Source organism: Agelaius phoeniceus, unplaced genomic scaffold (genome assembly GCF_051311805.1).
Source record: "Agelaius phoeniceus isolate bAgePho1 unplaced genomic scaffold, bAgePho1.hap1 Scaffold_105, whole genome shotgun sequence".
NCBI lineage: Eukaryota > Metazoa > Chordata > Aves > Passeriformes > Icteridae > Agelaius > Agelaius phoeniceus.
In genome coordinates, this window is record NW_027509873.1 from 1,388,154 (window position 1) to 1,459,652 (window position 71,499).

The 71,499-nt window shown below is 49.4% G+C and overlaps 1 pseudogene; it reads right to left on the bottom strand.

Annotated features, from left to right (window-relative positions):
- Nucleotides 1–22,016: 22,016 nt before the first annotated feature.
- LOC143692791 (uncharacterized) lies at nt 22,017–38,628 on the bottom strand (annotated as a pseudogene).
- Nucleotides 38,629–71,499: the final 32,871 nt, after the last annotated feature.

Consider the following 71,499-nt stretch of genomic DNA (forward strand, 5'->3'; position numbering starts at 1 on the left):
TTCCTGTCTTTTGGGTTGTTTCTTTTCCCTACCCTAATGATGTACAGATTTTTGCCACTGATCCCAAATGTGATCCTGGAAATACCCAGGGTGCATAAATGTTTGCCTGGATGACACCCGTGGGGCAGCAGCAGAGGGCTCCGAGAAGCAGCACCTTGTGATGGGTTGTGTGAGCAGTTGGCTGCGGGTGCTGAGACTCCCAGGCAGAAATGTGTGCTTTGCCTGTGGGTTTGCAGCACACAGCCCTGGGCAGGGCTGGGAGCGAGCTCTGCCCTTGCTGGCAGCCGTGCTGGCAGCAAGGAGAGCCCCTGGCTTTGTGCTGGCTGATTTCTCACAGCTCTGGGATAAGGCAGGCTCAGAGCGTGGGGGCACGTCCCCTCACTTGGTGTCTTCTGGTTTGCCGTGTTCATGTTTTGTCTCAAAGGTCATTTTGGAAGAGCTTCAGTTTCACCTTGGCCCCCTGAATCCTGAGTTTAAAAGGCTTGTCATGTGAACCGTGGGGGCAGTGTTCCCTCCTCTGTGCTCCATGTCCTTTGGGAGTGGAGAAGGAGAGTTATTGTATCCCTGATATGATCCCAGCAAAATAGTGAGTGATCTTTGGGTTCCTTTCTTTCTGTTTTTCTGCTCAGGACAATGTTGGTGCTGCCCCTGATTCTTCAGGAGGGGAGCCTGTGAACAGAGCTGCAGCAGAGGAGGCTTCATCTGGCACCGAGAGCTGCAGGAACAGTTCCCAGGAGCCCCAGGAGCCTGGTAAGGACAGAGCCCACACTGATTTAGAGAGCTGTGAGATGGCTGCTCTGAGCAGGGTTGGTGCTTCCTGGTGCCTTTAGTTCAAATCCTGCACGGGCACAACCTCCCTGAGCCCTGCCCTCCACGCTTCTCCAGAGGCTCTGACACTGAGTCCTCTGCTGTGGCAAGAGAGCAGGGAATAAACCCGACCTTGTGGGAGTTGTGTCACCAAGCCGGGTGTCCCAGTTTTGTGCTGAAGTGGGTGGATAAATTTGCTGCAGGGTGCCAGGGGAGGCCAGGCTGAGCGACTCTTGAAGGAACAGGGGAAAAAAAGAGCAAAAAGTCAGGGTAGAAGTCCAAATCACTGACTAAATGTAATATCAGTCTGCTGGTATTGGGCCTGACCCACAAGAAAAGAAGGAGCACAACATCAGAGGCCAACCAATTGAAAAATCACAGTAACTCCAGTATCAGAAGGAAAAGCTGGAATGACCCCTGATTAGGGAGGCCTAAGAGGAGAGAGGGAGCACTGTGGATCCATTCCTTAGCCAAGCTGGTGCAGCCTGCAGGCCTCGTAGGGAGCTCTGTCCCTCCCAGCCCTTCCTGCCAGAGCTGATGGTCGAGTTGGAGCAGCTGCTGCTGACTGCAGAGGGCAGTTTGTAGATGCCAGGTAATGGAGCTGGTTCATGACTCAGCTCCCAGCACCTTCAGCTTCAGCCATTTCAGTGAGGGCTGAGGTCTCTCTGTCAGCACAGAGAAAGAACAAGGCTGGGCTTCCTTGTGGCAGCTGGGACTGTCTGTGTTTCAAGCTCTCCTGGGTGTCCTTTGCACTGCGGGGGCTGAGACTTTATCAAGATACTTCAGTGTTTTGAAACACACTTTTGAACACTTGGAATGGTCCCTGTTCTTTTAAGGGCAGATTGCTTCAAATTGCCAAGTGAGAGTCTGCCTTTCAGGCCATCTTGGACAGCCCCTGGTCGAAGGACAATTGCTGCCCAAGGGAAAGGTGCAGAAGGGCCAATATTGACTGAGCGTTGCCTTTGCTTCCCAGATGCCATCTGACCAACATCTCCAGGAGGGCTGCCCTGCATGGCAGGAAGAGACAGGGGAGAGCCTGTGACCATCGGGCAGGTAGAACTCCTCTGTTTGTAGATATGTTTATAGATTTCTATGGTTCTATTTATTAGTGGGTATAGTTCCATTTATAGATGATAGTGTTCTATTTATATGGACATAGCTTGATAGATCTGTATAGTTAAATGTGGATATGTATATAGTTATAGATGTGATATAATTATATTTTAATATATATTTACATTTCTAGATTTTCAGAGTTAGTTTTTTATATGTGTAGAGTAAAATATTTTTATATATATATATACATATGGATGAAGTTACACTTATGAATGTGTATAGTTATATAGTAAGAGGAATAGGAATGTTTAGATGGAGAGATTGATGGATAGATTGCTGTTTGTGTAGGCCTAGGCTGCATTTTTAGCTCTTTCCCCCCTCGGCTGCCTTTTTCACCTCTTGCTTTTGCCCCGGTGCCCCCTGTGTCCCCTGTCCCTGTGCTGGGTCCGAGCTGGCGGCCGGGCCGGGCGGAGCAGCACTTCCAGCCCCGGCTGTCCCTGGAGCGGTGGGAGCTGCCGCTGGCCCCAGGCACTGTCCCCTGAGGAGCTGCTGAAGGACGGTGAGACAGAGGGGGCTCAGGGGGCGCTGAAGGGACGGTGACCCTGAGCTGCTGCTGGGGCTGAGGGCTGTGGGGCAGCCGAGGGCCATGGTGGCACTGAGGTGACAGGCAAGTGGCACAGGCTGGCAGGGTGGTGGGTCTCAGGGGACGGGATGGGTCAGAAGGGACTGAGGGGGGTGAGAGGACTGGGAGGGGCTGAAGAAACTGAAGGGGGCTGGGGCTTCACCGAGAGCATGGCGGGGCTGAGGAGATGGAGGGGGCCAGCAGGGAGCACAGAGGGCTCCGGGACTGCAGCTCTGCCAGGCCTTGGAAGCAATTCCAGAGCCCCCACTTTTGCCACAGCTGCCATGAAGACCTTGAGGACAGCCGGAGGCTGACGGGAGCCAGCAGGGAGGAGCTGAAGGCCAGCAGCAAGAGCAGTGAACGGGGACCTGCTGCTGCCCGCCTGGAGAGAGCCCGGGTGAGGCCACAGGCCCGGGGAGGCAGGTGGGGCTGAGGGTGCCGTGGGCTGTGGCCGTGGGCACTGCCCGGCGGGGCAGGAGCGGGCCCTGCCCGTGCTGGGGCTGCTCAGCGCAGCTGCCCCGGCCGGCACAGGGGCTGTCCTTGGGCAAGGCAGCTGTGCCGGCAGGGCCGGGAGCTGTGCCGGCTCTGCCGGGCTGCCGGGGCTGCGGGACAGTCCCGCCGCAGCTGCGCTCACCACAGCCTGGCCCGCTCGGCTGCTTTCTCTTTCTGACCCCCCTGGGAGGCTCTGACATTTCCTCTTCCCTGATGGAAGTGCAGCTGCTGCCAAGGGAAACGTCCCCATACTCACTCCGTGTTCCCTTTGCTTGCCAGGTGTTCCATCTGCTGTCGCTGTCCAGGAGAGCTGCTCTGCACGGGAGGAGGAGACCGAGCGAGAGGCTTTGAAGATGGGGCAGCTGGGGTCCCTCTGCTTCGAGTGCTGTTTAAAGATACACAGACTTGAACGTAGCCACAGTTTATTATATGTGTATTTCCATATGTGGGTTGCTATTTGTATGTGTTTATTTCCATGTGTATATTCTTATATTTATGTATATTTATTTTGTTATCAATGTATGCTATGTGTATATAAATATATATTTGAAATTACATATATGTGTATAAATTTATCTATGTAGACATGGATATTGTTATATCTGTGTTAATTTCTGTTTCCTGTGGGTAATGTTGTGTAGGTATCTCTTTTGATACAATTTTTGTTATATGGCTTTTAAAATAGGAATATTGGTATTTGTATAGGTATATAAGTCTATTTTTAAATGCATACTTATCTGTTTCTGGTTGTAAGTGTATTTACATATCTATGGAGATATTTTTGTATTCCTAGATGAGCTTAATCCTTGTAGTAATATGTAATAAATTAAGTTGTTAAACACCTAATTGATCTTTGTGTATAGTGCGTTGTTGTGGAGGTTGGCAATAAATTAACTGAAGTTGGTATTTGTATATTATTACTTAGAAAGGTTGTAATAATAGAATAAATTCCTGTTTTTAACCTAAATTGAGATTTGTATAGTTCTGTATTGTTGGCGTGGGTGTAGCACTTTGTAATAAATGACTTTTTTGAGCTGTAATTGATTCTCGTGTATTTGTGGATCAGCAGTGCGGCTGTAGCAATCTGCAAGAAATGCCATTTGTCAGCTGCGATGGGTGTTGTGTGATTTGTGCTACCCAAAGCCATGAGCAGATGGAAATGCTGGAGGATTTTGGCCATGCAAGTCTCCGGCCATGCCCAGCACATGCCCCACCTGCACTCAGGCTGGGCAGGGGAAGCGCAGATTTGGGCTGGCAGCAGAGCCCCACCTTGGCTCAGAACTCGCTGCAGAGGCCTGCTGAGAAAATTCCGGGGCTCCACTGAGAGTAGAACTCCAAGCAGGAGCAACCCTGGCAGGAGAAATCATTCACAATGAACAAAAGAGAGAAAATGTGGCCAAGCAGATGTGGGGATACTCTGTGAGGCTGATAAAATGCTCTGAATCACCCCTGCCTGGGCACGTCTTCTGCAAAAATGTTTTGTTAAAAACTGAACACCTCCCATGAAATACAGATTGCACTTTCCCCTTCACTTACCTTGCTGTGTGAGTGGAGACACTCTCTCCTTAGCACTGAGAATTTTTGCCCTTCAGCACCTCACATTTAATCAAAGATGGTGTACTACCACTTGGCACCATCAATGAAAACAGCCCTGCCCTCGTGGCAGCGTTTGCAAAGTCTTCCCTCCTCCTGTCCCCACATCTGACAGACGGAACCATCCCCTCCTGTCCCAACTGTGCCTGAGCTGAGTGAGGGCTCCAGGAGCTCAGGAGGCTGCAAGAGCACCGCACGTGGGAAGGTTTTGCAAAGCTTCCTAAGCACCAGTAACCTCTGGGTTTGCCAGTCTTCCCCTGCAATATTGTCCTACTCAAGAATGATCTTGGAGGACACTGTGCCTCCAGCTCACTCAAGCGAAGTTTGTTTTCTTCAAGGCTTGAATAGAGGAAAATGAAAATTGTGGGTTTTAGAGTGAAATTTGGGGGTTGGTGTGGCTGGGTTTGCTCTACTACTTGCTGTGGAAAGTAGGGTAAAAGCTTTAAATTCCCAGCAGAAGCTGACTACCAGCCCACACAGAGCTGAATGAGGCCCAGGTGGGCTTGCTGCATGCTGGGCCAAGGGAAAAGCTGGAACAAAGTCCCCTTTTATTGCAGATGGAGTCTGTACTGGTGTCTCCAGGGCTGTCTGTGGTAAGACACGGCAATCCAGCCAGAAACTGTGGATAGGAGAGTTCCAACAGCAACCTGCTTCTCCAGGGTGAGGGACGAGGCCAGCCCAAAAGCCTGGAAGGTGCTCTGGGCACTGGAGAAGGCCAGGCTGTCCTTGTGCAGGGATGGCCTTCAAAGGGCACCTCACACCTTGTGCTGCTGACCAAGGGCAGCTGGTGGCCTTCCACAAAATGCTTCTTTTGTCCAGCTCTTGGAAAAGTTCCAGCCAGCAACAATTCCTGCTGCTCACACCAGCCCTTTCCAAGCAGGAGGAATTTCAGCAGCAGCCTGACAGCTTAGTGGCAGGAGAATAAAATCCTCAGCTGAGCGTTATCAACTCTCTGTCAGAAGCCACATCCTCAGACCCTCATCTCCTCCACTTGTCTCAGACGTGGAGGAAGCAGCAGGAAATCTCTGATCCTGGAAGGGAAAGCAGAAGGAGGAGAGGCAGTGGCTGGTCCCTGGGGCCTTGGGAGCAGTGAGAGCCATCCAAAACAGGATCTCTGCTGGGCTGTGGAGATAAGAGTGACCAACCAGCAATGCTCTGTGTGAGACTGGAGCCGGATTACCAGAAGCAGTTACACTGATTATTGACCTCCACAATTAGAAATGCACAACAACCACTTAGGTGAACTTCATCTGGCCATGATCTTTAGCTGCAATGCCAAAATCTCATCAAATATGTTGCTATCTTTTAAACAAGGAAGGAGAGCACAAATACCAACAATTCTCATCAGCCTTCTGGCTTGGAAAGACCATTTAATTTATGCTCCCTTAGCTGTCAGCCTAAACTCTGCTGTGCAAACCTTAGGTCTATGTTGGACCTCATAAACTTCTTGAGCATCAACTTAGGTGCAAACCTGCTACAAAACCCTTCAGGCACCACACTGATTTAGAGTGGCAGGACTTCACTGTTCCAGCAGAGAATAAATTTTATTCACTTGCTCCTGCAAGTCATTTCCAGAGTGGAAGTGAAAACAGTGCCTTGCTATCTGGATGTGATAGGATTTTCCTCCTGTCCCAAGAGACAACAGGGGAAAAGATTTGTTTCTATTATACCATTACATCTAAATCTTTGGTTTGAGAGCAAAAGGAAAACGTTCCTTTAAGAAGTAAGTTCTGCCTGGGCTTTTTGGCATGAGGACAAACTGGGGTGTGCTGGCAGGAGCAGCACTGTCCCTGTGGGTGCACACCCCCTGAAGGATGAACAGGCTGCTGTCACAGGGGCCACACCTGCAGCATGAAAAGCCACCGTGCCATTAACTCGATGCAAACTAAACACAAGTGATACAGCTCTGCATCCTCAGCAAGGACTTGCCTCTGCAGAGATGTTGCTGACAAACTCAGCTCTTGTTTGCAAGTGCTGTTAAATTGTCACACAAATCAACCACCCTCCCTCTCTTGTCCTTCTTGGCATCTGGCTGCTGAGCTGCTGCTGAGAAAGAAGAGGCAGAGTCCTTCAGGGCAAACGGGGACTTTGCAATGGGCAGAAACTTCCTCCTTTCTTTTGTTTTCAGTGACAACAGAGGGGTTTGTCTTCAGTCCCTGTGTCAGCAGGGAAACTGTGCCTGCCCGTCACACCTAGGATCTGAACAACCTGGATTTTTATTGGTGGAAAACCCACAGTGACCTGACCTTCTGCAGGAGTATGGAGAGAAGAGTCAAAAGGGATTCCTGGAATGTTGCAAGAAGCAGATAGTGGTCTTAAACATATATAGATAAAAAGGCATAAAAGCTCATAAAAGCGTATGGAACTGATGTAAACCTAATAAAAAGAAGCATTTTATTGTAGTAAAGAGTGAGGGTTGCAGACCACAGTGTGAGAAATAGCTACTCACTTTTCATAGTTTAGGAAGGTTTATTAAACCTTATCAAAAATACAACAGAAAACTGAATAAAGAAAAAAGGTTACAGCACCAGCAGCAAAAAATTTTCCTTGCCATGTGCTCAGTCCCCTCGCGCTGGAGGCTTTCCCTTTTGAACCCTTTAAGCCCTCCCAAAGTTCTGTCCATCAACCCCTTCTTCGCTGTCCAGTGGCGGAGATCTCTTCCTCAAATTCTGATTGGGGCTCAGGTGTCGCCATAGTGACAAGCCAGCCCTCCCAGATGTCCCAACCCCAGTTTTCCCTTGATAACCAGGGCATGGGGTGCAGCATAACTATAAATCTATAAAACTTTCCTTAAGTTATATACATGATATTTGTCTATTAATTGTGAGAGTCAATCATCACATTACTCAGATATCTATCACAACAGGAAAGGAAGTTTCTGGTGGGAGGAACACTGGTTTTCAAGGTAGCACCAGCTGTTGAGGTTTGATTTGTTCCCTCTTTCAGATTACAAGGAAGTCATGGTGTTCCAGAGTAGAAGCTGGTGCCAAAAGTTTGAGAACAGGGTGTGATAAGATCACCAGAGTATTTTATCTGTATCCAGGAAGAAGCCCTGCAGAGCTTCTCTTTGGCTTTGACTGAAAGTAGAAGTCCTGTTTTTACCAAGAATTTTGATCTCTTGGTGTTTTGGAGAAAGAAAAAGAAAGCCCCAAACCACCTGAAGTCTGCATTGAGGTGAGGTGTATCACAGAGGGCTGAGGGCTCAGCAAGGCAAGAGACCCTCCTGTAATTTAAACTGTTCGTTCAATAATAACAATAATTTCTCAGGACATGTTGATTTCAGCAGGCACCAGATTCCCTCTTCTTGTTCTGGCCTTTCACATATCACTAAGGAAAGGTGAGGCTGTGTCATTCCCATTTGGATTTTTAATTCTTCAGAAGTCAAAACTGAATTCAAGTCAGGTTCATTAACACTGTAATTTAGATACTTCTAAAATCTTGTAGCCTTTTATATTTGCCTGGAGATTTCAGCTTGTTCCTTGGCAAGAAGAAAAGACTACATATGGTACTAATCCTTTTTTGTTATGAAACAGTTTTCAACAGAAAACAGGGAAAAATGGCATTGAACACATCATGACTTGGAAGAAAGGTGGCTGCTGCAGCAAATACTTACCAGGACAAAAAGGCATGAGCTGTCATTCTTTATGTTTTTGTGTGTGCATGAAATACTGTTACTAAGCCTCTGTTTTCAAGAGTATAAAACACACAGGGCAATGAGAATCTCTGTTTAATCTCCTCACCAGTACAACTTGTGCTGGATACTGAGAGCCCTGTTTAATTACTTTAATGCTTTGATCATTCCTGTCAATGTTCAAAAGCCATTAACCATAGCATTCAGTCTCTGGCAGATATTTGGTCTTGAGGGAAAACTTTTGACTAATTCTTTTCCTCTCTCTTTTAAAACTCACTGGGCTCAGTTAATATCAAGAGCTAGAAAGCCAAAGCCTGTGGGAAAGCACTATTTATTGTAGCAAACATCTGTGTTGTCAGAAAATGTCCTTTAGATCAAATCAGAATTTCCAAGGACTCTATCCTCTCCCTCTCTCCCTTTCTCTTTCCTTTTCCTCTTTTTTGACCTTTCCCTTCCCCTTTCTCATTCCCTCCTCACTCCTATTGTCTCTTCTTTTCACAGAGAGAGGTTTTTATGACCCGTCCCCTTCAAAGGGATTTACCAGCCCTTCATTAACTCTGCCAGATGCTGTTTGAAGGTGTTCTCTCTGTTCTCTGAGAGGCATCTCTGCACCATCCTGCCCCTGCAGATGCTCTTGCTTGGTGGCAGAGGATGCCACAGCAGTGCCAACAGCAACTGTGCAGCCAGAGCTGCAGAATTTGTCACTGCTGGCCTGAAAGTGCCAGCCCTGGATGGAAATATCAGTAGGAGCTCACGCTCTGCCTCCCCGTGCTGACAAATCCCTGGGATCCCTCCTGCTGGGCTCTGTGGCAGCACTGCCAGGGGAGGCAGAGGATGTGACAAATCCTCAGGGACCCCTCGGGCTGGCTCTGGGCAGCAGCACCTTCCCTTGGCCCATGGTCAGTTCTGCAGGCAGGTGCGGCCCCGCTCCTCAAAACACTCCTTGCTTTTTTGGGGGAAATCCCTTCAGCTTTAGTCATTCAAGGCTCTGAAAGGGCCCAAAGACTCAACCCTCTTTTTCTGAAAAAGCAGATGATTGGCAGTTCTTCTGCCCATGGAATTAAAAAGAAATTCTTTTGACCTAAGTAGCCTCCAAGCACATATTTTGTGAGGGAATTACTTTGCCACACATGGTGCACTTTCCCTCTTTCACTGCTAACAAGATCACAGTGTTTGATGCAAACAGCCCCAGAGTATTTTCATGAATAGCTCACAAAATTGCTCACAATCAACCTCTGGAGAAAAGCAAAGTGTGTTTTCTAATGTAACCAATTAGTTTGAGTTTTGAATGTTTTGCATTTGCAACTGAGGCCCTGTAAGCAATTCTAATTGTTGTCAGTAGGTGAGGTACTTCTCAACAAAGAAATAAGGTTTACATGGCATTTCCTAATGGATAATGGTCATAAAAAAGAATGGATGTTTGGAGAGTCTGTTAGTACAATGTGGTATGTTCAAGGTGTCACACACACACTACAACATCTCTTCTTTATACTTCTGTTTTATAAATACATAGGCCTAAGAATTTATAACTTTTTTTTGGCTTAAAAGGTCAAAGACTCAGTAGTAAACACCTGTCTAGCCTCCTGGACCTCCGTTCTGGCCATCCAGGGCCATAGGGTGCCACTTCAAAAGGTATTTTCCACTCAACAGTAGCAGACATAGGCCCCAAGGCACCAACCTGCCCTCTTTGTGTATCATCAACAATAGAAATTAGTGCCTTCCAGTTCCCAAATGTCAAAATGTATGTATTTTTGCATGGAAACTATGATGACTTTTGCTGATGTTTGTAACATTTCACAGGGCCAAAGATGATTAAGATTTCTGAAGTTTTACAAAAGAGAGATGCAAATGTCACAGCAAGCACAGCAAGGATGAAGGTTTAATCAGCCTGAAAAAACCCTCTCTTGCTGAAGTATCCATAGAATCACAGCTTGATGCAGAGTGCACGGGTACCACCTCACCCTGTCCATGGGCCATCCTGGAAATGTCCCAGGATGCAGAGATAATGCTGCCAGCAGCACTGGCTCAAGCACATTGAAGTTAAGCTGCTGCTGTACAGCAGTTTCTTCAGACTGCTCGGTTCCATGGTCCTGGCTGCATTGTTCACAACAGCCACTTCAGTACAGGACCTGGTGGAGTGAAAAGTTCTGGAGTTCTCTTTCCTGTCTCGTAAATTCCTATTTCTCTTCTTCTTTAAGACACTCACAACTTGAGACACCTCAGGAGACAACACTTAACTGCAACCAGTTCCCAAAGTGAGCTTGTAAATTATGCTCTATGTTTACATTATCTACTATTGGGATTTCAAAACTCGAAACTGTTATTTTTTCAGTTAAAAATGCCTGCCAATAAAAAGATGAAACTTGGCCAGTTTTAACTGCAGAGGAGAATACTCTCTGTCCCAGACCACCATCCAAACACACCCTTGCTTGGGTACATACAGCTCTGGTACCTTTTGGGTATCTTGAGTGCAGAATTAAAAGATCCAAGAACAGGGGTACAAATACAAGCACTTGTGTAAACAACTAGAAGCAACTAGGAAATTGTTGGGTTGTTTAAATTTTATAGGAAGAATTAACACAGCAGTAGTAGAAATCACCTTTCTACAGAAGCAGCTCTCACAACTAGCACGCTTAAGACTGCACCACAAGTAGTTACTAGGGGTGAAATCCAGTTGTTACATGCCACCAATAGCATGTGGAACTGCTGTAGGAAAATACCACAGACACATTTTCTTCTCTTTTTCTTTCAGTTCCAAAGAGAGTCCTAAAACCTGTCTGGCTCCCTGGGTAGCTGTGTTAACACTAAAAATACTGACCAGCAGAAATGATTGCAATCACACTCTATTAAATGATCAATCGAAATCCAAATTATCAAAAATGAGAAAAGATTTATTTATCTTTTTCTGTGACCAAAATACAGTCCTCAAAACCACCACAGCCAAAGAGACAGCGTTGAACCCGGGGTGGGCGCTGGGTGAACCTGGATCCCACCTCTATCACATCGGACCCTGCCCGTTCATTGCTCATGAGAGCCACTTCTTGCAGGGATGCTTTGTACAGTTTATTATGCCCGAGGCGAAGGAGTCCCAGTTTCTTTTGTAACTCTGCATATTCATAGTTGGTTCTTTCCCTGTGCAGAGCTGGACCATCGCCATTTCCTTGTTGATAGCCAGCGCTGATGGATCGGGGAAGTCGGGTATTCACATGGACCTTTCTGGTGACTTTGGCCATCTTGATCGATGTTATCAACAGGGCAATGATCGCTCTGAGGTGTCTTCCCATGACTGGGATAATGGTGATCATTGTGCTGGGTGCTCTATTCATAAGCTAAGTGCTGATTGTTCTCCTGCTGCCTTCAGGAATTTCGGAATTTGAATAGACATCTGCCTCTCAGGCTGCTTGTGGTAAGAGACTTGTTTGGATTTCACAATCTTGATGAAATACATGCTTTTAGAGCATGAATTATTTCCCAGCATATATTACAACACCACTACAATCTTTCACAGAAGAAGGCAATCATACAGATCAGTGTATGGTCAAATTGCCCCCTAATTCTCATAAAGTCCATCTACTCTGGATACCCTTACTTTGTATTTTTGTTTCTTGGTCATCACAGAACTGAGAGCTGCAAGAAAAAGAGAAAGAAATATGAACAGTCCTTGGGTAAGGGAAATACTGGACTGTCAGGAACTAAAAATAGTTGATAGCATCTGTACCAGGCAATTTCTTTTACTCTCCACCAGTTTCCATTTCAGGCATCCTGTTAGCATGACTAAGAATTTTGCAGCTAAATGCAATGGACTGCAATTTGAGAGGCCTACAAGAAAAAAACCTTATCAGACTTTTTTTCCCCTCAAGTGACAGGTGCCAATTACAAGATGAAAGGGCCTACAGAAATTTCAAATTTTCTAATTTTAGAAAAATATAGTATTAGCATCAGATTCCAAGGGGATAGAGACATAGGAGCAGCAAGGAAATGCTCCCAGAAATGGTTCCTAGCCTGAAGAGACAAGCTAGCCACAGGAACAGGAGAGAGCCACTTCTTTTAAAATGTGTGAATTACTGAATGCAAGAGCCATTGGCCCTTTCAGCTTCTCTTTTTAACAAAAAGTAAGCTATTAACTTGTGTTTATGAAGACTTTATTTGGACTTTAATGTTTTTGAGACAGCTTCTGAGCAAAATACAAAAAAAACTACATTACATATTAGTACATGCAGCATTTAGAATAGCAACTAAATAGTCCTATCTCATAGTTCAATGTTCAGTTCTTCATAAATTGTGATCAAGTCCATGAAATGCAGTACCTAATCCAGTTAAATGCCACCTACACCTCAGATTTGCTTGTGTAACTAATATTTTCCACTCCACTCCCTATCCCTTCTCTCACCACAGTCCTCAAGCCCTCAGCCAGGCACAAGCCAACTTCTCACCTCAACTGCTGTTAGCAATTACCAAGCACCTGTTGGTAATTACCTGAGCACCTGCCCCACCCACAGCAGCTGTAGGTCCCTGGCTGCTGGGAGAACAGGTCTGAAGTGCAGACCCGAACACCACCAACCCCCCACCAAAAAAAAAAAAAAAAAAATTACAACTTTTCTAAATAATTTGAGACTAGTAAAAGATCAGGACATGGAGGGACTTGTTTATCCCCTTTAGGCCAATCAAGAAAAAGTTTATATCCTTCTCTGGAAAGGGAAGACAGGGGTTTTTCTTGAAGCAGAAGCATGTTTTATCAGCCCCCGTCCTCATTTGTCCCTGCTCCCCAGGAGGCCATTCACTAGGCATATATATAAATATCTATGTCTGAAAACACATCTACATGAGTGCATGACTTGCCCTGGTGCAATTTAAAGCATAGATTTTATTGCACCAAGATGCAGAAATCTGTTCCAGAAGAGGCACATCTTGTGGAGCTGTAAGGACCCTGCCAGCACATCTGCTACCAAAGCAACAATTCCTGCTCTGCAGTGGCTTAAGCAGGTTGAGATGGAAGTGTTTCTTCATCAATGCACAAACCACAACAAAGTGGTGGTGACAAGCCTTTTTTCCAAGTCTGACTGATGGTTTGGGAAGCAGGTTTGCCTGCAGAGGGCACACAGAAGCACGACACGTTTGCCTACTGTGCACCTCCAATTTCCACACCATCATATCACTCACTGCTCGGTCACTGAGCAAGCTGACAGTGTATGACAGGTTACCCATCCTGCACAGAAAGTCACAGAAAGAAGAAGAGAGGAAGAAAACACGGAAGATGACAATGCAAAAGAAGTTGAAGAAGTGTGGCAAGGATTGAGCATTAAGGGACAGAAATAAGAAGAGACCATACCCTTGAACTGTAAAATCCTGACAGGAAACTGCAAGTGCTTGCATCTATGAGTTCACCACCCGGACTTGCATGCTTCTCCACTTTACCATTCTTTCAAAAATTTTGCTTCCTGGACAAGCTGCCAGATCTCCAGTACCAGTCCTACCTCCCTTCCAGCAGTCTGCATCTGAGCAGAGAGTTGAAAATAGATCAGGGATTACCTGTTACGCTGTAAGCATTCAAGATAGCTAAAGAACTTTGAGGAAAAAGGCCATACTGAGTGCCCAGGACAAAGAGATCTTAAGAAATTGGAAGAAGGAAGTATTGATTGAGGGTCACAGTTATGTTGAGGTTTAGCCTTTCAAAGGTTTGTTGCTTTTCTACTGAAAACTGCAGGTGAGAAAGCCTAGGCAGAGAAGGGAAGGAGAAGCTGTGTAAACAAACCCATAGCTGTGTACAAGGACAGAAGATTTCTTCTTCACCTGGCTGAAGAGAGTGGTTTTATTATTCGAAAAACAAAAGCCAAACTCCCCCAAGTCAAATATATATTCTCCCACTACATTTAGACATTACAACAATAAAAAAGCACTATAAAACTACTGCAGTAAATTAGTCAGTTAGGAACAATAAACAAGGCACAGTTTAATAGTATCCATATCTATCTTTGGAAAGATGAGCAATTACAATCTGCATCCCAGCTCGTGCTCAGGATTTACTACAATCTCAAATAACAATAAAGTCAAACACAACAGATGACTGCTGTTCCTACCTTCTGCTTTCCAAACAGAGTTTTAAAAGATAGTTTATTGCAAAATCAGTCTCAAGTATGTTCAAGGCCTTGGGAGCTCTCTAAGCTTAATTAACAACAGAAATAAAAACTATATCTTTATAACAAAGTTATAAAGATCACAACTTTAACATCACACATATAGAATCCATTTTAATATTTGTGTAGAGCCAAGATTATAATATTATAATTTGTATATAACAATCTATTTGTAATATTGCTGAAAGAAGGCACACTTTTCTAAATACCTACTGGCTTTGGTAACTGCTCAAGGTAATGTAGATTGGGCTGTACTACTGTTTACTCATCTTTCTGTTGCACAGAAATCTTGGATGCTTTAGTGTGTACATCTGTAATTCTGACATTTTCTGAAATGAAAGTGAGAGGAGAAATGGGCTAAATTCAGATACCTGAAGTTACGTATCAACATTTGCAGACGTAAATCAAATACCCAAGGAAAGCTTTTCTATGGGAAGAATGCCAGAGCAAGTTAAAATATGTATTGATAAGAATAATCAACACAGTAGAAATGAAGAGCATCTGCACCATAGGAGAGAGGGTATAAAATCACACTCTGCATCAAGAGAACATAATTCGTATTTCTTCACAGCCTTCTCCCTTTGCATGCCCCTCTGCAAAGTGCAAGGGGCCCCAAGGACTGAAGGAGACACAGGGAGTCAAATGGAGACACTTGCACCGATCTCACTGGGGCTCCTGGGGAAGCAGTTTCCTTGGGAATCAAGCCCCTCTCTTCCAAGGGCACCTCCCCAAATGTGTACATTTCCTGGGGAACACCATCACACCCTTAAGTGCATGGTGCAGAGGTTCACGGACATCACAACATAACCAATATGATCCAGTGAAGCTAAAGTTATTATTCCTAAAAAGACTTTTTATAATAAATCTCTACTGTCCACGTGTCTCTAGCTAATACATGATTGGTTTATCCTAGCTGTTCACACGTCTAAAACAGAATGCTGATTGGATCATCTAATTTTTCACGCGTCTTGCTTTGGTTGTCTGGCCCACCCATGGCTCACTTTCCCAAGCTTGCTGACAAACTTGCTGAGTCCTGATGACTCTTCTTCTTTATCTTTTTCAAGGATATACCAACCCCATTTCTGAGTATGTCCATAATTCATTCTTTGTGAACGTGTCCATTGTCCATTATTACAAGCAGGCTGGATTGTGCATCGGCTGAATATGGCCCTTGTCTTGCAAAAACTCCTCTGTTCTGTCTCTGAGCCAGCATTCGAGCCGGTTAAACAAAATCCTGCATCTCACGCTGTAAAGAATGTGGAATTAGAGTTGGAATGTGACCCTGAAATAGAAGCAGCTCAGAAACTAAGGTAGAAAAAAGTAATTCCAGAAACTATTGTAGAAGGGACTTTTCTCTCAAATGATGGAGAGGCTTTTCCTGTAGTAACTAATGCTGCAGGTAGAGTTTGAGAACCTTCCACTTGGAAGATTTTAGAAAAGTTGAGAGTTGCAATTTCACAATTTGGTTGAAAATCCCAACTTGCACAGTCACTTCTGCAGTATATTTTTACATCTAACACATTAATTCCAGCTGATGTGCATACCCTAATAAGACTTATAATGCCACCCCATCAGCAGGTGATGTGTCCTAAAAGCTGGGAGGAAAAGTGTGCTCAGGAAGCACCTAGAGTGCAGGGTGATCCTCTGTATGGTTTAACAGCACAGCAGTTACTTGGCCAAGGGGCCCTGGGCTACTAGACTGCCCAGGCTAGGAGCATTGATCAAGTCTTGCAGATGAGCCAACAACTAACATATAATGCTATCCTTGCACTTCCAGATAAGTTACACACCATGTCTTTTACACAAATTCACCAAAGAAGAATGAAGACTTTGATAAATTTTTAGACAAATTGCATGAAGCTATCTCTAATAATTCTGATTTAAATTCAGACACAAAGATACAATTGTATGGACTTTGGGTTTATTACTCCATTCCAAATAGCTTTCCCTTCAGTCACAAGAGCCTTCCATCTCTTCCAAAAGATGCCTGCTGAAATTCTTCTGCTCCCTTCCAAATCAGTTCACTACTCCAGCATAACCCTTGAAGCACGGACAGATGACTCTTAGACTAATTATAGTAGAAAAGAAGGGTATTTATTGCAGTGCTGGATACATGTGAACATGTTTCCAAAGACACGTGCAAGGAGTTGCAGACTCCTGCTCGCTATTTCTACAGAAAAGGTTTTACATTAGGTTTCGAAGGACCCATAATACATAATTATTACCCGCCTGCTTTGTATTTTTATCAGCTGAATATCTATTTCAGCTGTGCAATTGTACTCCCTTAACTGGGTTGGTGGGATTTTGAAATGAGGGAGTGGTTGTATGGGAGGAAGAAAGCTGTCTTCCTCATGGTGAACTCTTCTCCCATGGCCAGTTGGCAAGACCTTTTGACCTGCTGGTCATGGTCCAAGCCTCTCCTAACTGTTCAATTATTCTCAAGGCAAGGTATTTCTATGGTCTCTGCTCCTTCACAATTGCTTCCTCTATCCCTGTCACTCCTAGCTTTATGTTCCTAATATATTTGGTACTCTTTAACTAAGGTGCGTGATTTCTGCTAGCTGTATTACTAACTTAGCTTCTTACCTCATTTTAAAATCTTAACTAAAATATGCAATTTTCTACTATCCCAATTCTATTTCCAGCTGGCCCCTTGACTCATCTGCACTTTTCAATTACCCTAATTACATTTTCAGCTAACCCCTTGACTCACCTCAGGCACATCCCTGACTCCCTCTCTCCCAGCAGCTCAGAGCTGCATTGCACAGCGCTTGCTGTGCACCAGAGAGCACAAAGCAGGCTGGCCTGGGGGGCCTGAATATTTCTGCCAAACACTGTGCATCTCAGCCCTTTGCTCTGGCTCAGTGCAGAACTGCAGGATTGCAGGCGCTTCCTGCCAGAGCTGCGTGAGGCGCTGGCTCCTGCAGATGTGCCCTGCCAAGCTGTCCCTGCCTCACGCTGGCCTCGCTTCCCCTGGCACAAGTGCCGGGCCTGAAGGAGGCTGCCCTGGGCTCCAGCCTGCCGAGCAGCCCGGCTCCCTGCCCCGGTGCCCAGAGTGCTGCACACACTGCTGACCTTTGCCAGGAGTTGCAGGGCAGCCGGCAGAAGAGGAGGAATCCTCAGCCAGCCCAGCGGCCCTCGGCTGCCCTTGGCCTTTCCCTGCTCCTGGGCACACTCCGGACGGCCAATGCCTCCAGGCTGGGCTGTGCCCAGCACGGCTGCGCTTCCCCTCGGGAGCAGCCAGCTGCCACCTGGGCTCTGAGAGCGGAGGATTCGCCCGCTCCCAGGAACAGGCACCCAGGGCCCGGCTCTGCCTCTTGCAGCTCCAAGGGCCTCCTTCCAGCCGGCCTCTGCCGGGGCTCAGGCTGCTCCGGCCTCTGCCGGGGCTCTGCTGGGGCTCCACCCCGGGCAAGGCCGGGCCCGCTCTCACCTCACAGGCGCTGACAGCTCCGCACCACAGGAGACCTTCCCGAGCACCCTCTCTGATCTTTCTGCTTTCTCACTTGAGCAAGGCTCTCCTCCCGCCAAAGACATTGCACCTAGGGATACAAATCCAAGTGGCAGGAACCCCAATGCTCTCCAGTCACAGCTGAAGGCCTGCATCTGCACAAGATGTTTGGGCTGCCTCATTCTTCCTTTGGTTTTGTCTTCAAATGCCATTGTCCTTTCTGCCTCAACTAGAAGGGTCACACATGAACCAAAACGGGCCAGTGTGCTGGCCAAGGGCAGTGTGCTCTGGAGATGATGAATGAAGAGTCTTCCCAACTTTCAAAGCACACTGCAAAAAACACCAATCACTTGTTTTAAAATTTTAAAAGTTTAATAGCAATTAAATGGTTTTTAAGATAGTAATAAAAGTTAGAGTAATAAGAATTCAGACAATCAGAGTTAGAACAGTAAAGGACAATAAAAACAAAGACATACAGACAGTCCTGGTGCCTCCTGGGCAATTATGCCCCGAAAGCACGCAGGCTAACAAAGGATTAGCTCTTAAAAGCAATAGCCTGTTGCATATTCATATATCTCATCCATGATGCATAAATTCTTTTCAAACAAAGGGTGTTCTCTGGTTATTGTCAAGTTCTCCCCCTTAATCCAGTTGGCTCCTCAAAGTCGCGAAGGAGGTGGAAGAAAGTTGGTCTTTTCCAATAAGGACGCAAAAATTCTTCTCTTGGGGCTTTAGGTGTCCTGTTGCTGTTATCTCTGGGCAAAGAATTTCTTGATTATCCCATCCCTTTCTTGAGCTAGTTAAAAAAGTATCTTACATCGCATAGCTTCTATTTTACATAATGTTATAACCTAAAACTATATTTACCACTGAAATAATTACCAATATTTTTTTATTTGGAGGTACTTAGGAATAAAAAGAGGATGTATCAGCATTGGAAGGAGGATCAGGTCTCTAAGGAAGTATTCAAGAAGGCTGCTGGAGCATGCAGAAAAAAAAATAGGGAGGCCAAAGCTCATTTTGAACTTAGAATGGCAACTTCTGTAAAGGATAATAAAAACTGTTTTTACAAATACCTTAATGCTAGAAGGAAGGGTAAGACCAGCCTTTGTTCTTTATTGGACAAGGGAGGGAACTTAGCATCTGCAGATGAGGAGAAGGCAGAAGTGCTTAATGCCTACTTTGCCTCAGTTTTTAGTGGGAAGATGACTTGCCCTCAAGACACCGGCCCGCCTGGAATGGTTGATGGTGTCAGGGAGCAGAATGGTCCCCCCATTATCCAAGAAGAGGCAGTCAAAGAACCACTGAAATGCTTGGATGTTCATAAATCTATGGGACCAGACGGGATCCAGCCCAGGGTAATGAGAGAGTTGGCAAATGAGCTTGCCAAGCCAGTCTCCATCATTTACCAACAGTCCTGGCTCACTGGTGAGGTTCCAGATGACTGGAAGCTGCCCAATGTGACACCCATTCACAACAAGGGTGCAAAGGAGGATCCTGGTAATTATAGGCCAGGCAGCCTGACCTCAGTACCTGGCAAGATAATGGAACAGTTTCTATTAAGTGCCATCACACAGAATTTACAGCATGGCCAGGGTATCAGACCCAGTCAGCATGGCTTTAGGAGGGGTAGGTCATGTTTGACCCACCTGGTCATCTTTTATGACCAGGTAACCCACCTAGTGGATGCAGGGAAGGCAGTAGATGTTGTTTATTTGGATTTCAGCAAGGCCTTTGGCACTGTCTCCCACAGCACACTCCTAGACAAGCTGGCAGCCCGTGGCTTGGACAGGAGCACTCTTTGCTGGGTTAGGAACTGGCTGGATGGCCGGGCCCAGAGAGTGGTGGTGAATGGTGCTGCATCCAGCTGGCGGCCAGTCACCAGTGGTGTCCCTCAGGCCTCTGTGCTGGGGCCAGTTCTGTTTAATATTTTTATTGATGACATGGATGAGGGCTTAGAGTCATTCATTAGCAAATTTGCAGATGACCCTAAGCTGGGAGCATGTGTCGATCTGTCAGAGGGATGGAGGGCTTTGCAGAGGGACTTGGAATGGTTGGATGGATGGGCAGAATCCAATGGGATGAAGTTCAAAAAGTCCAAGTGCCGAGTCCTGCACTTTGGCCACAATAACCCCCTGCAACGTTATAGGCTGGGGATGGTGTGGCTGGACAGTGCTCAGGAGGAAAGGGACCTGGGCGTGCTGGTTGACAGTCAGCTGAACATTAGCCAGCAGTGTGCCCAGGTGGCCAAGAAGGCCAATGGCATCCTGGCTAGTATCAGGAATAGTGTGGCCAGCAGGATCAGGGAGGTCATTCTTCCCCTGTACTCGGCACTGGTGAGGCCACACCTTGAGTATTGCGTCCAGTTCTGGGCCCCTCAGTTTAGGAGGGACGTTGAGATGCTTGAGCGTGTCCAAAGGAGAGCAACGAGGCTGCTGAGGGGCTTGGAACACAAGCCGTGTGAAGAACGACTGAGGGAGCTGGGGTTGTTCAGCCTGGAGAAAAGGAGACTCAGAGGTGACCTCATCACTCTCTTCAGCGTCCTGAAGGGTGACTGTGGTGAGCTGGGGCTTGGTCTCTTTCTCCGGGCAACAACAGACAGAACAAGAGGACACAGTCTCAAGCTGCGCCAAGGGAGATACAGGCTAGAATTAAGGAGGAAGTTTTTCACAGAAAGAGTGATCAAATACTGGAATCATCTACCCAGGGAGGTGGTGGAGTCACCATCCCTCGATGTGTTTAAAAAAAGACTGGATGTGGACTTGGTGCCATGATCTAGTTGAGGTGTTAGAACATGGGTTGGACTCGATGATCTTGAAGGTCTCTTCCAACCTAGAAATTCTGTGATTCTGTGAATATAGCCGGATGGGACGTACATGAGCTTGTCTGGCCTTTGCTGCTTGACCAAATAGCAGCAACTGTGGAATTTTACCCCAGAGACACTTTTGGCTGGCTGGATGCTGCAGCTGGGTGCTTGGAGGCAAGTCCAGGCATGCAGGAGTTCAGGTTTACCTTTGGTGGAGAAGCTTTAAGGCAAGGTGAAGGAAAGGAGTTGGTTCTGATGGAGGGTTTCGATCCAGAGCTTTATTCCTGGCCCACAGGCCTCTGAATCCATCAACGGCTCCAGGAGAACTCCCAACCGCATGGTTTGCTCGCCCTTTTAGCCGGGGGAGAGGGCGAGGGAAGGAACACGGGGGACCACCAGCCAGGTACGGGGCGGGGAAGTCTCAAGGGACTGAGGACACCTGGATGGCCCAATGTCCTTCCAGGAGGGGAGGGCATCTTTTGAATTCTGCCAATCACTCGCCGCCCTTCTGGAATGCCAGGATTGACAGACAGCGCTCAGCAGGGGTCAGGGTGTGGAAAGGAGGGATGATTGACACACCTGGCAGGGAATTATCAGGGAGGAACCTGGGGTATCTGAGGCAAACCATGACGTCACACCGCAACATACCACACTACTTAAAAAAATACAGTACTACTGACTAAGATAACATAACACATATAGTATATTAATTTATATATATATATATATGTTCATTTTAATATCTGTGAAGAGCCTATCCTGTAATATGTACTTTTCACAACACCAAAGAAGCCATTTGCACCTTTAATAGACAGCTGACAAGTCAGAAGGAAATGCTCACTTGTTCACAGGGTGAGAAAGAAAGGATTCTTCCAGATGAGTTAAAGTTTCAGAAACTTTATTTCTTTACAATCCTACTCTATAATCCTGTAGGGTGGTATTTGCAGAAAAATGGACAGGCACTAAATGAACCAGCCTAACCTCTGGAGCTAACTAAACTAACTAACCTTCTAGAACTAGGTCAGGTTTTTAATAAAGCTGCATTCAACTTTGTGGATAAAAAGGTGAAGCAGAAGAGTTGCTGACAGACAAAGGGGTAGCAACCCAAATAAAATGACCCTTACAGCATCTACCAATTAGATTAAGGAAAAGATGCGTGCTTGCCTCAGGACAAAATAGAGCTACCAGTCAAGAGATGCTGGACAAAGTGCAGCAACCAAACAAACAATGCATGTCTATAGAAACCTTTAGGATAGGAACTAATTATAAACTATGCTTAGAAGCACAATAAATGGCTTGTCCTTGATTCACATTGAATTGTGCAGTCTTTTGTCTTTTCTCCACATACTCCTACTCTAAATCCTACTCTACAGTCCTACTCTAAATCCTACTCTAAGATGGCTATGGAGAAAATGGTCCTGATATGATTATAGCACTGTTTGCTTCTCCATCCTCCTCTTCATTGAGATGATGAGTGGTCTCAGGGTGGATGCAGCCTCAGCTGATGTTACAAATGGATGCTGTTCACAAAAAAACCCCAAAAACCAAAAACAAATACAAAAACAAAAAAAAGAAAACAAACAAATTAAAAAACAAACCAAAACAAACAAACAAACAACAAAAAGACAAAGAACAGTGAAGAGTGAACCATTACTTTCCAAGCTCAGTACTTCACAGGCTCAATTGGGATTGCTCTGGGTCCTAAAAAGACCCAGAAAGAGGAGCAATGGCACCATCTGCTACCAGCAGTCATGTGCAGGACCCTGCCATCACAGGCAAACCTGGCCCAGAATCCCACTCATCCATTTATTCAGGTTTGTTTATCTTGTTGGGATCTTTGCCCTGCCAGTGCTCTAGAAATGGTGCTTTCTGTCCCTGGGTTATCTTCCTTTCAGGAAACTCCAATAACTCACATAGGTCCCTGTCTTTGAAAGACAGGCACTGTGCTAATTCCCACAGGGACAGAAAGCAATGTCTACCTTTCCACGCCCTGCCCCTCGTGTGCTGGATGGCACCTTCCTTCCCAGCAGGGCCAGCCCAGTGGCACTGGGTCCTGCAGTTCCCTCTCTGCCACACAACCTGGCAGTAACCCTGGCGCAGTTCCCGTCTGCTTGAGCGTGCCAGGCAGCAGATGGGGCTGGGACAAGTCCCTCCCAGCTGTCCCTGTTTGCGTGCCAGAAACCTCCAAGGGTGGGCTGGGGGGCACAAACCAGGGCCCCTCAGAGGCTCACAGTGAGCCCCCACAGCCCCTCCTGCCACAGCCAAATCTCTGACTGCTCAGCTGGGACTGGCTTCCTTGGGTTCCTCGACCACCATTTCATGTCTCTGTACCCTGCATTGCTCTGCTTCAATTCTTTTGCCATTAGATAAAACTGAACACTCCACCAAATTAGAAAAGAGGGCAACAGAAACAGTCAGAGGACAGAGCACCTCTCTGCTCAGGAAATGCAGAGAAGAGGTGGAGTTATTCAGTTTTGTGAAGAATAGGCCCCAGGGAGACTTTATTGCCACTTTCCAAGACTTCAGAGTAGCTTTGAAGAAAGTGGGGGACATCTTTAACAGGGTCGGTTACAATAGGATATGGACAAATATTTTTAAACACAAAGGGCATCTAATCAGAGTAGGTCTAAGGAAGAACTTGTTTACTCGGAGCATGGTGCCACCCTGGCACAGCTTGCCCCAAGAGCTTGGAGGTGCCCCATCCCTGCAACCATTCCAGCTCCGATGGCAAAGGGCTCTGAGCAACCTGATCTCTTTAAAGATGTCCCTGCTCATTGCAGGACACTTGCACCACAGGACCTTTACAGGGCCCTGCCAGCCCAGCCCAGTCTAGGATTCCTCACTGTTTTCATTTGAAGAGCACCAAGAGTGGAGGTGAGGAGGAAGGGGGCTCATCTGATGCCTTGGACTTGAGTGGAGGAGGAGCCCATCCCTCAGACCCTGTTTCACCTGCAGCCCCTTCACATTTTACCTGCAGGAGCTCCTTGGCAGACCAGCGCCGCGCCTCGTCTCTCTGCAGGCAGCAGCTCAGGAAGTCACGCAGGCAAGATGAGAATAGGTTGGGCTGCTGCAGCTTTTGTCTTCCTCCTGTGGCTATCAGGAGTTGAGGCTGGGGAAAAAGGAGACACCAGGCTACACCTGCTTCTTTCCTATCTGTAACTGCTCTCTTGGGTCCCATTGATTAAGCTCCACTCTGCAGTGGCAGTTTCTGCCCTGGCAGAGACACAGAGATGACTTTCCTTTACCAACCAAAAACCCAAGCTCCGATGCAGCCACAGCTTTTCCAACATCCCACAGATCTTGCCTTGGCAGCTGATTTCATTGACTGACCTAGTTAGTGGGAACTACATCACCACAAGCACATTTCCTTCCCTGAAGATTCATACCAGCTTGAGAGGCTTTTAGGAAGAAGGACTTTGCTATACTAACTCTACTATATCCAAGGGTTAGTACATGGAAAAGTATCTCTGCAGTGCTTCTTGGTCCCTTAAGAGCAGCTGCCATAAAACAAAACTAATCAAGCTTTTTGCTTTGTTCTTGAAAACAATGGGAATTGGAAGGAAAGAAAGGAAATCCACCAGGTGTTCCTCAGGTAAGGAAACAAACATTTGGAATCTCATCTTCAACACAGACACATTAAGATGCATGCACAAATGTACTGGGATGAAAATGCCTGCTTGGACACACAGGAGCCACCTGCAGCTCTGTCTCTCAGCAGCCTGAAAATTTCTGCTTTCCTTACATGGAAAAGAAAAACTTTTCATGGTCAAATCAGAAGGAGAGGTTCCATCCCTACGGTCACCCTCTACTCATTTGGCTACTCAAGTCAATGCATTAATGGTAGGCCCATTCCAGAAAGTGCCAGGAAACAAATGGGAGGTTTTGGCAGGCTCTCCACATCACCAGGCTCTGGCTTGGTGACGTGCAGAATATGGCTTGGGCTAGGAGAGAAACACGATCACTGAGTGTTTCAGCAGCACTGCACAAGAAGCAGAAGAGACTCTGTGGCCTTTACACCCTCATGCCCCAGTTTGAAGCATGTTTCCCAGTGAGAAGAAACTGCACAGTGGGGTAAGTTCCTCTCTAAAAACCGGTGCCTTAGCAACTTTCTTGTGTTTGGGCTTCTTTTCTTCATTTCTGGAAATGTAACACCAGTTCTGAGAGGCTTGCCTTGTGGTTTTAGGGGCATCTTCACAGACAGACAAGTGGGAACAACTTGAAACCCAAAGCAAATGTTGCCTGAGAAGAGCTGGGGAGTGTTTGCCTGTGGTGAGGCTTGAGCTGTCTGGCAATCCCTTTCCATGATGTGCAGAAACATCCAGCTGCTCCCCAGAGCTCAGTCCCTCTGGGCACGCCGGCCTCTGGAAACACCTGACGATCCCAGCCTTTCTCCTGCTCAAGAGCATCTAACCTAAGCTGAGCTCCAGTTTCTTCAGCAAGGCCAAGGATGCTCACTTCCATGCAGCTGACAGTGTCCATGGAGCTCAGCAGGTCTTTCTGATACTCCTCAGGCCAAGGAATTACAGTGTAGATTGGCAAGACATTGGCTGATCGTTATCCAGTGTGGTTTGTGTGGAACCAAGCTCTAACATGCTGACAAGTCAGAGGGACAGAGCTCATTCTGCTTTTGCAAGATGGTATTTAGAAACATAGGACACCAACTTGGAACTATTCAAACCTCAACTTGCAGAATCCATCTCAAATAGACAAAAATATTAATGGCAAGAGGCCTTGGAGTCTCCATAAAAATGCCCACCACTGTAACGATAACTCTGTGCTTGTGGCACTGAAATAGATGGTGACCAAAGAGACTTTGCTATTATCCTCTTTAACCCAAAGGAGAATTTCAAATCCAGAAATGGCAATGCACTCCCCTTGTGTACAAATAATTTTTGCGGCTTTCTTTCCTTTTCCCACATCACCAGAGGTGACAAAGAGGGTTTTATCCTGACTCTCAGCTGAGCTCAGCCACTGGCCATGGTGGGGAGCTGGAGTCCTCCCTGTCATTAGAACTGTGCAGGCCAGGGATGGCCCTGCTCCTGTGGTAAAGAAACACAGCACCGGTGTCAACTGCCCACGTTGGATCCCAGCCCAGGCACCTGCCTGCAAGCTCATCAACTTGTTAAAGTACCGAGAAACAGCCAAGGGTTTGGCAAACAATTCTAACTGCAGTCAGAGAAAAACACATCCTAAACTTATCCAGGCCACCCACACACATGACTGAACCATATACAGATGACTTGAAAGCCTGAAAGTTTCGAAGACCCACAGCATTTGGAAAAGATGCTAGAGAATGGAAGAGAAGAGCTGTGTTTAAAAAATGAGAAAGCAAGCAGAACTGCTTGGGCATTGCTTTGGTAGTAGGTTTTTTCTCTTTTTCTTTTTTGTTTACTTTTCTTTTTCCTTTTTTCTTATGTTTTCTATAAAATTGAAACTGGGAAGGTCTAACCTCCATTTCTCAGAATATTTATCACATGTCTACCCTCTCCACTGAAAAATTCTTGTCCTTCAGAAACAGAGTTCCAACATTGTTCAAAAAACAAGTGAGAAATGTCAGGCATGGCTGGAGGCCAAAATGGCAGGTTTCTGAACTGGTTAGGTTTCTGAACTGCCACTTCCCTTTCTGATACAACCAAAGCTACAGCAGATGCTGATGTGTTGCAGGGGCATTTTTAGAAGGAGACCTTGGTGGAAGTGGTGCCAGCAGATGGCAATGGGATTTTGTCCAATGGCACACAGAACATGGGACAGGTGAGAAAGACAGTGGGATCAGTGAGTATTTGCACCTTACCAAGACAGGAGTTGCATTCCAGTGAGGAACTTCTCGTTCCACCATTTCGATGCCCACGATTCCCAAAGACCATATGTCCACTTTGGGGCCATATGGTTGACCTGTCACCACTTCAGGCGCCAGCCACCCAGGAGTGCCAGCCACGCAGCTCCGTCTGCCCTGCTCAGGGGTGAGCTGAGCAAAGAGGCCAAAGTCAGCTGCGGAGAAAACAACAAACCATGAAAGCCAGCTCCAATTAGGAAACCAAGCAAAAGAATTCCCCACTCTCAGGCTAAGAATGTGCTGTTGAATCTCCTGGAGAACTGCGCACGCTCGATTTCCTTGGGGCTTTAGCCAAGGGAGTATGGAATTGGCCACTTCCAAAAAAACCCAGGTTTCTTAATGCTGCTCACAGCAGTGGACTTTATGCCCCTGAAGCTTTAGATTGTAGCTCCCTCTGTCTGGAAGGGACACACACAGAGCAACGCCACTCTTGACTGCTTGTGGTTCCTTATACCTCTGTGCACGTTGCAACTGCGCCTTCAGCTCGCAGCAGGGGTCCCTGCACTGCCACCAGCACCATTTCTGGGGAGCTGGCAGTCACTCCAAGCAGCCCCACACCCACATCCCTGGAATGCTGCACCTGACCAAGAATATACTGACCCAGCTTGACAGAGCCGTCGGTTTTGAGAAGGATGTTGCAGCTCTTCACATCTTGGTGGATGATGCAGTTTGAGTGCAGAAAATGCAGTCCTTGCAGGCACTGAGCGAGAAAACAGAAACAGGAGGGCAAAAATGAGTGATGTGATTTCATCACACAAGAAAGGAAACAAAGAATCTAAAAGATTCCCTCTCCAGGGGAATGGGGAGTAATGGCAGAACAGTAATGGCCACTGAGAGGAAGAGCTTGCTGCTCCAACACTTGCAGAGCAGGACCTTTCTAAGGAAAGGCACGTCAGCTTTTGAAAGAGCAACAGCACCTGCTGTTGTAGGCTGTGCCCTGCAAACCAGCCAGGATGACTCCTGCTGCAGTGGATGTGCTTTTTCCATGCAGAGGACAAAGGAGGGGTTTTGAAAGGAAAAGTCCCTCCCTTTGGTGTGAAGCGGATCACTTTTGGGTGGGAGGCTGCATGACAAAGATTTTCTTGCTGGCCTCAGCACAGGCTTGGAAGTATCCCACCAGTCACTTTCTGGGAGCAAAGAGCATTTTGGCTGCACTACTATTCTTTTAAGCTGAGGACTGTGAGACATGAGTCTTTTTTCTTTGCTGATCATTTCAAATCCTGCCACCAGCACCTTTGCTTTTACAGGCAAGGAATGCAGTGAAGACAGACTCCAGGCAAACATTTAGAGAGGCAAGGTGGAGAACAGCAAATACAAATACAAGAGACAGAGCGAGAATACAACAGCAGGAGATAAGAGTACTGGCACTGAGTACAGGGAGTGCAGGGGCACTGGCAGGCCTTTCACTTGAGATGCTTTTACTTGCCCATAGAATAGCAGCAACACAGAAACAAAGATTGGCACAGGAAATCACTCCAGCTCTGAGCCCCTGTTTCCCAGACAATCCTGCCCAAGCCCTTGGAAACACGGATGGGATTGCTGACCTCCCGACTGATGGCTGCCATCTCATCTTCAGACAGGTAGGTCTTGCTGATGACATTGCTCAGAGTGCCTCCATCCATGTACTCCATAACCAGCCAGAGCTCCTCACCCACAAGGTAGCTGAAAGAAGGAAACAAGGGCGTGGAGATGAATGTACATGGCTAAGTTGCTGTTTGGAAAAGGTGGGTTGATTCTTCTTTTCAGGTCCCTTTGAGACAAAGACAAAATAAAGGAATAGACATTCCCTCTTGGCTGAGCATTGTTTGCCATCTGTGCAGTCTCAAGGAGAAAGGCACAGCTGTGAAAAAGGAGATGTCTTAGATGGGCAGCAAGCAAAATGTGCAGTTTAGTAACAGCCCAGATAAAAAACCTGTCGCGCATGGTGTTTCTGGAAAAAAGCACCTAGTCTTCCTGGCATGCATAGCAATGGAAAACAGTGGCAACAATCCAAGGGAAATCCTTGTTAGTTTACCTGGACGTAAGAAGACACTTGAAAAAAATCAAGCTCCAAAACAAAGTGGTGGCTGTGAATATAGAGATCATTGATTTAGTAAGACACGACTCATCCGGGTTTTTGAACAATTTTCAAATACCATGTGCCAGCGAAGACTCATGCAGACAAAATGCAATCTCTTCCCATCCACTGGAGATGAAAAGAGCAATAATAATTAGCCAATAATTACAGCTCTATTTTCTGCCAGTGACCAAAGTGGGATTTTACCTTGCATGTTTGCAATATGTGAACAAACATTCATGGGACAAAAGCACAACTCACCTGTCTAAACAATTGACCAGGTTGGGATTCCTATTCACCTTCATGACCATGAGTTCATTGACTTTTAGTTCCTTCTTCCTCAGTCCTTGAAGATGTATTTTCTTTATGGCCACCTAAAATGACATTGAAAATCAGTAACTTGAGAGGTTGTGGCACAAGACCACAAGGCACATGGAGCGAGTGATTTTGCAACGACACAGCTGAGCTGTGCCAAACTGCCTTGTGATTAGGCACTGCAGTAATTAGGAACTGACGTTCCAACAGCCCATTTCTCTGCTCCCTTGGGAGCCACTTACAGGACACGTGGGGCCACTGACATTTTGCCTTGACCACTTGGTAACAGCGGTGTCTCAGTTATCACCCACAAAGCTCTGACCACACTCTCTGCTGCTTTGTTTGCGACTCAGAAGAAGCAATCCATGCCTTAAAACTCTGTGGATACATCTTGGGCTATGGGCAGGGCTTAGGGCTTTCAGGGACGCCTTGCAGATCTCTCCCTGTGTGCAGTTCCCAAGTGCAGCAGGTGGCTAAGGAACCACCAGTAACTTTCAGATGTATTTGCTGGCAGCCAGAAATGAGAATTCAGGACTCTGAAGCTGTGCCCCAAAGAGCAGTGAGGTGCTCGAAGGCACCACCTTTGTTTCAGCAATGGAGAGCGAGTGAGCGCGTCCTTCTCTGAAAGGAACCGCTGCCCTCCGTGCCTTCCTTCCGGCAGCTGAGGAGGACAAAGTCCCAAATGCATTTTGTGGGCTGGCACCAGTCTGTGCTTCTTGTGCCTTTTCAGCACAGCTCTGCCCAAAGCTCCAGCCACAGCTCACACCAGAGGGGAAAGCCCTCGAGTGCAGCAGAATCTGCAGGTGCTGTTGACAGTTACCTCTCCTCCTGTGGCAGTGTCGAGTGCTTTACAAACATCTCCAAAAGTCCTAGAAACAAAAGAGAAGCAGAGAAAGGAGAAGCCATTTAGATCTTGCAGTGAAAGCCAGCCCACGCAGGAGATCTGTGCTGTAAATGCCTAAGACCTGCAGGACACTGGAAGCATGGAGATGTCTTTGACAATGCCTTCTGAGCACACTTAGAAATTCTGATCAGCACTGACAATCTAAGCCCAGTGCCTGAACACATTTGCAGCTTGTCTGACTTCACACTTGATACCTATTCCACCAGCAAAACACCTGATGCATAGTTTGGTAAAATTAGCATTGCTTGGACTCACCCACTGCCAATATTTTCCAGTTCAATGTATTTTATAATAGGATTTTCCATCTTCGCCATTCTCCCTGAGGGAAACAAAATGCAAGATGTTCACTTTAAAGCAGAGATCCCAGCTTCTAGGAGATACAAAAGGCAGCCCCACTGTCTGGGGCTCTGAGCCCTCCTTTTGTGGACAGCTGGCTAAGAACAACAGGAACAGGAACTGGAACAACAAGAAAAGAACAGCAGGTCCACAGCACAAGTGGCTGGCACAGAGACTGATTTCTAGCATCCTTTGAAGTGAGAGACCTCTTGACAGCAGACACACAGGGAAGCACAGGGAGATACATTCATAGACCAGAAGAGAACACCTACCAAGGCAAGTAAGTTTGTCATCTAGAAACATTAAGGAGAGCTGGAACTAACAGTGCCTTTGTTTTCTTGGGAATAAACACTGTGAGATTTAGAAAAGGTTTCCTACTTGCTAAGATTAAATGCACCTGGACATCTAGAATCAATTCCTCTGAACAGATGTCAAGTTCAGAACAGGAGGAATTATTGCCAAGTGTTCCCATCTTTTCCAGCTTGCAGCAGTTTGCCAGAAGAACGCCTCTGCGTTTGTAAACCAGAGCAGCTCATGCTAGAAGCAATCCCGACGGGGCTTTCAGCATCAGGACCCTACCCTTTATGAGCAGGCTGAGCTCAAAGACGCCCTTGCCCGTGCCCCGCGTGAAGAACCACGCCGCTTCTCTCCACCCCGACAGCGCGGATCAGTCGCTCCCATTGCACTCGCCCTCTCGGCACCGCACACGTCCCCATCCTCCCAACTCGGCACGGCGGGCATGGGCACAGAGGACAGCAGTGCTCCTCAGGCGCCCTGTGACACAGAGAGCTGCCCAGAGGAGATGCTGACCCTCTTGTGAGTCCGGGCCGTGCGACGCAGCAGCCGGCCCAGAGAAGGGGCTGCTGCCTCAGGCAGCTCCGCGCTGCAGCAGCCGGGCAGCAGCGGGACCCTCCCAGCTAAGGAAGGCTCCAGCCTCTGCACTCCCACCAGCCCTCAGGGGCAGGGCAGCGACCACAACAAGGCTGGCAAAGCCCAAGCATGAGCACTGACAGGCACTGACTGGAAGAAGCCAGAGGGAGCCTGAGCCCTGTACAAGCTGTTGCCCCCATTCAGGACACAACACGATGGGCTTTGAGATCAGCCACACCGAGATGCAGATCAGTGCCCTTTTTGTCCCAACAGGTGATGGTAGACACAGAATCCACTGGGCTCTCTTCTCAACCCTACCAGATCTTCTCTGAGAGCACAGCACTGGCAGCTGTTAAGGGCAAGAAGCAGATTCATTAGGTTGTGCTGCAGAATCACAAAGGGCTTGATGTGTTCTCCTAGAGACTGATCTCAGCAGAGCTTCTGCCAGTGGCTAGGACTCAAGCAGTCACAGCCTTCTGCTGATCCAGGAACAATCCCTGCTTCTGCCTTTGGCAGAGAGGGAAGCCCAGGCAAACTCCAGCCAGTCTAAGCTGCCCTCAGAGGCAGCAGGAACACCCAGAGCTCTCTCTTGCTGCCTCGGAGCAACGCCAGCACTTCTGTGACACTAAACCGAGGAGAACCCTTTGGTACAGCTATGCTGACACGTGCACACAATACACTGTCCCTCAGATAAGAAAGATACCAGACGTACTCAGTTGCTCCAGGGAGTCACCCGCCATCTCCTGTTGCTGAGCAGCAGCTGGGTCAGCACGGGAGGTGAACCAAGTGCTCAGGCCCCACTTCTTCAGCTGGAGAGCAAAGGCTCCTTGGGACAGCACTGCTGCTTCTGCAGCAGGTTCAGTGTCAGAGTCGGTGTAGATCTGAGACAAGAAATGAGTTTATGTCAGGAAGGTGTGGCAGATATTGCCCTGAAATGCAAGAGAGATTGCCATTTGAAATGCAGGCCCTTAGGAAGCTGCTGTCAGCCACATGCAGAGCTCTTCAACTGGATTGCTTTGGATGTCCACTTGTGAAACCAAATGGTCAAAACCAAAGGCTGGTTTTACTCGAGGTCATAGCCAGTTTCTTGTTCTAAAGGATGACTGCAGCAACGACCGCTCCACTTCCTCCCAAAGACTCCTTTCCCCCTCCTAGGTCTGCAGATACATTTGCAGCTCCTCATTCTAATGTTCTACCTCCTGCCATGAAATTCTCTTTTTCTGCACCTTCCTCGGGAGGTGCTCATCCTGCAGCATCTCTGGAGGGTTCAGTTCCTGGGCCTCATGCCAGCCTCGGGGCTCTTGGTTGCCCATCATTTGCTGGAACTCTCTGCAGGCTGCCAGGTAGGATGGCAACACTTCCACCTCAAGTCAAACAGAACAAAGCAGTCAGAGACTACAGCTTGTCCCCGTCAGCCAGGAGTCATCGACTGGGAAGAAAGTAAAGAAAAGGACAGGAGCAGATTCACAAGGGATACAGACAGCTTGTAGCTCGTATTCCAGATCTATGTGAGTGACCATGTTCACCTGCAAAAACACCTCAAGAAACAAGGTCACCTGGAAGAAGCCAGCAGGAGTTCATTCGGATGAGTGCTGGCTAAATGGCCAAGGGAGTAATGCCACTGTCTAGAGCATCAGCTGAGATTCAGCAGACCAGGAAGTGCCCTTCAGAGCAGCTCTGACAGAGGCCTCATCAGGATGGCCTCAGAGGCATCACCCACCCCCTGCTGCTCTGCACTGGAAAGGCAAGGAGGCCAGAAACCACCCCTTGGGTGACTGCAGTGGCTATTGCTGTTTCACTCACTTGCTTTTCTAGAGCCTTTTGTTCCTGAAGGAGGCGATTAATTTTCTCTTTGGTGATTTTAATTTTTTCGTCTAGCCTCTTCTTCCTTGCCTTGATCCTAGCCTCAGTTTCCTGCAGCTGTGCCTGCACCTGTTCATCAATTTTCTGTAAACAACAACGGAAAGGACTCTCTTTCATGAATGGAGTGGCTGCCATTCCTTCATTCACCTGTTTTTGTTGATTGCCCCTCTGCATAGGGAGATTCTTCTCCTCTTGGATGTCTTCATTCCTCCTCTTTGCTGCCATGATGTCACTCTGAGCTTCAGGCAGCTCTGCTTGTGGCTCTGCCTTGATGTTCTGTACACACAAAAGCAGAGCAAGTGACTGAGAGCTGCCATCAAGATCAGCTTTTCCCTCTTTTAGCCTCAAAATCACATTTATTCAGCCCCTTCTTTCTGCTTCCCTCCCCAGCTCTGCTTCCACTGTAACCATCCTGTCCCGGTGCTGGTCTCTGCAGATTCCAAGGCTCTGTCCTTTCAGTGCCTGTGGGACTTCCTGGCCTCCTCAGTCCCAGGAGCTCTGGTTTATGCCCCTCTTCCTGCCCTTCCCTCTGTCCCCTGGCCAGTCAGGCTTACCTGGCCATTCTCCTGTGGCTCTTCCACCTGCTGCCTGAGCTGCTCTTCCTGCTCTCGGGCAGGGAACAGCTCTCCCTGAATCTGGCATGGCATCTCAGATAAGGCAGTCTGCTCCTGCTCTTTCTCTAGAAGCACCTGCACAGAAAGCAAGACAAGATGGGTTTCACCTTCCCGTACGACCTTTGTGGGCCAAGACTCAAAGACTGCTGGGCTCACACGCTCCCAAAGCACTGTGCTGCTGCTCTGCTGGGTCCTTCTCTGCCCGTGGGGAGGCACAGATTCCAAAGTGACCCTGGCCCTACAATCAGGGGCCATCTGGGGCTGAAGCTCCAACAGCCTCTCAGGCAGCTGACAGGGAAGGTGTGGCATTTCTCAAGGGTCTGGTGAAGGCCTCCCTCTGCTTCTGCCATGTCCTCTTTGTCTTTCAGTGGTGACTGACACCCCGCCCTGTCCCACAGCTCCATCCTGGCCCTGCAGGTGGCTTCCTGGGTGAGCTCACTCCTTGTGAGAGACACTTCTGGAGTTCACATTCCCTTCAGGCCTGCACCAGCATTCCTCCTTCCTGACATCTACACTCTTGTTAGAAAATGGGGTCATTCAGGAGATAAGGATGCATGCAAAGATCTCTGATGGAAGTCAGAGAACCTCTATGGCCATCTCAGTATATGGAGGAGGACCAAGGTGTTTCTTCTCCCTCTTTTGTCAACTGAGAATTCTGACCAGCAGTAACAGTTTCTCATAAGGCCCCATTAACAAATGCACTTACACAACCCTGGGGATGCCAGCAAAGGAAACCATGTGTCATGTAATGCATGTATGGGCAAAGTGAACAAACCCCAGCTACAGCATGGGATAGTTCCACTCCCTTAGGACATGCAAAAATTTAAAGGATAAAAAGAAGGCTTCAGGTCAGAAAAGGCTGGAGTAGAAAACATGAGGGGAAAAAACAACCATCTCTGGAGGGGGAAACATCTCTGCCTGCTCAGGATCAGTCAATGGAACTTGTCTCTACTCCTCTCCTGAAGGGATGCCTTTAGGTGAGCTTTGCATCTTCCACTGCTTTGGAGCAGAGCCAGGAAGATTCAAATAGATAGATAGACAGACAGATCTCACTTTTATAATCTCTCTTTACTGTACTGTGGTATTTACATTCTTTGAACACAGAGAGATATAATTCTCTCTCCTAGGTTTTTTTTAAGGGGAGGTAGTGAGAAACTTAGAGAAGAAGAGAAAACAATTATTATCTCTACTTGCTGTTCTTGTTGTTTAGTACATGTAGAATGTGTTCTAGTGATTGTTTACTGAAAGTGATTTGTTAATTGGATTTTAGTGATAGTTGTTTAGCTTGATTAGCCAATTAGATAAAAGCTGTGTCATGACTGTCTGGAGACAGTCACAAGTTTTTCTTTAGTAGCTTTTTAGTATAGTATCTCTTTAGTATAGTTTTAATATAGTACTAGTGTGATATAACATAGCTTAAGAAAGCATTTGTTTAACCTTCTAAATCATAGAGTCAAAGCACATTATTCACCACGTGGGGGTCACCCTGAATCAATACTGTCCTTTCTGTCGCTACACACATCAACACTCGGTAGCAGTGCCCTGATCTGCAGCCATCCTGAACTTGCTCTCCTGTTGCTTCAGTAACCCACACTCTTGGGGAATCTGGAGCGTGTGGGTCCTTATGGAATGCAATCAGACCCAGAGCATTGCACTGGGAACTGCACTCTTTGTGCATCTGTGCTCGGGCAAGTTCTTCTCTTGGACTCGAGCACACTGATGGTGCTAAAGTGGCTGGAATCAGAAATGCAGCCCAGCCCCTCCCAGCTCCTCTAATCTCTGAGCACCAGCTGGAATGCAAGGGCATTGATTTCCTGCTCAATTCCCAAATACAACACACACTGATTCCCTGGGCTGCCAAAAGACACGGGAGCCGTTAACCTGAAAGTGATGTGTTTCCACCAGTGCTGGAAAAGGGCAGGAAAGATTGAGAAAAAGCTCCCTTGCTCCCTGGAGAAGGAGAAATTACACAAGGCTTCTCCTTCTAGCAAACAAACAAACAAATAAACAAACAAAATATGAAAGTGTTACCTACTCCAGTGTCTAAAGCACTTGGATGCAGTGAAGGGATGTTTGGCAGGGAAACAGCCCTTGTGCTGAGCATTGGATCTATGGATCTAAGGCAGGGATCTATGGAAGTCTGCCTGAAGGTCCCTCATGAGCCCCCATTGTCCAGGCTAAAGCTCCCTCAGCACCTCCTCGCTGGCCTTGTGCTGCACCCCCTTGCCCAGCTCCCCTGTCCTTCTGTGCACGCGCTGCAGCCCCTCAAGGACTTTCTGCTTCCCAGGGCCCACAGCTGCACCCAGCACTGCAGCGGTGGCCGCAGCGCTGCCCAGCACAGGCCACGCTCGCTGCCCTGCTCCTGCTGCCCCCCTGCTGCTGACACGGCCACCGTGCCCTGGCCCTTCTTGGCCCCCTGGCCACACGCTGCCTCATCTTCAGCGGCTCAAGGCCGCCAGCCCTGCGTCCTTTTGGCCCACGCAGCTCCCCAGCCACAAAGGTGCCCATTTCACTTCAGATACAGCAGGCATCATTGCAAGGTGTACATCCTGGATTTAGCATTACAAGACAGCAGTCAAGGACTTGCAGCTTTGCTCCCACTCTAGGCTCCAATGCAGTTTTCAAAGCAAACTACACAATAGAAGGTATCAACAGCCACATGCAGCGTCTGGGTTTTGCCTCAGAAGAAGGGTTCAGAACTACTCACTTTGTTTCTTTTGCCACACTAGACAAGAATGCCCCCCCCAGCTTCGTGGACAACACAGTCATCTCCTTGCAGCTTATCAAAGACCAAGAAACAGGCAGACTCAGAGCACCTATCTGCTCTGCTACTGGCTGCTCTGCCTGAAGAGGCAGAAGAGCAACCTGACAACAAAGGCACCAAAATCCCTGACTTCAAGCAGCAGCTCTACATCCCCAGCGTGTCTCTGAAATAGTCCCAAGTAAGCACACCCAAGAAGTTTGTGGGGACAAAGCACCACAAAGAGCTTGTGTGGTCAGATCAGCATTTTTTTGTGCCTGCAGCTACTTGGCCAGTCCGTGCAGGGGGACAGGTCCCTCCATGCCACAGTGTCCCCTGTGTATCTGACAAGGCTGAGCACAGTGTCTTTGACATGCTCCCTGCTCTGGGATCAGGGAGCATTCATGCTCCAGGCTGGCCCCTGTCCAAATGCCAGGAAGCTGCTGCCTAAGCATGACAGATCAAAGCCCATTGTCCAGCTGTCACAGGCTGGGGGCAATCACCAGGTCCTGGCAGGACTCCAGCACTCAGCATCCTCAGCCAGCAACAGCAAGTGCCGGCTGGTCAGAAACTTGCAGCTCTGCCTTGCACCAAAGACAGCAGCACACACAACTGGCACTTACTGGCTCAGAATGGTCAGGCTGTGGTGTGACCACAGCTGGAGGCTGGCGCTCATCCACCTCATTTGCCTCCTCTTTGGCCTCCTCTCCATGAGCAGAGGGAGCCAGAGGAGAGACTGCTGTTGGTTCTGTGATCTGTGGACAAACAGCAGTGTGAGGGACAGAAAGTTACCTATAATTTATAACCTTATTTCTATTCAGCACTTTATTCTATTCAGCTCTATTTCTACAACCAGCTGTACTAAGGACAAATCAGAAACTTTGAGAACAATGGGATTCTAAGTCACTGCGACTGAATTTAAATGGGCTAATTCAACAGAATTGCTAATAGTTCTGAATTAGACATTATGCCCTGGCTACTATCAAGAAGCAACATTCTCTCTGCAAAATGAGCTTTTCATTCCTTGAAAGTTCTGAAATGGAAAATCAGGAAAAAGCCAGTGATGCCTTTGTTATTGCTGCTGCAGACATGGAAATGGATTTTCTTTCAGCCTACCCAGCTGGCCCTCTACACTCTGCGGCCACAGGTCAAGCTCACAGCTTGCTCTACAATTCTTAAGCACCAGGAACATGAAATGTTCCTTTCTCACTCACCTCAGGATCAGCACCTCTGAATACACGGATCATGTGATCTGGAGTGGGCAAGGGAAAATGAACAAGGGCTGTGAGAAAACTGCCTGGGCTGCTGAATCCCACAGAAGAGAAGAAGTCAACCCAAACAGAGAGTATTTTTCTTTATCAACATCCCTCCACGTGACATACTTCTTTCACACAGCCAGCAAGAGATCAGGACAATAATCTTGGTTGTGCCTACACTTCGGCCTGTTTAGCCAGTAAATGAATACAAACGTGATCAAGGAAATGCAAATTGTTCTTCAACACTCCATGCTTCTGTTCTGTTCAACAGATAAAGCAGCTCTTGTTCTCTTGTCTTTCAGGTACTTTTTTAAAAAACAGAAGTTGCATGCACTAATTCCCATTAAGTTGCTGAAAACAGTCACCCAGAAAAGCTTCCCCAAAATCCCCCTGAGCTGTGGCAGTTCTACTGTGAAACAGCACAGCAGCAGCTCCAGGGCTCAGGAGCAGACACTCATGGCTTTAGAGTTTGCACTTCACTGCAAAGGGAATCACTATTTTAGCACTCAGTCAAGGGTCAAAATAGACAGTCAAATCCTTTCATTACAAAATTTAGAATAAAAGAAGCTTTCTCTCAGTTCTGGGGAGAACTACAAAGTCTTTAGAAGGCCTTCTGAGAAGGCCTCCCAGTCTGCATTTTGGAAGTTGTCCTGCTTGATCCAGCAAACTGAGGAAATGACAGACTCTGCTGCCACAGACTCTCCCGTGGAGGGAACGGAAGCCCTGCAGGTTCCCTTGCAAATGCTGCCCCTGTGGCTACAGGCACCCCCTTTTTAGCTGAACGCCCTGACAGGAGCTTTACCAAACCACTGGCATCCTAATGCTCTTTCTCTTTCAAAATCAACCCAGTCACTAAGAAAGAGCAGGAAGACATGCAAAAGCCAGGTTAGCTTACACCCTAACCTAAATAGAGTTGAAACCTCTACTTACTTGCCAGGCTAGTCATGAAATAGGCGGAATAAACAGTGCCATACATGGTGCAAACTGCAGCAGCGAGTTGCTCAATCATTGTAGCACTGTTGTTCAAGTTTAACCCAACACTACAAAAGCCAAGACTCCTGTCAGTGTGCAGCTACACACTGACAAAGGCCACAATCAGGAGGATGCTCCTGATCTCAGCAAGCCCTAGGGCTGCTCTGGCACTGAGGCCTTCCGTGCAACAAGGCAACCTTCTGATGTCACCACGACGATGTGGCAACCATGCCCTGATATCACAAAGCAAAGTATGACAAAGCAAAGCATCACAAAGCATGTTAGTCTGTGAATTTATGCAAAGCAGTAACCAACCTCCCCTACAGCAAACACAAAATGGCCTCGGAAGTTCTCCTCTGACACAAAGCAGCACAAACTCCCCCCATGGGCCAAACCCTGTTGTTCAAGGGATCCAAGAGGAACTCCAAGAGTGCCCCAAGCACCTACAGCCTGTACCCCAAGTGAGCATTCAGATGGGACCCAAGCAAAGGAAACCAGACCAAGAAAATGGCCCAAAGCATTGTACAGAACCAGGAGAGAAAGCACTATTGGCATAGCAGCTGAAGTAATTCCTAACCAATCACCCCATATATCTGCATGTTTATTGGATGTTCCCAGGGCTGCTGTGTATGTACATCTCTTCCCCTGCTCTGCCTTTCTTCCCCTTTGGCAGCAGTGGAACTGGCAGCATCTGCCCGCCAGCAGCAGCTGCTCCAAGCTGGGAACGCGGCTGGCGGTGCTGATTTCCAGAGGCTCCTGTGTCCCAGGGAAGCCAAGGCAGGAGCAGTTGAACGGCGCTGGCGCTGCTGCTGCTCTGTGCCAGAGAGCCCCGGCTGGGCAGGGCACGGTGCCCACTGCGCTGCGGGCTCCTTCTCCTGCCAGAGCTGGGCACACCTGGGAGCAAGGCATGGCAACCTTTGGGCAAACCAAGGGGTTTCTGGGGCTGCACTGCTCTGCACACACCCAGCTCACCTGCAGCACAGAACCTTGGTCCCCCAAAAGGTAAACAAGATGGAAACAGCTGGAAAAGATCTCATTTCAACCATTCTTTATGCTTCAATAGAAATGACCAAAATGAAAGTTACCGAGCAGGGCCCGATCCACACTGCCAGCTCAGTGTGAGAAAAGAGGCATTACTTTATTTCAGTGCTGGGTGCGTGGGGAATCACTTCCCTGAAACATGCACACCCACGTGTGTGTATCCATGGAACTAAGACATTCCTTTCATTACTTTTATTCATTACTTTGCTCAAACTCACAGGCTAAACATTCTCACAAAGTATTTGACATCTTTAAATCACTTCCCCAAAATTACTGACATTTAGAGTAGGGGTCTCTTGAGGGTCTCTGCTGGTCATGTGGTGAACATCCCATTCCTCAAATTCTCCTTCCATGGTTAAGAGCCTTCTTCTCCTTGAATGCATTGCAGCTACCTCCTCAGTAGGCCCACTGTCTTTATTCTCAAGGCTAAGATATCCACTTGCACACATTAACCACTGGTGTGAGGGAAGGTATGACTCAGCACCGCCTGTTAAAGCTTAACAAATTCACAATTTGTTGCAGGTAAACACTTCCCCAACGTCTCTCCTTCCTTCTCTGGGAATCAAACACAAGCATTTTGTGAGCACTGAGCCTAAGGCCGCCTCCAACCCTCCTGTCACCCACCAGCCCTTCTCTCTTCACAAACAGCAGGTCCAGCAGTGCCTTCCCTCACTGGCTCAGTCACCAGCTGTGTCAGAAGTTCTCTGTCACACACTCCAGGAACATCCTGGGCTGTTTGCTCTCCGCTGCACTCTGTTGCCAACAGACATCCCCACCCTGTTCCATAGCCCTTGCAGAACCCTGCACCTGCTATCCCCGGGCACCTGGGAAGGGGAGGCAGGCACGGAAGAGATGCACCAGCTGCACCGGGCAGGAACCAAAACCCTCTCGCGGCACAGCTGCTGGCCTGTGTCTGGCACAGCTCCGGCTGCCCCACTCCTCATGGGCTTTTGGCTGGAAATGCAATTGCACTTTCTGCCTCATGTAGAAATACCAGGGCTGCACAAACAACGGCCAGCAGGCCACATCCCAAAGGCACTGCAGCATGGAGTTGAGAAGGAAGGAGACCCTTCCCCAATTCCTAACCATACCAAAAAATACCACCATAATTGGGACTTTTGTCTTCTAGCAAACGGTACTGAGCACTTTTGTCAGATGAGACAAAGCACATGACAAGCTTTACATGTCTCTTCCTCAGGAAAATCTTCCTGGAAGACATGACCAGTGCCACAGATTGTTTCCTTTCCCTACAAATGCTCTAGGATAAAAAATGTTGACTTCTGCATTGTGCTGAACACAACTTCTCTGGAGGGGTTTCCACAAAAATGGAGAGACAAAAAGACACCCATTGGTTGCAGCTCAGACGATGCAGTGCAGTGGCAAGGGCAGTGTTGTGGAGACTGGGAGAGGGCCAAGTTTCTGCTGCCTGACTTGGGACAAGTAAATTCAACCAGGGCTTTTTTTCCATCTGAGTGGAGTCTTTTTCAGATGGGTGTTTTGATGAGAAATCTCAGTCTGGATGCAAGATGCCATTCCACAAAGATGCAGTTCTCATCCATGGGGTTTGGCCTGGCTGAATCATGGTTTTCTTCCCCTCAAACAGTACCAAGTTTGAGTAGTAAGGAGCAAGGCAATTTCTGAGCAAATTCAGTCAACAGGTGTCTGAATGTGGACTTTTTGTCTTGATATTCCTGTCCTTCATGTAACTTGCTTGATGGACAGCATGTTTGGTTTATTTCCCCCTGTGCTGCAATCAACATTTAAGACAGGAATTTGCTCCTTGCTGTCTCTTCATGCCACTGGCAGAGCTACTTGTACCTGTTCTCCTCTGACAACAGAGGGGATTTATTTAGCTCTGTCCTGCTCAGCAGTGGCAGGAAAGTGACCACATGCCTCAGTAGCACAGCTAGCATCTTCCTGTGCTCATGGAAGAGACAGGTTGATCAGGAGAATTGTTCCCAGTGGGAACAAGTTAAGCTGTGCATCTAGTCTCTAGGGAAGCAAATGAAATGTGAGTGTAGTTCTGGCATGTCAGGCTTCTGTTTTTATCTCTGTTACTGATTTTCTGAATCCTTCAAATATGGCCCTGTTTATCTGTTCAGATGCATCTGAGCTACTTTTCCAGATTGTCATGCCTGGTTGTAGAGACACTTCTCCAGAGTGATGAGTTTCCTTATTGTAAGACACACACATCCCATATGAGGAGGCATTTAAACCTGGAAGTAGTGTCTCTCTTTCTCCACAAAGCAATGTGACCTGTGTGCCCTGGCAGCCATCTGAAGATAGATCAGATGCATCTCATCCTTGATTTTCCTGAGTGAGCAGTGCTGAGAATGTCTGCAGATTGTCTGCGATAATGATTGTCATGAGGTCTCCACATTGTTCTTCAGAGCCTCATGGTTTTCCAGCTTGAAATCACATAATTGGGAAAGCTGCTCAAGATGTTTTGCTCACAATTAACTGAAGGTATTGTCTGTGGCTGCAGCTCTCTCCACAGAGAGCAGCAGGCACAACTTTCCCAGGCATTGTCCTGGGGAAGGCTGTGAGAAGATCAGAGAAAAGAATGAGAAACAATTCTTATCTGCACTTGCTGCACCTCTTGTTGTGAACATGTGGAATGTGTTATGGAGATTTGTTTACCAAAGGGTAATTTCTTAATTGGCCACTTAATTAGTCAATTGGATTCAATTGACTAATCTGGTCTGTCTGTATCAGACTGTCTGTAAGGGCAATGAGTTTCAGTATAGTATAGTATAGTATAGTATAGTATAGTATAGTATAGTATAGTATAGTACAGTACAGTATAGTACAGTATAATAAAGTGATTGATCAGCCTCAGCCTTCTGGAATCATGGAGGCAATGCTAATTATTTCCTCGACAGGGATGCCATGCTATGATAATGATCACCACCAGGTCCTCATTTGGTTTTATTTTCCAGGGTGAAATCTCCCTCTGATGGGCACCTCCTACACCGTGCAAAAGCCCAGGTCACGTCACCTCCAGCTGTGGAAGAAACGGAGCTGCTCCAGAAGCTTTACCATCTCCTGGAAGCCAAGGGGTTTCAGACAAGGATGGAAGGAGTGGAACTCCTCCAAGACCTGTGCAGAACAAACCCCCAGCTCATCTCCACTAACATTGTCCAAGTATGTAGGGTATCTTCACTGCTCCTTTCCTTTAGCTCCTTTCCTAAGCCTGTAGCAGCAAAGTTGATTCAGTGTGTCTTGGCACTCTGTCCTGGCTGTTTGGGACATGCTGGTCCCTCTTACCCAGACAAATGTAATTCAGGTCCAGGCTTCAGGACAAGTTATTTCAGTCCAGCTGTATTTGTCTGGCAGGTGCCTATTGATGCTGTTCATCAGATGATGGCAGAATTTTCTGCTGGTGTAACTGCTGCTTTCTCCTACTCCCAGTTGGGTGAAGGGAATCCAGCCCCTGAAAGCAAGGCAATTGTTCTCTAGACCAAAAATGGGTTTGCATAGGGAAGAGAAGTATCAGGCTTGGTTGATTTAAACCCAGTTGTTGTTTTTTAAAGAATACTTCTGTAAACTCCATCTTCTCTTACACAGGCACAGCTCTGGCTACTCATTTTCATCCTTGTTCCTATTCCTCTTGGTAAAGACAGTGCTCACCCTTCTTGGGGGTCTTTTTTACTCTTTGGAAAAGGAGGAAAACAGCGAAGGACTCATCTCTGCCTTCTCCTCCCAGTAGCTGCTTTTTCCCTTTTTCCAGGAAAAGCTGCCTGACAATGAGGCTGTCAAGGGACTGAGCCTGCTCTAATGAGAGCTGTACAGCACATGACATTTCAGAAGTCCACCTGTTACTTAGAGAAATGGTCTGGATGCTGGAAGAGTTGATCAGAGCCCTGCTCTTCTCCAGACACAGGCTCTGAGACAAACAAAAGAAAACACAGATCTCCTCCAGCCATAGTTTTGGCAAAATCATAACTGCCCTCAGTACTTGAGGCAACTGTATAGAAAACCGGGCATTGTAAACATCTGCTTCCATTCAAAGCAAAGGTACTCTTTAGCATTAATCAATGGAATTGATTTAATGATTTAGAGATGGAGAGAAATGCCATAGGAACTATTGTGTCCCCAGCCAAACCTCCTAAAAACAGAAGAAAATCTTTCAACCAGTATGAGGTTGGGCCACCATTCCAGTGAGTGGCCCACAGGAAAACAGTGCAATTGTGCAAGCGAGTGCTGGCCTGAGAGAAAGGATCACTTTCATCTTTGACATTGCTGACTGCTACAGCCACTCTTCAAACAAGGACATTTGAATCCAGCTTTCACGTTGCTTGTTCTCTTCACAGATTTTTGATTATTTTGTCCTGAGAATATCTGACAGCCACAAGAAAGTGAAGCAGAGGGCGCTGGACGTGCTGGCTGAAATCACAGGAGCCCTGAAAGATGCCCTGAACCCGGTGATCATTGGTTTGGTGGAAGGAATAACAAAGAACCTGAATTCAAAGGATGCCAGGGTTCGTGGGGCAGCTGTGAAAGCTCTGGAAGAATCCATTGCTCATTTGGGTAAGGCTGAGCCCTGGCAGGGACTCTCCTCAACTTTGTCTCTGTCTCTCCTGCACAAGAGAGTGCTGAGTGCCTTGACAGCTGCTCTTGTCTGTGGAACACTGCAGCTGACACCCACCAGAAGCTGTGCAGCTGCAGTCCTTATGCACCATCCCCAACAGGCTGGAATGTGATCAGCATTTCCCAACAGTCCCAGGAGCCCTTGGCTCTGTGCTGCTTGTCTGAAGAGCAAGTCCTGGGCTACAGTCCTGCAGTTCAGAGGCAAAGGGGGTTTGGAGTTTGCTTGGGCCCCGTCTGACTTCCCAAATGAACAGCTTTGCTGTTGGCATGAAGGGACACTGACCCATCAGAGCTTCTGCAGAGCAGCCACCTGCAAGGCTCTACATTAGAGGCATCAGCTGCCTATTTTCCACTTTTCTTCTTTGTCTTCTATTTTCAAAGGGGAACTGATGATTCAACAAGTTCATTTCTTTAGAAAAAACAGGTATAAACCCAGATGTCAATGATGCCTTGTTCCACATGTTGTTTTGCATGGGGCAAGATGGCCACAGCAATTAACTACATAGGCAAGGGCTGTTCTACATTCCTCTGCCACACAGATTTATGTCAGCTCTAAGAATGCTGCACTGGGGAAATATGCCTGGAAAAAGGAGTGTTGAAGAGGCAGGTCTTCAAGGGGAGTTTGCACTTTCTCCTCCTCAGTTGCTCTGTGAACTCAGGAACTGCCTGACTCAGTGCCTTTCTGTGACCCAAGTATGGGCTTCTTCCTTTTTGCTCTGGGATGCAAAACCTTTTCACTGCTTCCATGTGACTGAACTCTTGAGGTCCCTGATGTGAAATGTTTTAACACAGCTCCTGCTACAGCAGACAAGTTTGCATTTACAAATGTGAAAGGAGAGCTTTTCTTTTGGAATTTAAAACCCTGCCAAGGAGGCTGGAAGGAATGAAGAAAAGGATTCAAAAATCCACAGAAATGTACTTGATTTTATAAAATGGGTTGGCCCTGCCCTTTCCCTCCCCACTGTCCTTTCTCCTATGACCTGAGAAAAGTGAGCAGAACCATGTGTTTCCCTTGTAGATCAAGTGTCACTGCTGAAAGAGTTCAGCTACCAATGGAATCACCTGAGTGGCCAAGCTCTGCTGGATGTCACCGAGCGTATCACAGGTATGGCCTCCCCTTCTAAGGCAAGAGCTCTGCCCAGGGAGTATTGACAGGGAATGCCTGTGAACAGACAGCAGAGCAGCTCCTCCACATCAGGAGGTGCTGAGCTTGTCCCTGCTGCCCAATAGCCCAGGCAGGTGGATTTGGCAGGTTTGCCCTGGCTGCTGCAGAGCTGGGCAGCATCTGAGATGGGGGCAGCGCTCGGCCTCGGGGCTGAGCTCTCACTGGGGCATCTCAGAACCACCTCCAGCAAAGGGAGGGGCTACAAATACCCCAGCTGGCTCCTCTCTGGGAAGCTCAGGGGCATCTGTGATCTTTGAGGGGAAATGGTGGCAAATGCTCTTTCAGGGCATCAGTTTGTTTTGTCCTCACGGAATTCTTGTTTTTCTCTTGGAAAGTTTTGAGGCTGAACCGTGCAGAGCCTGGGGGTCACAGCTTAGGTCAAAACTCAACAGAGGCATCAGAGGCACGGGTTTAGTGCAAGGCAGCCTCTGGGGCACAGGGACAGAAGCAGAGGGCTGAGGCTCCCTGCCTGTGCTGTCCAAGTGGCCTTGGACTGGGCCTTTCAGGGTGTGCAAACAGTGTCTGCCTGTGCCAGCACTGTCCAAAATGCTACAAAAGCAGCTGATAATTGATTCCTCAGAGGAGCTTGCTATGTCAGCAATAGCCAAGGAATGGAAAAAGGATAATCTCAATATATAGAAGAGAAGACGATTGATAGCCTTGCTTTACCTGGGTCTAAATCCACTGCTAATGATGCCAGCATCTTTGAATGCAAGGTTTAATACACTTTGTGTCTTCATTAGGAATCTCAAAAGGGCATGTTCAGCAATTGAGAATGTCAAAGGCCCTTTAAAGAGATTTGAATAAAGTAGATCTCCAGCAATAGGGAATTTAGTTGAGCAGTTCTTTTGATCTCTTTTTCAAATAAAGGAATTAACCATAAATTAGGAGTACTTTAGAAAGAGCAGATGTTCTCTCTGAGATTTAGTAGGAACAGACAGCTGTTCCTCATGTTCAGTAGTCACCAATGTCTTTAATTGCATTTAAACTCAAATGAATTCCCATTTTAAAATGGGTACCATAACCCTTTCCTGCTTAGCAGAATTGGTTTTGGGTACTTGCAGGAGCTCTTTCAATGTTGATGACTGCTGGTGGATTAACAGCATTGAGAAAATGAAGTCTCTTCCACCACAGAATATTAAATGGCTGCTAGATAACATTTTGTCTGATCAGAAAATAAGAATGGTCTCCAGAGCATTTCAGGTTTTGATCTCTCAGCCAAATCTGCCATGGAAGAAGCCTGTTGGTAGTAACTTTTTGTCTGTGTTTGATACAGTTCAGTTCAGAAAATGGGCAGAGAGATTTCAGAGACAATATGAGAAAACACTCGTGTTTTGGTTACATTTCAGTCCCCTGTGTAGCATTTTTCTTTCTCTATGCCCCTATTTCAGTGGACATTATAAGAAAAAATGCCATTAACATTGGGAGGGGAAGTGGCATTAAAATGTGGAGATGCCCAAATGCCACGGCAATGGGGTCTGGGTAATTCTCTAAGACACCCTGAGGTTTGAAACAGCTCTTTGTAGGAAGCCCCAAAAGCATTCAGCCAAAGACACCAGCTGGTCCCTGATGTTTCTCATCCAGCTGTCAGGCAGCAGCCATCTCTGGTGGGCTGGAGTTTTGAGGTGTGTTCTGATCCTGCCCTTTGCTGTGTGCCACTGAGCCAAGGGAAGAGCCAGATTAGGCATTTGGCACTTGACATCAAAGGTACAAAAATGGAATCATCCCTTTTATTAGAAATCTCTCCATTTCCTCTCTGTGGTGCAGTTCCAAATCTTCAGGGTGGGGTTAGACAACTTCTTAATGGAAATAAAAGGCAGTTGGACATTTCATTCATTGTTCATGCAGAAAGAGATTGTGAAATGATTTAGTAAAGGTGCAAAGTCTGCCACAAGGGACAAGGCTCTGGTTGGAGCAATTAGTCCTGAGGGGTTGGTGGTTCTGTTTCCAGGATGATCAGCTGCTTTGCCCGTTTCTGGATCAAGGGGCTCTGTGTGCCGTTTTGCTGACCTTGGCCAGAGAGGCTTGCCAGAAGCAAAAGCAGAGGTAGATGCTTGTTTGCATTGAGGTTGTGGCTAAGGAGCTGTGTCTCTGTCCCGGCAGTGCTTGTGCAGTGGGTCCATGCCAGGAGCCCTGCAGTCGTCCAGCGCGACGCCCTGCCCGTGCTCTGGTCCTTCCTGGAGAACAAGGCGCTGCCCGTGCGGAGCGCCAATGTCCGCACCGTGGCCACCAAGCTCGCCTCTGCCCTCTACAAGGTGATGGGCACCCAGCTGAAGAAATGTGCTGCCAGCAAGCCTGCACACGTGCGGGAAAACCTCTCCAAAATGCTGGGCTGGTGAGGGCGAGATGTTCTCCAGAAAGCTGAGGAAGCGCTGAGTTGGACACCTCTGGATTTGCCTTTTTAGCTGTGCCAAAAATGACAAATTCCAAAGGAAGGGTTTGCATCTGCCCCTGCTCTCTCCATTGCCCTTCCTGGTCATGGCATGGGGGGCCTGGAGCAGCTCCAGATGGAGGACAAGGTGAAGGGAACATGGCTCAGCCTCACACAGAGGTGAGGGGGGAGCTGGGCCAGTCTCTGTTGGGAGGAAGGGTCTTGTGGCAGCGCAGAGAGGCTGTGCACATTGCCAGGGAACAGCTGTGCCCTGCATGTGCCCTGCAAGGAGCTGTGCTGCTGCCAGTGCCCCTGGAGCTGCAGGGCTGCTGAGCTGTGGGGCAGGCAGAGGAGCAGGAGGGTGCATGTGCAGCTGAGCCATTCCTGGAGAGCACAGGGCTCTGGGCTCCCTGCTGTCCCAGGGCAGCCCAGAGGCCAGGCTGTGCCTGTGCTAGCTCTGGGCAAGTGGCTCAGGGTTTTGCCCTGGCCTGCCTCAAGTGTCTGCCAGCAGGAGCATGTTTCCCTGTGCAGCTGTTTAGACATTTCCAGGAAATGTGTCCCATGAAATATGGAGCTGCAGCTGCTTTAGGTTTGCATGGTGGCCTCTGTTAAACTTTGTGTCTCCATTTTGCAGATCTGGCTGGTTACAGTCTTACCGAGAAGTTTTCTCGGGACACTTCCGATGTTCCCTCACCCACAAAGTCCTCGCCTCCCGTCCAGAAGAGCTCTCTTTCCTCCAAGCTCAGGAAGAAGCTGCCACCTGTATGAAGAGTGTTTGAAGAACAGGATTGATGCCTTAGGCTTCGTAGTTAAAGCTGTACATATGTTCTGATCTTTAGATGTAGTTTTGAATTAATGTGTTTTGATTCTGTCTTTAAAATTTGATGACATATTTTTAATTGTATATATTTTCTTTTGATGATGAAAAAAAAGTAAATAAATAAATAAATAAAATTTAAATAAACCAAAAGGAGAATGTGAGACCAGGACCTGCTAGCCTAGAGATTATGGGAGTGCAGCTCACTCAATGTGCCAGTGTCTCACCACATCCTTTCCTCATTGGGCCTCTCCTCTTCCTCTTTGGCCGTGTTTTCTTTGTGTCATTTGTGCTGCTCTTTGTTACTTGACATTACAACAGGGTCTCCTGTTGACCTGTTTGGGGGACAATGGATCCAAAAGATCCTGTCTAGTCAAAGGTTTTCTACCTAGGTGTGTTCTGGGCTCACCAAAGGCCTGAGCAAAGAAACCAAGAGAAGTGTGCCCAAATGCCAAAGCTTTGCTCCTTTGCAATCTCCCACAGATCTGGCTCACAGGTGTCTTCAATCACAATTCCATAGGTAAGAAGAGGTCATGTATTTCTGAGGGAAACTCCTTGACACCAAACCAACCTGAGTTGTCAAACAGCAGACCTGATGTTTCGAGTCATGGCCCAAAGGGGAAACCTTTCAGTGTGTTTGGTCCAGGCTGGGTTGTGCTCGAGGCAAAGGTGTGTAAGTGTGTTGGATAATACTCTTTTCTTGACCAAGAGATGGGGACACTGAGAGGTGTTTTAAAAACTTGTATTCCATTTTCAGTCTCATGAGAAGGGTGAGACAATACAGATGTTATAATTCACACCATCACAATCAGAAGCCGACTATTTCCTAATTACAATACATTATAGGTGTTTCTTGGTCTATCAGACTTTTGCCACGCCATGTTGTAGATGCCTTAAAGCCAATTATTTCAAACTACCCCTTGTGGGTCCCTCTACAATGCATCTTTCATAGCTCTATTTTTCCAAAGTCTTATTTGCAAGGCCATCTTTTGAAACTTTCTTCCAGCTCCTTTCCTCTCTCAACAATATCTGTCCTAGTCCATGGCATTTTTAAGTTAGCATTTCTTGTCTCAAGGTTTATAAACAGATTCATACTGTGTGGGCCTTTTATTAGGCCCTGAAAACTTTCTACAAACCCATTTCCCACATCAGTGCACTTGGCTCCTTCTCTGCTCATTGTGCCTGGCAAGCACAGGAGCCCAGAGCTCCTGCAGAACCCATCACAGCACTCAGTGGGAGCAAACTTGTGTCCAGTCCTCACCTGGAGCTCTGGTGCCCAGCATTCCACCTCACTGGAATGAGGAACTGTTCCTGCTCTTTCAGAAGGAGCTAAGGAGGTTTGGCCTTCAGATCAGCTCCTTCCCAGCTCTTGATTTGCTGCCCTGGGGGAGCTGCTGCTTGTGGCAGCACTTGTTTCACAGCTGACAGCCCTGCTCTGCTGGCCTGCAGCCATTGCAGGAGCTTTTGCTGGTGACATTGAACGTTTCAGACCTTCTTAAGGAAAACTCAGGGCAGAACTTGTCAAAAGAGCATTGCCTGGATGATGTTTTTAACATTAAATCTTTCCTCCACCCAGTGCTCATGTCCATGGGCCTGTGACCCCGAGTGGGTGCTGCCTCCTGAAATCCCAAACGGGGCAGGATGTCTCCCAGCTCCAACCTGCCTGCTCCAGGGGCAGTGTGCTCCGCTGGTGACGGGCACTGGCAGGGGCTGTCCCTGCAGGTCTGTGCAGCAGCAGGGCACCCGCCAGCTCGCCATCCCCACCTGGGGCAGGGGCACGGCTCTGGACAACCCGGGGACATTCTGCTGAGGAAGTGTCCCTGCAGGGGATGGGGTCCCAGGAGCTGGGTGATGTCGTCCTTCTCCCCTGTTTATACACAACTGCAATGGGGTCCACGATGGGGAGGGGATTCCTGACCAATGGGGGGTCCTGGTGTGGGTACACCCATCAACATGGGGGGAAGGGGGGAGATGAGAGCAATGGAGGGCACAGAAAAGGGAGGAGGAGAGGTGGGGAGGTGGCCACTTTGGAGTGTAAGGGCAGGAAAACTTGGAAATGGAGGCAACAAAATGGTGGGGCTGGATACGTTGCTGGCACTGTTTTGTGGGGAATCAGCAGGAGGGGGAAGTGGGTAAAGGGGCACAGGAGGGAGGATGAGGGGAAGGTCCAGGGCAGCAGACGCTTTGCTCTCCAGGCAAAGGGAGAGAGGGGATCGGGAGGCGTCAGGGGATCGATAGCAACCCTGGGCCAAGTGACAACGACTGCCAGCCCATTGCCCCTCAGGTGAGGAAGGGTTTTGGGTACATGGGGACAGGAAGAAGGGGAAGTGGTTTTGAACTGGGGACCAAAAACTTTACCTGAATTTTCCCCCGATTGTTTAACTGAATCATAAATAGAATGAAAATAAGGATAAATGGAAAAGAGGATAAAACTTCCCCACTTTAAAATTGCCCTCCATTTGTAAACCAAATAACTTGATCCCAACCACATCCAAAACTCAAGCAATAAAACCGATTCCCTTGTAACATTCACAAAGTATTTGGAAAGAAAATGAACAAAAGCTTTCCAATTTCCCTTAGAAAAACAAATTCTCCAATCAACAAGGGCACCCACAACCTTGGAATAGACGTGTCTTTGAGGAGGACTCAGCTTAGAGTGACTAAGGTTGTTGCCCATCCTCAGACTTTGTTCTCACACCCAGCAGAAAAAGGAAAATGAAAAAACAGAAGACCCTCATATATACATATATATATATATATATATATATATATATATAACTTACAGTTGCTCTTTGGGCCATTGCCCATTGGGTCAATGAAAATCTGCTGGGCAGGTGCTCAGCCCCTCAATTGGCCTCTGCTACTCCGGGAGCTCTTTGGCCTCTTCAGTCTTCGGAGGGTCCCGGTCGCCCTTCGGGCAGCCCCCACTAAAACGTGAGGGCTTCTCCTGGGGAAAGCGGCTGCGCCAACAGCGACTTTTGTCCTGCAGTGGGAGGCTGCAGGAGACACTTCTTCAGGGATCTCTTTGCAGAGGCCGCACGCTGGGCGCCACAGGTTGTGGCAGGTGGTGCTCAGAGCGCTGCAACCTTCCCGAAGAAACTTCTTGAAGAAGACACCTCGGGGCACAGGCAATGTCTGTGCTCATGCCGAGGGATTTCAGCTCTTCTGTGATCCTGGAGACGCAGGAGGAGAGACGGGGTCTTGGTGTGGGGTTCCAAGGAGAACCTTTCCTGAGCTTCATCCTCAAAAGGGTCCAGGGACAAAAAGCCACTCAGGCAGGGAAAGCAGGGGTTTATATTGGGATCTCGAAGGGCAGGACAGAACACTAGAGTGAATGGGATCAGGGCACAGGGCAGAGCAAAGGGGAAGGACCAATGGATTGCAAGGGATCAACATAAAGCAACAAAGGATTTTGGGGGTGAACTTTTTGCTCTCCCTAACCAGAGGTTATGGGCTTGGTCCTCCAGGGGAGTAGAGCAGGCTTTTCCTTGGCCAGTTCTCCAGCCTCCACACAAAGTACCTTAAAAATCTTGAGTATCTCAAAGTATTAATGAGCCCCACTGAGTGTCAGTACAAAGCCCTCAAGGGACTCCTTAAAGCAGATAATTGGGGCCATGATTGCACAGACCTCTCAGACACTCCATGGCAAAAGCAAAACCCAAAGTCCTTTGAAAAACCTGCAGTCCCTGCAGGGAGCATTCAGGAGTCCCCAGGGCCATTCCTGAGCAAGGCTCCCCTGGGACTCCTTCCAGCAGATCCTTGAGGCCACTGGGATGTGGGCTAGGGGGGGATGCTGAGGGCAGGACAAGGGGCTGGCAGTGCCCAGCCTGGCTGGGGCTGTGCCAGGAGGCCCCAGGGCCTCAGGACAAGGTGTCTCCTCCCAGCCCTTGGTGGCACAGACCCTGCTGTGCCCCAGGGCACCCAGACTTGGCTTCTCTTTGTCCCCACCTGTCATCACTGCCTCCAGTTCTCTGCTCTGCCTGGGGCCTGAGGACACTTGCTCAGTCCTGTCCCTCAGTGGGACCCATTAAAAGTCAAAGAAACTTTTGAGTTGGATTCTGACTCGGAGTTCTGGAGAGATTTCTTCAGCTCCCCCTCAGGGACTGATGTTCAGGGCCTCAGCACAAAGCCCCAGGGGCTCATTCAAGTCCTGGTGCTGTGTCTGTGCTGCTGAGCTGGGCCGGGCTCCTGGCCCAGAGGCAGCTCCTGGCAAGGGCAGCAGAGCTGCAGAGAGACAGCTCTGGCCAGGAGCAGCTCCTGTGCACAGCCCAGCAGGGCTGGGGCACTGCCTGCAGCCAGCCCGGGCACAGCACAGAGGCACAGAGAGCTTCAAGCACTCAGGGCTGGGAAGGGGCTGAGAAGTGCCTGGGGCACAATCACTGCCAGCCCTTGGCACAGCAACCTCTGGCTGCAGGACAATGCAGCTGCAGCTCCTGCAGTGATCTCCTGAAGCTGCAACATCCCAATGCCTGCAGACTCTGTGAGTACCGCTCCGAGTATTTCTGGTGCAGGGGAGGTGAAATGCTCATGAAGCTCTGATGTACTGAGGGGTTCTGATCAGTCACAGAATATTCCCAAGACAAGGATTTTGATAAAAATGAGGAAATTTCCCTAGAGTTTGTATTCAGTTTCCTACTATTGGAGAATGGCAGGGAGGAGGGATAACTATTAAAGGATGATTATGGATTTTGACAAGTGCCTGAGACACCTGAACTGTTACTTTTAGTGATCAATAGGTTCACAGGAGATCCCTAATGTGCTTTCAGCCACTCCTCTGCCCATGGCCGGACCAGCATCACCTTTGCTGGACCCATGAGATTCAGTCTGAGCTGTCCTTTCTCCAAGCTGCAAACAGAACCTGCCCCCAGCCCATGCCCTGCAAACAGGCTGTAGGGGCACAGGGAGTGCACAGAGATTTGGGGTCTGTGAGTGCTGGTGTGGAGAGATCGGGCACAGGGAAACACCTGCAGGAGGAAAGTCTCCAGGAAACAGAGAGAAGGTCAGGGAAGGAGAGAAAACAAAACCCAGCAATGCTGTGGCAGGCTAAGATTAGAGATGTGCACAGGATCCCCTGCAGTGCAGCCCCTCCCTCTGAACAAGCCCCCTCCCTCCTGTGCCCCAGCCAAGCCTCTGCCCTCAGGGCCGGGGCTCCAAGGCGCGCAGCCCCTCCTGTGCAGGCAGAGCTGCAGCAGAGCCGTGGGGCAGCTCTGCAGCCCCGGGCCCAGTTCCCTCTGCAGAGCACAGGGCTGGGAGCAGCTGCCCGGCCCTGGGGGCTCTGGAGGGGGCACAGCTGGCTCAGGGTGACCCTGTCCCCAGGGCCCGGCTCTGGGCAATGCTGTCAGGGCAGCCAGGGAAGGAGCTGCATCTCCCACAATCCAATGCCATCAGAAGGACACTTGGGAGTCTCCCTGAGATTTCAGTCCAAGCTGGGAGCTCCAATCCAGGGTGCAAACCTGTCCTAGAGCATCTCTGAGTCATGAGATTGATGGGGAAAGGCAGAGGTGTTCTGACTCTGAAAATGCTGCTGGGTTGGTGAAATGAGCAATGCCAGTCCTTGGCTACAAATGTGCAGCTGGGCTGGGGTGGATCCATCTGCTCTCAGCAGTACCTGGTGACATTTTAGAGGAAGCATGGGAAGGTGATCACCCTCCACCTGAGACAGGTTAAAGCCCAGAGAAACTCTGAACAGGTCACAATGACAGACCATCTCTCCTCAGTCTCCACTCATCACTCTGCCTCACAGAACTTGCTCTGTTCTCCCTGAGTGCAGCAGAAATGCTGAGGGCTTCTGATATCCAAAAACACCAGAAGAGATATGAGGAAACTTATAAGAAAAACCCCAGAACTCTTGAACACAAAAGGATGTCTCTGTGTGTGTTTTGGGGAGAGTGTATGGGAAATGGCTTTGATTTTGGTTACAGGGATCTCCTCTAACTCTTCACTGTCCTTTCTCCATGAACAGGTCCCCATGGCCAGCCCCAGCAAATGTCCAACAGCAGCTCCATCAGGCACTTCCTCCTGCTGGCATTGGCAGACACGCGGCAGCTGCAGCTCCTGCACTTCTGCCTCTTGCTGGGCATCTCCCTGGCTGCGCTCCTGGCCAATGGCCTCATCATCAGCGCCGTAGCCTGCGGCCACCACCTGCACACGCCCATGTTCTTCTTCCTGCTCAGCCTGGCCCTCGCTGACCTGGGCTCCATCTGCACCACTGTCCCCAAAGCCATGCACAATTCCCTCCGGGACACCAGCACCATCTCCTACTCAGCTTGTGCTGCTCAGCTCTTTTTCTTTCTGTTCTTTATCACAGCAGGGTATTCACTGCTGACCATCATGTGCTACGACCGCTACGTGTCCATCTGCAAACCCCTGCACTACGGGACCCTCCTGGGCAGCAGAGCTTGTGCCCACATGGCAGCAGCTGCCTGGGCCAGTGCCTTTCTCCATGCTCTCATGCACACAGCCAATACATTTTCCCTGCCCCTGTGCCATGGCAATGCCCTGGGCCAGTTCTTCTGGGAGGTGCCACAGATCCTCAGGCTCTCCTGCTCACACTCCAACACTCTCAGGGAAGTTGGACTCATCACAGTTAGTGCCTCTTTGGTATTTGGTTGTTTTGTGTTCATTGTTTTCTCCTATGGGCAGATCTTCAGGGCTGTGCTGAGGATCCCCTCTGAGCAGGGAGAGCACAAAGCCTTTTCCACCTGCCTCCCTCACCTGGCCGTGCTCTCCCTGTTTGTCAGCACTGGCATATTTGCTCAGTTGAAGTCCCCCTCCATGTCCTCCCCATCCCTGGATCTGGCCCTGTCAGTTCTGTACTCAGTGGTGCCTCCAGCCCTGAACCCCCTCATCTACAGCCTGAGGAACCAGGAACTCAAGGCTGCAGTGTGGAGACTGATGACTGGATGCTTTCAGGAACATTCATCTGCTTGCCAATTTCTGAAAATCACTTGTAATAAAAGTCATCTTTAATACTTCTTGTTGGTTTCAGTTTGGCAGGTCTTTTTCTTTGTTTTAGTTTTTTTTCATATTGTCCACAAAGAAATGTCATTGTTTGTGCCGTTTCTCATTTTGTTTCTCTCTGTCTTCCCTGTGGCCACAGACTGTGTCAATGAGCTCTTGCTGCCTTTAAAGGAACTAAAGCATCTCCCAGCAGAGTTTTCTGCAGAGATGCCCTTTTGTTGCCTTCTCTGGAGCTGCAGCAGCAATGTCTGTGTGCAGAGCTGGGGCAGATCAGGGCTGGCCCAGCAGCTGTGCCCAGCAGCAGCAGCAGCAGCACTTGGTGTTGCCAGTGCTGCTGCCGTGGCCCTGCCCCGCTGCCCTGGTGGCCCTGGTGTTGCTGCAGGGCCTGAGTGCTCTCGGGGCCGGGCACAGCCCTGGGGGTGGCAGTGCCGGGGCTGCAGCAGGGACAGGCCATGGGCACTGCTGGGGCAGCGCTGACGCCTCAGCCCAGGCCCTGGGGGCTCCAGGCTCCTGGCCCAGGCTCTCTCAAGAACACGGCCAGGCCAATGCTCAGCACAGAAACCCCCGTCAGCAGCCCCAGGCTGGCCGTGGGCAGGCTGGGGGCAAACAGCACGGCTGGGGCTCTGCAAGGGCCCTGGGGCAGACAGGAAGGAGCAGCAGAGCAGGGGCTGATCCATGCCCAGTGCGCTGCACAGCCCAGGGCAGCGTCCCAGAGCGTCCTCATGCAGCTGCCAACAACATCCCCCCTCTGCAGCCCTGGCCTCTCCCCCAGCTCACACAGGTGCCCCATCCTTGCAGGCACAGACACGGCAGCACTGGCTCAGCAGCCCCTGCTTGCATTGCCCACAGCAGGGGCAGCACCCCCATGCTGTTGCTGTGGGGACATGAACCTGAGGGAGCACAAATGCCATCAGCCCTGGGGCCAGCAAGGGCTGGGGGACACCAGGGAAACCACTCAGCTTTGTCCTGGCCTCTGCACTCAGCCAGAAAGTTTGTTCCCATCAGCTGGGAGTTTCCTGTGCCACTGCAGACGCTGTTGCTCAGAGCCAGGGCTGCCTGGCAGCCACCCCCAAACTGCCCTGAGCATTTCCTTGGCTTCACCTTTGCTTTCTTTCCTCTTCCTGATACAAATGTCTTCCCATTGCCCACCCCCTATTCCCTCCCCTGCAAACAGCCCATCCCTGGTTGCCCTTTCCTCTCTGGCCCCACTGCCCATTGCAGTTCCTGACTTGGCCCCATGGGAACGTCCCTTGGGCAGCAGGATCATCCTACAAGTGCTGCAGGAATTGTCTGCAGGCTCCTGCAGTGCCTGCTGCTGCTCCCTTGCCAGAGGCAGCCCAGGCCAGGGGGGCACATCTGGGCTGCTGTGTCTGCCTCTGGGGCTCCCTGTTCTGGGCAGTGAGGAGGAGCTGCACAGGCTCTGCACGACTGACAGGATGGGCTCTGGGGCTGCCAGGAGAAGCTGAGGGACCTGGGCTGCTGGAGCTCCTCAAGAGGAGGCCCAGGGCTCATCCTGCAGCTGCTCCAAGGGTTCTTTCAGAGAATCCCAGAATCAGCAAGGCTGGAACAGGCCATGGAGATCATCAAGTCCAACCTGTGCCCTGACACTGCCTTGTCTCCCCTGGCCCTCCTCTTCTCCAGGATAAACAAGCCCAGCTCCCTCAGCTGCTCCTCAAAGCTCTTGTGTTCCAGACCCCTCCCCAGCCTTGTTGCCCTTCTCTGGACACGCTCCAGCCCCTCCATGTCCTTCCTAAATTGGGGGCCCAGAACTGCAAACAGCACTCGAGGTGCTGCCCAAGCAGTGCTGAGCACAGGGGAACAATCCCTGCCCTGCTCCTGCTGCCCACACCATTCCTGAGCCAGGCCAGGAGCCATTGGCCTTCTGGGCCACCTGGGCACACGGCTGGCTCATGTCCAGCCTGCTGTCCATCTGTCCCTGCAGGTCCCTTTCTGCCTGGCTGCTCTCCAGCCCCTCTGTCCCCAGCCTGTAGAGCTGCAGGGGTTGTTGTGGCCAAAGTGCAGGACCCGGCACTTGGACTTGTTCAACCTCACCTTGTTGGATTTGGGCCCTGGATCCAGCCTGTCCAGGGCCCTGTGCAGAGCCCTCCTACCCTCCAGCAGATCCACACTCACACCCAGCTTGCTGTCATCTGCAAATTTGGTGATTTTCTATTCTTTTTCACACATGTCGTAATCATTTCCCCAAAATCATTAACACATTTCCCCTCCTCTTAACCCATGTGTTCTTCTGTCCTGGGGGTGTCTCTGCTGGTCCCTGGTGCTTGTGGAGCCAAATGTTCCCATGGGCCTGGCTGAGTTGGCAGGACACTGAGGCTGCTGAACTTCCAGTTCCCCTTCTCACACAATGGGCATTGTGTGCTCTCCACAGGCCTGGGGTTGTGGAGAACAAGCTCCAGGTGTCAGCTCAGCTGGTGGAGACAAATTATCATCTGGTAACATGAGGTCACAGAGTGGGCTGTGACATCACAGAGTGGATCATGTGAGGTCATCGAGCAGCTGTGGCATCATAGACTGCATCTGTGACATCACAGAGCAGGCTGTGACATCACAGGGCAGAGGTCTGACATCACAGAGCAGACTATGACATCACAGACTCTGGTGTGACATCAGAGAGCAGCTCTGTGACATCAGAGAATGGGCTGTGACATCCCAGAGGGGCTGTGTGACATTAGAGAATGGGCTGTGACATCACAGAGCAGGCTGTGACATCCCAGAGGGGCTGTGTGACATCCCAGCAGGGCTGTGTCAGGTCACTGGGTTGCTCACTCTGCCCCAGCTCCCCCTCACCGTTTCTCCCAACAAGTCCAATGCTGTCCATGCCCAGCAGGGTCCCTGTCCCCCAGGATCCCCCCGGCCCACCTGGAGCCACAGCCTCCACCAAAGGATGTTCCACAGGATCCACCCCAGAGCCTGACAGGGGACAAGGGGCCAGGGCTGTGTGACCAGGACATCAAGGACGGGGATTCTCCAGGTCACTGTGGCCTGGGTTGGGTTGCCCAGGGCAGGAAAGATGTCTGGCAGCTGGAGCAGGACCTGGGAAGGGCCTCCAAGGTGGGGCTGGAGCCCTTGGGCTGTGAGCAGAGGCTGAGGGAGCTGGGCTTGTCCAGCCTGGAGCAGGGACGGCTGAGGGGCTCCTCATCCCAGCCTGGCAGTGCCAGCAAGGAGGGGATGGAGAACACAGAGCCAGGCTCTTCACAGGGGGGCTGGTGGGAGACAAAAGCCAATGGGTGGGAGGGGAAAGAGGGGAGATCAGCCAGGGCATGAGGAGATGAAATGAGTCAGGCTGCTTTCAGCATTTCCTCAACACCAAGAGCAGCCTGACCTCCCTTCTCCATCCACCACTGGCAGCTTTGCAAATCAGGAATTGTTTGAGCTGTTGTGCCCCCACATCAGGATGAGCATCCTGATACAAGAACTTAATTGTGTTTATATCTATTACCACATTTGTCTAAAATTAATTTTAGTATGGAAATCTCCTGTGGAGGGTGCACTCATCAGATGCTACTGGGACATTGCACATAGCTCAGGGAGGGGCGTGATTGTTACTAAATTGTGTCCTGTTCAACTATGGTCTGCTGGCCATGAAGAGAAACTTTCTGTGCCTCTGAGTCTCACCAGTTCCTGGTCCCTCCAAGGACACAAACCTGATGAGTTGTGGTTCCCACTCTAGTGGTGGAACTTGGACCTTGCTCCATAGCCAGAGCAGAGCTCCCTTGTCCCAGAAAGTGCCTGGCAATGCAGGGATGAATGAAATAGGACAGGCTGTGGGGATCAGGTGCAGGGCAGAGCCAGGGAAATGAATGACTTTTGCATTTTACAGAGCTGTGCCTCCCCTTGGCTTTGCTGGCTGACAATAAATGAACATCCCTCTGGTCTCTGGCAGCTCCTTCTCCAAGGAAAGCAGGGGGGAACTGGAGCCAAGGAGCTGAAACCTGCAGGTCCAGCCTGGGCTGGAGGGAGCTCAGATTTGCACAAGGCTGCTCTGAGTGCCAGGGCTTGGATGGGGGAAATGGTGGGATGGGGGTAGGGACACAGTCTGATTGATTGTCAGACATAAAGGGTCTTGATTTTCATATCTATTCCAAATGCATGAGGAGGTACTTGGATTCAGGATCAATTGGAGATTGCACATATCAATGAATTAACAGGAAAACCTAAACAGGACCAAAAAATATTGCCTCACTGTCTTTGTAAATATAATATATTCACTTTGAATGCAGTTCTGAAATCTGTCCCATTAACCATGAAAGATTTGGAAATGTAAATCAGATTATTCCCAGAGGCTCAGCTTAGGTGTGCTGAATGTTAATGAGCTCTGGGGCACTGAATTCCTGAACTGAAGAGCTGAAGGCTGAACAAGCCTCTGGAGAAGTAAAATTCAGCAGCAGCCTCCAAGTTTTTAGAGTGTGTGGAGGACAACTTTTTGTCACAGCTGGTGAGTGAGCCCAGCAGGGGAGGGACTATGCTGGACCTGTTGTTTGGGATTAGAGATGGGCTGGGGGGAGATGTGGTGGTTGGAGGCCGCTTGGGGCACAGTGAGCATGAAATTATAGAGTTCCCAATATTTGTGAAATCAGGAGGAACATCTATAAGACTCTTACATTGGACTTCTGGAGGGCAGACTTTGGCCTGATCAGGAGACTTATTCAGAGAGTTCCTTGGGAAGCAGCCCTTAAAAACAAAGGAGTTTGGGAAGGGTGGGTGTGCTTCAAAACAGAGATCTTGTGGGAACAGGAACAGACTGTCCCTGTGTGCTGAAAGAAGAGTTGATGAGGCAAACGTCCAGCCTGGATGGGCAAGGAGGTTTTGATGGAACATAGGAATAAAAAGAGGATGTATCATCTTTGGAAGGAGGGTCAGGTCTCTCAGCAAGTATTTAAGGGGGTTGCTAGGGCATGTAGGAAAGAAATTAGGGAGGCCAAAGCTCACTATGAACTTAACTTGGGACATTTTGTAAGGGATAATAAAAAATGTTTTTACAAATATATTAATGGCAAAAGGAAGGGTAAGACCAACCCTTATTCTTTATTAGATGTGGGAGGGGACTTAGTAACCGCAGATGAGGAGAAGGCAGAGGTGCTTAACACCTTCTTTGCCTCAGTCTTTAGTGGGAAGGCTTGCCTACAGGATAACTGTCCTCTTGGGTTGGTAGACAGTGTCAGAGAGCAGAATGATCTGCCCGGGCCAGGGGCTGCACTGCCAGCCCAGAGCCACGTGGGGATCGCCCGGTACCGGCAGGGCAGCAGGGAAACCGGCCCTGGGGCAGCAGAAATGGGCAATACGAGAGCTGGGGGTGCTCCAGAAGCCTGGACACGTTGGGAGCATGGACAGGGGGGACCCCTGGATACCCCAGGAGCCTGAAACAGGGACCCCGGACAGTGCTGACCCCTGGGACGCCTGTGATGCCAAAGTGGGGAGCCCAGAGAAGGGGAACCTGCGGGATTGCCAGGAGCCCCAGCAGCCCAGAGAGGGGAACACCAATACAAACTTGAACTGGAGCAACCCAGACAGGGGGGGCCTCCAGGAGCCCAAAGTGGAGAGACCAGAGAGGGGAAACTGAGGGCTGGGTGTTTTTGCTGCATCTTGGTCATTTGTGTATTTTGGGGGACTGAATCTTGGTGCTTTGGAGGTTTATATGGGTGGCAGATTCCCAGTGACTTCTAGGGATGGGCTTGGGCAGTAGGAACCCGCTAACCCAATGTGCTCATCCATTGTATTTTTCCCCAAACCAGGATTTCTCTTTCCCAAACCTTGGCTGGATGGAGAAGGAGGCTGTGAGGAAGAGGAAGATGTCCCAGGACACGCAGGCAGGTGAGGAGGAAGTCAGTGCCCCTTTCCCCCTCTCTCCTGCTCCATCTCCCAGCCCAGCACGGGCCCTGGCTGCAGCACAATCCTGCTGCTGATGCCGTCCTGCAGCCAGGGACACATTGGGAGGATCTCCTTCCCTCTGGCATGGAGGCAAATCCCATCCTCTCCTTGTCCTTCCTCCCCCAGACCAGGAGCTGAGGATGGAGACCAGGGAGGACAAATCCCCATGGTATAATCTCGTGAAAGAGGCTGTTTTGAGTGACTCCACAGCACAGGAATGCAAGAGGGAGGAAAATCCCTGCAGATCCCACACAAGGAGGGGCTGCAAGCCCAGCCCAGGGTGCTCTGAGGAGGAAAGAGCCACCCTGTGCCAGGAAGGTGGACAGAGCTTCAGCCAGAGCTCGGAGCTGGTGGCCCATGAGCAGCTTGGAGTGTGGGAAGAGCTTCAGGCAGAGCAACAGCCTGATCTGCCACCAGATGATCCACACTGGGGAATGGCCTTAGGAGTGTGGCAAGCGTGGCAAGTGTGGAAAGGGCTTCAGCTGCAGCTCCACCCTCATCATCCACCAGTGCATCCACACTTGGCAGAGGCCCTACCAGTGTCCTGAGTGTCTGAAGAGGTTTCAGAGCAGCTCCCACCTCCTCCTGCACCAGCGGATTCACACTGAGGAGAGGCCCTTCCGCTGCCCTGACTGTGGGAAGGGATTCAAGCACAACTCCACCCTCGTCAGGCACCGGCGCATCCACACCGGGGAGAGGCCCTACAAGTGCTCTGAGTGTGGGAAGAGCTTCAGCCAGAGCTCTCACTTGAACAAACACCAACAGAGGCACCGGTAAGGGAAGCCCTGGAATGACTCGACTGAAGGAGGAGCTTCATGCACTGCTCCAGCTTCATCCCCTATTGGAGGACGCACGTTGGGGAGAGCTCTGGTGATCCATGTTCCCTGTGATCCATGCTGGGAAGACACCTGTCCCTTTTCCTGCCCCTGCCAGTGTCATGATGGGAGATGGAAGAACATGAGGGTCTGGCCATGGCCGTGTCATTACAGTCACTCCCACCTCAGGTCATTGCCAGGGGCAGGAAAGGGACTCTCTCTCTCCCTGAGAAGAAAGGTGTCCTTTCCAGGCAGCAGGGAATACGTGGCCGGGAAGAGCCAGTTGCTGGTGATGTAGTTTTCCCTGTAAATAGCTTTTCTTATCCCATCTGTTACCAATATTATTTCCGTTCCTTTTGTTCTTTATCTCATTGCTGTTCCCAGGAAATTGTTCTTATCCCAGCCCGGGATCTTTGTCTTTTGTGCTTTCCATGGGAGGTGGGAGGGCAGCGAGTGCAGCGTGGTTTTAGCAGGAGCAGGAATTTGAGGAATCCCGTTCCTGAACCCCAGCAGGTGAAACCGAGCATCCCAGCTGGTGCCAGCCCTGGTGGCCATGGCAGCAGCCTTGGGAGCGGGTCCCTGGCTGGGGCTGTGGGAACCTCTTCCCTCTGGTGCCCAGGGACAGGAGTGGAGGGAGCGGCTGCAGCTGAGTCGGGGCTGGCTCAGGTTGGATGTCAGGAAAAGGTTTTTGCCCAGAGGCTGCTGGGGCCCTGGCCAGGCTCCCCAGGGAAGGGTCCCAGCTCCAGGGCTCTCTGAGCTGCAGCAGCGTTTGGCCAGTGCTGCCAGGCCCAGGCTGGCATTGTTGGGGGGTCCTGTGCAGGGCCAGCAGTTGGACTGGAGGATCCTGATGGGTCCCTCCCAGCTCAGCCAATTCTGTGCTTCTGGGATCCCATGAGCCTGGGGATGGGAACTGACAATGGTTGCCATGGCAACGGGCTCTGGCTGCAGGCCTGAGCTGGTTTCCATGGCAACCACCCCTGGCATGGGGTCTCCATGGAGCTGCTGAGGGACTGAGCATAGCAACAGGGATCTGGTGATTGTTGCCATGGAAACTGACCATAGCAACAGGGAGATGGGGATGGTTGCCATGTAAACTGACAATAGCAACAAGGGGCTGCTGATGGTTGCCATGGAAACTGACTGTGATAACAGGGAGATGGGGACTGTTGCCATGGAAACTGACCATAGCAACAGGGGGTGGGCATGGTTGCCATGGAAACTGACCATAGCAACAGGGGCCTGGGGATGTTTGCCATGGAAACTGACCATAGCAACAGGGGGTGGGCATGGTTGCCATGGAAACTGACCATAACAATAGGGAGCTGGTGATGGTTGCCATGGAAACCTACCATAGTAACAGGGAGATGGTGATGGTCGCCATGCAATGGTGATGGTTGCCCGTGGCGCTGCTGCCATTCTCTGCTGCTGCTGGGGCACTCGGGGCTCTGGCTGAGCAGCAAAGGTGACCCTGAGCCAGGAGCTTTCCTTGCCTGCAGCAAAGCCTCGGCACACAAAGCCCTTCCTGGGGCTCTGCCCTGTGCCAGCAGGGATTGTGCCAGTGGAGCTGACCCGAAATTTCTTCTCCCAGGCAGCTTTAGGACACACAACATGGAAAAGCCAGAGCCCACTCTCAGCTCTGTGCAGGCCTCCAGCAGAATCCGGAGTGTGAAGCAGCCTGGGAACAGGGTTTAGTGTCAGGGGAGGGGAACTCAGAGCCCTTTCCTGCCCTGTGGGCTGAGGCTCTGCATTTCCAATGGCCCTGCAGCTGCCAAAGGGGCCTTTTTGGCTCAGCTGAGAACAGTTCTGCTGAGAGCCTGTCCTTAACCTGCTTTTTCTGAAAACGTGCCCAATCAATTCTCTTTTTTTGCAGCCCCAGGTCTTGTGTGAGTGCAAATGTGACAACTGAAGGATGGAACAGCTCTACTGGGGGGGAGTTCTCTTTTTCTTGATTTGTTTTTTTTTGTTTATTTGGTTGGTTTGGCTTGATTTGGTTTTTTATCCTTTCTTCTGTTTTGGTTGGTTTGTTTGTGTTGTGTTTTTGGTTTGGTTGTTTGGTTAGGGTGCTGGGGTTTCTTTTGTTTTCATATGGTTTTGTTTGGTTTTTTGTTGGTTTTTCATTTTTTGTGTTTTTTTTTTTTTATTTTTTTGTTTATATGGTTTTGGAGTTTTTTTTAATTATCTCTTCCTAGAAGCTCTGGGCAGAGCTCTGTGACTGTGTCTGACACTTGTCTGTGGCACTGTGCAGGTGGCCAGGGGGACCTTCCCCGAGCTGTGTGCAGAGGAATCCACATCAGCCCAGGCCGGGGTGGGCAGTGGCCGCTCAGTTCCATGGACTGGACGCGGCTCTGGACGCTTCCCTTGGAGCGACTGCAGGGAGGGAACGCTGGGGCTGTCACTGCTGGGGTGTCACACACAGGGAACACTGGGGCTGTCACCAATGGGGTGTCACACACAGGGGACACTGGGGCTGTCACTGCTGGGGTGTCACACACAGGGGACACTGGGGCTGTCACTGCTGGGGTGTCACACACAGGGGACGCTGGGGCTGTCACTGCTGTGGTGTCACACACAGGGAACGCTGGGGCTGTCACCAATGGGGTGTCACACACAGGGGACACTGGGGCTGTCACAGATGGGGTGTCACACACAGGGCAACGCTGGGGCTGTCACTGCTGGGGTGTCACACACAGGGGACACTGGGGCTGTCACCAATGGGGTTTCACACACAGGGGACACTGGGGCTGTCACTGCTGGGGTGTCACACACAGGGGACACTGGGGCTGTCACTGCTGGGGTGTCACACACAGGGGACACTGGGGCTGTCACTGCTGGGGTGTCACACACAGGGGACACTGGGGCTGTCACCAATGGGGTGTCACACACAGGGGACACTGGGGCTGCCCCACTTCTGCCCTGTCCCCAACAGCTCTGCCAGCACCTTGAGGGAACACAAAGATTGAGCCAAAGGATGAGAATTGCAGAAGGGGCTGAGCTGGGAGGGACCCAATGGGATCATCAAATCCCAGAATGACAGAATCAGAGAATTACTGGGTTGGAAGAGACCTTCAAGAGCATCGAGTCCCACCCATGCCCGAACACTTCAACTGAACCATGACACTGAGTGCCACATCCAGCCTTTTTTAAACACATCCAGAGATGGTGACTCTATTACCTCCCCAGTCAAACCAATCCAGGACTTTATCACACATTCTGTGAAAACCCTTCTTCCTAATATCCAACCTATATTTCCCTTGGTGCAGCTTAAGATTGTGTGCTCTGCATCTGTCAGTTGCTGCCTGTAGAAAGAGACTGACCCCCACCTGACTACAACCTCCTTTCAGGAAGGTGGAGAGAGTGGTAAGGTCACCTCTGAGTCTCCTTTTCTCCAGACTGAACAACCCCAGCTCCCTCTCCTCACAGGATTTGTGTTCCAGACCCCTCCCCAGCCTTGTTGCCCTTCTCTGGACACACTCCAGCCCCTCCATGTCCCTCCTAAGTTGGGGCACCCAGAACTGGACACAGCACTCAAGGTACGGTGCCAGTACAGGGCAAGAATGCCAAGTACACCAGAGCCAGGTACAGGTGGAGAATGATCTCCCTGCTCCTGCTGGCCACACTGTTCCTGATCCACACCAGGAGCCCTTGGCCCTCTTGGCCACCAGGGCACTCTGCTGGCTCATGTTCAGCTGGCTGCCAACCAGCACCCCCAGGTCCCTTTCTGCCTGGGCACTGTCCAGCCACACCGTCCCCAGCCTCTGGCCTTGCAGGGGTTATTGTGGCCAAAATGCAGGACTCGCCACTTGGACTTAATTAACTTCATCTCATTGGACTCTGCCCATCCCTCCAACCATTCCAGGTCTCCCTGCAGAGCCCTCCTACCTTCCAGGAGATGGACACACGCTCCCAGCTTAGTGTCATCTGCAGATTTACTAAGGAAAGACTCAAGCCCCTCATCCATGGTGTCAATAGAAATATTGAACAGAGCTGGCCCCAGCACAGAGCCCTGAGGGACACCACTGGTGCCTGGCCCCAGCTGGATGCAGCACCGCTCACCACCACTCTCTGGGCCCATCCAGCCAGTTCTGAACCCAGCACAGAGTGCTCCTGTCCCAGCCCCGGGCTGCAGCTTTTCCAGGAGTGTGCTGGGGGAGACAGTGCCAAAGGCCTTGCTGGAGTCCAGGCACACAACACCCACAGCCTTTCCTGCATCCACCAGGAGGCTCACCTGGTCATAGAAGGAGACCAGCTTGCTCAAACACGACCTACCCCTCCTAAACCCCTGCTGGCTGGCTCTGATCCCCTGGCCATCCTGGAAGTGCTGGCTGATGACACTCACTAGAAACTGTTCCATTGCCTTACCGGGTACTGAGGTCAGGCTGCCTGGCCTATAATTACCAGGATCCTCCTTCCCACCCTTGTTGTGAATCGGTGTCACATTGGGCAGCTTCCAGTCATCTGGAACCTCACCAGGGAGCCAGGACTGCTGGTAAATGATGGAGACTGGCTTGGCAAGCTCAGCTGCCAGCTCCCTCATCACCCTGGGGTGGATCCCATCTGCTCCCAGGGATCTATGAACATCCAAGCAGCTCAGCAGTTCTCTGACTGCCTCCTCCTGGATAACAGGAGGCCCATTCTGCTCCCTGATGCTCCTCTATGATGCTGTAGCTGCTCAATGACCTCACACAACAAACTTTGTGATGTCATAGCCCAATCTGTGATCTCACAGAACCCACTCTGTGCTGTCCCACAGCCCCTTGGTGACATCCCAGCTGCTCTGTGCCTCTGTGACACAGCCACAGAGGTGCCACTGTGACACAGCCCCCTCTGGGACATCCCACAGCCCCTGCCAGTGCTGAGCCCCTGGGAGCTCTGTCTGTGCCCAGCTGGTGTCCCTGAGGGGCCCTGGCAGTGCCCCAGCCCTGCTGGGCTGTGCCCAGGAGCTGCTCCTGGCCAGAGCTGTCTCTCTGCAGCTCTGCTGCCCTTGCCAGGAGCTGCCTCTGGGCCAGGAGCCCAGCCCAGCTCAGCAGCACAGACACAGCACCAGGACTTCAATGACCCTCTGGGGCTTTGGTGCTCTTTGCATCAGAGCCAGTCCCTCAGAGTGGGCTCAAAGACTTCTCAAGAACTCAAAATCAGATTCCAAGTCCAAACTTTCTTTAACTTTTAATGGGTCTCACTTAGGGACAGGACTGAGAAAGTGTCCCTAAGTTCCAAGTAGAGCAGAACAGTGGAGATAGTAATGACAGCTGGGGACAAGCAAGGCAGAGGTGTCTCTGGTGCTGAGCAAACCTGGATGTATTTCAGGAATGCAAAGGGCCAAGGCCTGAGCCCCAGCCCTGGCCAGGCAGATCCTGTCCCTCCCTCCTTGCTCAGGCTCTTCCCGGGATGGGCACTGGCATGTGGGGATGGGCAATGCCAAGGGCAGGAGCATGGGGCGGCCCCTGACAGGCTGCTGAGCAGGGACAAGGAGGCCATGAGGCCCCAGGCCTGCAAGGGTCACTTGTCCCCTCCTCACGGCTCAGGCCCAGGGCCAGCAGCCATGGCCAAGGTGCTGCCCAAGCTGGCTCTGGCAGGGCTGTCTTGCAGCTGCTGCCCATCCCTGTGCCCTGTGCAGCCCAGGCTGTCCCACGGTGTCCCTGCCCTGGCCTCTGTCCCTGCAGGCTCTCGGCATCCCCCAGCTGCCCCACCTGGCTGGGCCCTTCCTTTGCTGGCAGCTCTGCCTCCTGCCTGCCCCTGCCTGCCCACACAAAGCCTTGGGCTGCTCCAGGCTCCTGCTGGGGACGTGCTGCACCACAGCCCTGCCCTGCCAGGGAAATTCCTTTCTCCTGGTGTCCAGTCTTGGCCTCCCCAGCTGCGCTTGTGCTGCATTCTGCCCCAGCGAGGGGCACAACAACTCCCCCGGCCCCGGAGTCTCCGACCTCAGGCAGCCACCGGTGACCAACAGGGACAGGAATGCAACAGGACGGGTCCGGCTTTAGCAAAATCCAGGACCCTTTATTGTGCCAGGGAACAAGACAAGAAATGAGGGGCGGGGGTCAGGTCATGGGTTTTACATGACAGGGTAGGAGTGGAGTTTAGGGTCAGGGTCCAATAGCAGGAGGAGCAGGGGACTGCAATGGGGTGGATCAAGGAGCAAACCAATGGAAAAAAATAAGGCGGGGACACTGCAGTAGAATTTAAAGCAATGAGGGCACAGGAAAGGAAGAACATTCTGGGGCCATTCCTATTTTGACCAGATGGGGTGGAGTGTCTTTTCCCGGGCTTGCAGGGCCACGCCCCACAGGGTGGAGGGGTGGAATCTTTGTTAAATCTCGCCCCTTGCCCGATGCTCTCTGTCTGGGTAGAATCCCCGCCGCCTGGGGTGGGGGCACTCCACACCCTTGGTGCCATTCTTTCTTTCTCTGCCTGATTCATACAATGAAGAAAAACTCCAGCATCTGTGGAACCACCCTCCAATTCCTTTCAGGCTACTCCTGTCCTCAGTCTGCACACAACTGAGCCCAGAGCCATCAGCCTCTACATCCTGGTTATGTGATGAGGCCTCCCAACCCCATCTTGGGAGATTTTTGGGTCCTCAACGTGGTCTTTGTAAATGGAAACAGTGGTCAAAGTTATTTTCTCACAGATCTTGCAGTGACAGAACAAGGGTCAATATCTTTGTTACAGATCTGTAATGCCATGGTGGACTCTCCCAAGTAAGGGGCAAATATTAAGTATATGTTAAGAGAAGTTTTGCAGCTGTAGAGTTATGTTTTCCCTCTCCCTTGCATTGTTATCACAGGGTGGCCTCAGTAGCTGGGGCACTTGGGAGGGTCGGCTTGTTACTATGGCAGCACCTGACCTCCAATCCAGCTGTGAGAAAGTGATCTGAGCACCACTGTGAAATAAACACAGGCAGGAGACTTTTCTCCTTTTTAATGCCTTTATTGCAAGTGATGAGCTCTGGGGGGAGAGCTGACGGGTTCACGCTCACGCTGCCACTGCTCCCAGTGGTGACTTGGAGGAGGAGGAAGAGTGCAGCTTTGTCCACTGGTCTGTGGCCAGAGCTGGGGATTCTGTCCTCATGGGAGCATCAGGAATAATCCCTTGTTCACTTTTACAGTTTGACTCCCAGGCTCCTGCCTCTAGCTGAGGTCCTTCCTTGGCTAAGGCAAGGGGCAAAGAAAGGGTCTCAGCATCTTTGCAGGCTCTGGGCTTTGTTCCTCACATCCAGACATCACTTTGATCTCTTAATTCTGTGTTGGCTCATTGTTTTTGGGGTCTTTTGGTAAGTTTGGAGGGGTGGCTTTCCCGTGGCAGGCTGGCTCCAAGGTCATTTGCATGCCCTCCCATGTCCCCCCGCCATGTCATCCACCTGGCAGCAGTCAGGGTGGTACTGACAAAAGGAGTAGGTAACTAAAAGGACTGCTGATTACAATAACAAACAGTTAGAACTCCACCCTGGCAGCAACTGGTCCAACCTGTTCACTCTGCAACCTTTTAAAAAAAATTGGCAGCTTTTTCTACTTATAACAGTCCCCCCTCTTTTTCTTTGATCGGGCTTAAACTTAAGCTCGCATCAACTTGCAATTTCTGACTCATGAGCACAGAATTTCCTTAATTTTTTGGATTGATTACAAATTTCTTGAACACTCTGATAATCATGGCTACTTAACTTTGTTCCCTTTCCTGGTTTCTTCAGGTTAACTTTTTTAGAGATCTTTAGGCTGGTCTGCCTGGCAGATACTACCATTTTAATGAAGCAGGGAAATAAGCATAGTAAAAAGAGCAAACCAGCAAGTGTACACACAGTGAAGAAAGCTACTTTTTTCCACCAATCTCCTTTGAAAGTCCATAGGTTATTCCAGCAACTGGAATCAAGTGTAGGAGTCCCTTCCTGGTTACTTACACATGCTAGTTTTTTATCTTGTTGGAGAGGTTTCTAATGATTGCTCTCTTCATCTCTAATACTGCCTGAAGCCTGATGATTCTGTTTAACATGGATATCGGGGCCCAATAACCCCAGGACCCATCTTGAGCCCCGGTGGCTGGGCCATAAGTCTTGATAATTTTTCTTGGGGTCCAAACCTGGCTCTTAGAATCTTGGATTCTCCCAATTTCTATTGCATTTTGCCTCTTCTGTTTGGTTTCTCTTAAATCATTGTGTATAGGAACTCCTAAACTTGATCCAGTTTCTTTGGGTAATAAGAAGAAAGCTGGTTTTATCATTCTAGCGGTGCAGCTGTCAGACCAGCTTCTCGGCAATTTAGTGCATTCTATAGTACTATAGATCAAAAACAGGTGTTTGGGGGCTCCCCAAAAATGTGTTTTTAGCTTCTGTTGGACATTCCCAATATTTAGAAATGTCTTTCATTCTCCAAAAGGGGTTTATCCCTTCTTCAATACATTCATAAAATTCATATGCTTCATGGTAGATACAGTTGTTCTTTTCTTTCCTTTCAGCAGAGCAAAATCTATTTGGATCTCCTGAGATCCACCAGGTAGCAGAGTTCTTTACTGCTAGATACCTTTTACAGACCATTCTTTTGACTGGCCTGTTGTACCCTTTAATACTAAATTCTGAGTTATTCCGTATCCAATTTAAGATTTCTAATAGCCTTAGATTAATTTTTTCCCATGGCCAAATTTCAGTCATCTGGGTACAAACTCGACAATCGGTTAAATTTAGTTTGTGGCTGCCTCTTTCTACTGAATCTATGAAAAGGTTCTTACCTCGGGGTATCTCTAAATGATCTTGTTTTCTTATTGCTTTTACTATCTCTTTCTCTTTGACCAGATCTACCAGCCTTGCTTCAGCAGCATCACATTCAAAGCGCAACCAGGCTTCTCCTACAGGGCACTGTCCCAGGAGTTGCTGCCTAAAAGTGGCAGTATTCTGGGCTATCCAATACATTCCCTTATCTTCTTGACAAAAGACCAACTGGGAGAGGTTAACACAATTAGGGTTAGAATTGATGGACTCTAGACAAGGAGCTCACTTCCTCCTCACAGAGGGGTTGGTAGCACTCACTGCACGGCTCTCCTGGGCTCCCCAGAGCTCCACCAGCAATTAGATCCATCATTACTCCCCTTCCCAAGGGTCCGGTATGGGTCATCTTGCACAGCCTGCCCACCCGGCCTTGCCTCTTGGGGACTTTGCTGAGAAGAAGCTTCCAAGCTCTTTAGAGTCCCTTCTGTGATAAACGAGTCCACTGGATTTAAGGATCATATAATTATTTTTATTATTATGCAAGTGAGAATAAGCAAAGTTCAGCGCTGGGCGGCCGCGAGTCTCCTCTAGGCTGGCACCGTTCCTATCCCCAAAGTTCGCCTTTTATTGCCTTCTTCTCCCGGGTCCAGGGATGACGTGGTCTGTCTTTTGTGCTTGCTCGTTCAGTTGCTAGGGGGTCTTTTTCTGCCTTCTGGTGGTCGTGGGATGAAGGCTCCAAGTCTTCCTCTTTAACCTCTGAGTGAACTTTCCCTTATAAGGCATATCTAGACAGTGGAATTTTCAGAACACTGTA